The sequence below is a fragment of the Typha angustifolia genome, chromosome 6, assembly GCF_048772165.1.
Source record: "Typha angustifolia cultivar Huaian chromosome 6, ASM4877216v1, whole genome shotgun sequence".
Lineage (NCBI taxonomy): Eukaryota > Viridiplantae > Streptophyta > Magnoliopsida > Poales > Typhaceae > Typha > Typha angustifolia.
In genome coordinates, this window is record NC_133244.1 from 5,229,493 (window position 1) to 5,289,086 (window position 59,594).

At 36.0% G+C, this 59,594-nt stretch overlaps 6 protein-coding genes and 1 non-coding gene across 11 annotated transcripts; 2 read left to right on the forward strand and 5 right to left on the reverse strand.

Annotated features, from left to right (window-relative positions):
* The first annotated feature begins 1,389 nt into the window (after positions 1-1,389).
* LOC140760801 (uncharacterized) lies at positions 1,390-6,236 on the forward strand. The gene is made up of 5 exons (XM_073097817.1): positions 1,390-1,548; positions 3,757-3,870; positions 5,294-5,373; positions 5,461-5,585; positions 5,967-6,236. Exons 1-5 carry the CDS (start codon positions 1,496-1,498, stop codon positions 6,036-6,038), a joined length of 444 nt encoding a protein of 147 aa, XP_072953918.1. The 5' UTR covers positions 1,390-1,495; the 3' UTR covers positions 6,039-6,236.
* Positions 6,237-7,212: 976 nt separating this feature from the next.
* Positions 7,213-7,286, forward strand: TRNAN-GUU (transfer RNA asparagine (anticodon GUU)). The gene has a single exon. It is a non-coding gene; the product is annotated as a tRNA-Asn (tRNA).
* Positions 7,287-8,228: 942 nt separating this feature from the next.
* Positions 8,229-16,144, reverse strand: LOC140761601 (general transcription and DNA repair factor IIH helicase subunit XPD). The gene is made up of 11 exons (XM_073099005.1): positions 15,241-16,144; positions 15,002-15,084; positions 14,518-14,921; positions 14,241-14,434; positions 13,837-14,017; positions 12,307-12,431; positions 11,321-11,410; positions 10,796-10,874; positions 10,639-10,715; positions 9,182-9,290; positions 8,229-8,719 (listed from the first exon to the last, which is right to left on the reverse strand). Exons 1-11 carry the CDS (start codon positions 16,047-16,049, stop codon positions 8,606-8,608), a joined length of 2,265 nt encoding a protein of 754 aa, XP_072955106.1. The 5' UTR covers positions 16,050-16,144; the 3' UTR covers positions 8,229-8,605.
* A 1,578-nt stretch (positions 16,145-17,722) lies between these two features.
* On the reverse strand, positions 17,723-21,515 carry LOC140761392 (uncharacterized). Of its 3 annotated transcripts, XM_073098694.1 has the most exons (7): positions 21,340-21,515; positions 19,775-19,832; positions 19,391-19,699; positions 19,262-19,307; positions 19,081-19,177; positions 18,815-18,937; positions 17,723-18,072 (listed from the first exon to the last, which is right to left on the reverse strand). In XM_073098694.1, the coding sequence occupies exons 1-7, from the start codon at positions 21,498-21,500 to the stop codon at positions 18,015-18,017; spliced, it is 852 nt and encodes a 283-aa protein (XP_072954795.1). In that variant the 5' UTR covers positions 21,501-21,515; the 3' UTR covers positions 17,723-18,014. The 3 variants fall into 3 exon arrangements, with proteins under 3 accessions (XP_072954795.1, XP_072954796.1, XP_072954797.1); XM_073098695.1 differs by lacking the exon at positions 18,815-18,937 and having other exon boundaries at positions 19,083-19,177; XM_073098696.1 differs by lacking the exon at positions 17,723-18,072 and having other exon boundaries at positions 18,815-18,989; positions 19,083-19,177.
* Positions 21,516-23,096: 1,581 nt separating this feature from the next.
* On the reverse strand, positions 23,097-25,742 carry LOC140761112 (large ribosomal subunit protein bL28m). Of its 2 annotated transcripts, none has more exons than XM_073098308.1 (3): positions 25,491-25,742; positions 23,478-23,934; positions 23,097-23,413 (listed from the first exon to the last, which is right to left on the reverse strand). In XM_073098308.1, the coding sequence occupies exons 1-2, from the start codon at positions 25,685-25,687 to the stop codon at positions 23,481-23,483; spliced, it is 651 nt and encodes a 216-aa protein (XP_072954409.1). In that variant the 5' UTR covers positions 25,688-25,742; the 3' UTR covers positions 23,097-23,413; positions 23,478-23,480. The 2 variants fall into 2 exon arrangements, with proteins under 2 accessions (XP_072954409.1, XP_072954408.1); XM_073098307.1 differs by having other exon boundaries at positions 23,097-23,407; positions 25,491-25,741.
* Positions 25,743-28,234: 2,492 nt separating this feature from the next.
* On the reverse strand, positions 28,235-39,061 carry LOC140761041 (sister-chromatid cohesion protein 3). 2 transcript variants are annotated; one of them, XM_073098212.1, is made up of 22 exons: positions 38,815-39,061; positions 38,511-38,721; positions 37,892-38,004; positions 37,706-37,798; positions 37,414-37,577; positions 37,082-37,318; positions 36,765-36,909; positions 36,503-36,681; positions 36,265-36,410; positions 36,046-36,173; positions 35,765-35,938; positions 34,927-35,088; positions 34,641-34,841; positions 34,435-34,572; positions 34,129-34,329; positions 33,882-34,026; positions 33,651-33,757; positions 32,186-32,326; positions 30,180-30,445; positions 29,973-30,097; positions 28,901-29,158; positions 28,235-28,410 (listed from the first exon to the last, which is right to left on the reverse strand). In XM_073098212.1, exons 1-22 carry the CDS (start codon positions 38,857-38,859, stop codon positions 28,397-28,399), a joined length of 3,393 nt encoding a protein of 1,130 aa, XP_072954313.1. In that variant the 5' UTR covers positions 38,860-39,061; the 3' UTR covers positions 28,235-28,396. The 2 variants fall into 2 exon arrangements, with proteins under 2 accessions (XP_072954313.1, XP_072954314.1); XM_073098213.1 differs by having other exon boundaries at positions 38,511-38,743.
* A 5,738-nt stretch (positions 39,062-44,799) lies between these two features.
* On the reverse strand, positions 44,800-56,170 carry LOC140760948 (probable chromatin-remodeling complex ATPase chain). The gene is made up of 25 exons (XM_073098063.1): positions 55,804-56,170; positions 54,997-55,119; positions 54,668-54,774; positions 53,570-53,682; positions 52,425-52,522; positions 51,981-52,160; positions 51,662-51,883; positions 50,531-50,665; positions 50,160-50,442; positions 50,012-50,085; positions 49,500-49,720; positions 49,330-49,417; positions 49,151-49,244; positions 48,840-49,028; positions 48,709-48,740; positions 48,477-48,553; positions 48,304-48,393; positions 48,135-48,204; positions 47,779-47,836; positions 47,648-47,706; positions 47,410-47,575; positions 47,054-47,232; positions 46,763-46,978; positions 46,493-46,603; positions 44,800-45,191 (listed from the first exon to the last, which is right to left on the reverse strand). Exons 1-25 carry the CDS (start codon positions 56,074-56,076, stop codon positions 45,174-45,176), a joined length of 3,276 nt encoding a protein of 1,091 aa, XP_072954164.1. The 5' UTR covers positions 56,077-56,170; the 3' UTR covers positions 44,800-45,173.
* Between the last annotated feature and the right edge of the window lie 3,424 nt (positions 56,171-59,594).

Below are 59,594 nucleotides of genomic sequence, written 5' to 3' on the forward strand. Positions count from 1 at the left end.
TTTGGATCTTAGTCTTAAACTAAACAAGGCTCGGAGTTAGCATCAATTCTCTCTCTTTTAAGCTAAAGATCATTTATTTCCTACTGGTTGGCTTGGCACAAGATAGTAGTACCTCTTGAAAGATGGTCGAAAGAAGAAATCTCTATTTGATTGGCCTTCTTCCTATACCTGTGAGTTCTATTGGACCCAGAAAATGAGACAATGGAAGAATCTTTATCTTTGTGCTAAACATGATCTATTGAATTCATAACTCATTATATACCCTGTATGAATGTCAACTAAGTATCATAAGCAAATTGATCCCTAGACATTCATTGTGGAAGGAGAGCAATCTTAGGATCTTCAAGTTAGAGGCATATCCTCTTTCTGGCTTTATGATCCCTCTCTCTCTCTCTCTCTCTTCCTCCCTCTTCTCTCCATAACATTCTAACTAGGTTACAAGATAATATTTTGGGGGATTTAAATTTAATATATTTGTTTCCACCATGGAGCCCTTGATTAAGGAATGTTTTCTAAAATTATGTTTGCTTCCCAAACCTATTGGAGGACTCAACTAAGGAGAATTTTTTTTTTTCACTCTTTTTCTTCCTATTAAATATTGAGAGAAACACTCTTAGCGGCGGTTTAATTTTTTGTATTTAAAAATATATATGTATTAAGAAATACACGTTTCTCTAGACATTGTATCTAGAGAAACAAATAGATTATTTGGTTGATTGCATTTTATAATACTGTATTCATTAAACACAAGTTTGGTTTCTTGTATTTTATAATATTATTTTGATATTATAATTGTAAGTATTTAGTTGTATTTCTTAGAATCAAAAGACTGTATCTATATTTTCAACTAAAAGAAAATTAAATTCCAATTAAAATGAGAGAAGAAAGATGAGTCGAGTTAGACTAAATGCAGTATTTTAGCATCCACTTAAATTAAATAGATGTCAAAAAACTGCATACAGAGTCTAACCGGTTGTTTCAAATTTGATAGGCCAAACGAAATAGTATTTTTTTTAGGTTAGACACTGTATCTATTAATGCCGCATTTATAAAAACCTCCGACCAAATAGCCATCTTATGGAACTACCGAATTCGCTAATCGGCTAGATTCCTCGGTGGCTTCGTGCGCAACACACCCACTATGCGATAGCTCACTTTATATATATATAAACAATTTTTCTAAACGACCCCTAATAGAAAGATAATTAATTGCTTTAATACAATCAAATCTATTCCTATAAAAAAAATCTTAAATTTAAATCAAAATTGTTTCTGATGGTCCTCCGGATCAAACATAGACAAAAGTTGAAAGCACCACCCAAGCCTTTCTTCTCAATGAGATTGTTTGACTCGGTCCGTCCAAAAGTGGATGCGGATGTGAGCTGCCAGACTACCACTACCCGATCCGTTTTCTTCCCGTCATCGATCCAGGCACTCTCTCTTTGTTTCTAATTTTCTTCCATTTGCTCGCTTGGGATCTTGGCGACGGGGCGAGATGATTCTTGCGGTGCTCTTCGCCAACACTGATGGCAATATCCTCGTCGAGCGGTACGAGCTTCATTAATCCTTCTTCTTCTTTCTTTTTACACTTTCGTTTTGTAATCATATCAGATCAGATCTGCGATTGCTAGATTTATCTTCCATTGACAAGGGTTTCCGCGTTCCGTGTTGTTTGATTGCTCGATTTGTATTCGTTGTTGGATAAGTTTGATTATCTACTAAAGCAATAACTGGGAATTGAGATGGGCTGTCCGTGCTGTGATTGGATATGGTTGTGCTCTAAATTGGGTGGGGGAAGGGAATCTTTAGTAATTCAGCTCTGTCCTATATCTCTTGGTCTTGATCTTTACTTTTTTATTGTATTGCCTTCCGGATGTGATGCCTGAGCTGTTTGTATATAATGTATTCTGATCTAGAAACAGAGAGCACAGATCGTGTTATTATCTGTACTTTCTTCTTTCAAATTTTCGGTTTATGATATGATTACTGTGTTTAGTGACATTGTTACATATTGGTTGGGAGTACATGACTTTGTTAATCCATGTGAGTGACAATGTTAACCAAATAATTATTTTTCTCCATTTTAAGAAGTAGCCATGGAGTCTATTATGATTTATGCATATGCAGATAACTGACATTACAACATAATGATGTGCATCCTCTCTTTAAGCCTTACTTGCATGGTCTCTGAAGTACTTACTATTATTATTATTCTCTTGCATTTTTACATTGAATGTCCATCATGGACACCATCGACAGACCATAGCGTGTTTTGTTGTTTTGAAGAACTTAAATTAGTATTATTTTTAACATCACATAGTTGCAAAGCTTATCACATGTATGATTCACTCACTTGGATGCCTGCTCTCTTGAATCCTTGATCTATTCCCTCCTCCAAATTTGTTCCTTCCAAGTAATTAGGGGCGAGTTGGTGCTAAATATTCCAAGAAGAAAAAAAGAATAGGCAAGCAGGGAGACCAAACTATAAATGTTGAGACTTTGAACAAAAGAAAATTCATGGGGATGTTGGTCATCCAAAAGTTAGTTATTTTAATTTTTAAGGTTACTCAACAAGGGTGATATATTTGTGTTCCCTGAAGGGTTGATCCACTTTGAGTTTAACTACGGCACACTTCTGGCTGTTGGCCTCAGTAGTCTCAACAGCCAGTGCCCTGATTTGATCAGAGTTGCCTATGATAAAAAAACCCAGCCATCTCTGAAGATGTTCTTGCAAAATCTTTTCAGGTGGACAAGAAGATCATCAATTGGCTCAAGTCTAAGTTGACAAGAAATGGCGAACGATCTTAACTCAATGTAGAAGATTTTCGAATCCTTGGTTCTAAAATAATATGCCCTTTTGTCATGCAGTTGTTTCATTTGATTGTTATGCTCTTAGTTGGGGAGAATATTCTCTTCAGGTTGGCAAAAATTTTAGCTGAGTTCAAGATATCAAAGAATTAGTTATCACATGAACACCTAGGCTTAAGATTTAAAGATGCTGGTAATATTAGAAAGGAATGTTGTGGGAAAGGTGGTAAGATTTATTTAAGCTTGGTCAAACTCAGGTCATGCTGTGAAATGATCAACCAGAAGCTTATCTATCTTTGTACCAGTTCCTACCTATCTATTTTCATTTTTTAAGGGTCAAACTCATAACAGTATGTTTCATAAGGAAATTTTAAAAAAATAATTGAGGATTTAATGAAACAGTTGTAAAAGATAAAGGAGGTGAAAACTAGAAGGTTATTAAGGTACAAAAATTTGGCACAAAATTTGATAGACTTCTTTCTCTATTCTTCGTTTCTTTAACTGTCCAACTTCATCTAAATTACTAGCTGTAATTAGTCTGTGTGGTTTTTTTTCTTTTAATTTTGAATTTTCACATATAAAATAAGTTGGTCTACCATTATTTAGGTTGGGGTTCCACAAAAAAAAGACACCTGTTTAATGTCTATAGGTGATACATACAATACGTGGCTTCACTTCATTCCTGCCGTTTAATTTGGTTGGTTGTGGTCGGTTTGATGGGTCTAGGTTGGATATACTACCTGCCTACCTCCATGTATTAAAATGAAGATCATGGTAATTTCTCCTTTTGATGAGGTTTTGTGCTTGTTGCATGAGTCATTATGAACGTACATTATATTTACTTTTTCAATTTACCAGAATATGTAATTGTGACTTTCCTTTTTAATTATGTATATTGTGAGTACCATAAATTGCCAACTTTTGAGAAGCATCAACACTGTACTGCAGCTTTCATGGAGTTCCTGCAGAGGAGCGTCTACATTGGCGCTCATTCCTGGTAAAATTAGGAGCTGAAAACCTTAGAGGAGCTAAAAATGAAGAACTTCTAGTTGCATCACACAAGTATGTCAAATTTTCATTATCAAGTTCATTATATATACAGCGACACACATATGTATAAAATTCAAGAATCTATCTTTCTTCGGCTGGCTTCTTTGTACCAAAACAAAACATATACTTAGCTTGTTGGCATATTAGAGTAAGCTGTGTCAATAGATCGGTGTACATCTCCTCGGCCCTTTTCTCAATAAAATTCAGCCTATCTATACAGCCTATTATATGTGCCACTTTAGAAACAGATCCAAAGACACACGCATTAGACGATACTCTAGTAGATGGGAAGATTAATATTTTACAAAGATGCAAGCACCACACTGGCCCATATACTCGTATAAATTTAGCCTCCTTTCCTTTCCTATTTTATGTTAATTCATCTTATGTTGTCGTTATCTTTCAACTTCCCATTTGTATAAGCACATTAGCATGTATTTTCTAATCATGACCCTGAATTTTGTTATTTTGGAGGATTACACCTTATGTGTAAGCTACATTCTATGAAAGACCACTTTCATGTATGGTCAACCTTCATTTTTCCATTAGTAAAGAAATTAGGGTAGTATGAAAGAAATATAATTGATTCAGTTGTCAATCAGATTGCTCCCATAAACTAGTTTGCACAAATTCCAGATAAAAGACCAAAACCTCTTATGGGCTACCTCTAACCCAAATTGAGATTTTTCATTTTGGACTCTAGATTTTTTCAGTGCTTACTGAAACCAAAATCTACAGAAGCTACAGTTTTTTTTTTTTTTCTATAGAACTACAGTTAATGAAATCTGCAGTGCTTGAGGAGAAAAGATAGGGTGGCAAAAAAAGGAGGTGCAGGAAGAAGAAAATAATATATTTTCTTTATAAAAGAGAGAACATGCGTGAAACGTAGGAACCTGACCTCTCTTTTGTTGTAGTTGTACCAAACTACAGGTTGTATGGGATTTCACCTTGTCGCACCTTGTCATATATAAGGAGGGCATGTAAGTACCTCCAAAGACACTCCTAACTCATTCAGGATTTGAGCTGCTTAGGTGATCTAAACTAGATTCCTTTGTCTTTGAGATAGTCTTGTCCAATTGGCATCTGAAATAGTTTCATGGTAGAACTAGGAAAACAAAAGGTTTAAGGTGTTGGGGCAGAAGCAGATGATGTTAGACTCATAGCAAGCTCTCTTCAAATGGCAGACTTCAAAGGAAGAAAATGGATTTATCTCTTGCAGCAATAATTTGGAGAGGGAAGAGTTCTCCTGACAAAACACCAACTAATACATCAATAACACGTTTGATACCATGCTTCCCTTTGTCCTCTTAGCTTCGTCTTTATTTTCATTAGGATGCTTTTTTTTTTCCTGACCCAGCTTCAGTAGGATGTTTCAGGTCATTTAATGACTTTGTGTTCTTTTCCGTTCCATAATTTAAGTTCTTATATCTCTCAGGTCTGTCTATATTGTTTATACCATGCTTGGAGATGTCTGCGTATATATTGTTGGGAAGGATGAATACGATGAGCTTGCTTGTGAGTCTTCAGTTTTTGTTCTTTTGATGTACCTAGTTTGTACCTGCATTACCTCATGCTCCTTTTTCTGTCTTTGATTTCCTTTAGTGTCAGAGGTGCTTTTCGTGATCACGTCATCAGTGAAGGATGTGTGCGGAAAACCTCCTACTGAACGCCTCTTTCTTGACAAATATGGAAGGATCTGCTTGTGCCTAGATGAAATTGTTTGGAAGGTAGTGTCTGACAATTTCTCTATCCTTTGTCTTCCAATCTTTCTTCACATGCAAACTTATTGAAGTTAGGGCTTTTAGAATTTCATCGCTAACATGCCCATGTCATAACCTGCGGGCAAGTGTACACTATTGCCCAATGCCATAAAAGTACAAAGCTTGTAAAATATATTAGTTTAATAATATTCATTTTGGAATCGTCTAATTAAACTTTATCCTACTGTCTGTTGGTGATAAAGCAGATTGACAAAGCTTCTTTATTCAGCACATTATGAATCTTTATAACCTATGAATTTTTTTTTTGTAAAACGGATTGAGAATATCAGGCCATTTGACACTACTTCCTAACTTGTTTCTCTTGTATCTGTTTGTGTTGTGCTCAAGGGGATGCTTGAAAATACCGACAAAGACAGAATCCGGAGGTTGATACGGTTAAAACCTCCTACCGAGCCATGATCTTGAAGATGTGTGGATGTTACGACTTGGGCAGCCATTTCTCCTCCGATGTGTGTTTTTGATTTCGTTAAATTGCTGATATCCTAGGTTCTTGTTACAATATACATGGAATTCTGATTGCATAGAGCTGTATTAAGTAAACTGAAACATTTGATTGCAATTACGCTTTTATAAAATAGACTCTGTAAGATTTTACAACATCATTCTTTCCCGTCTCAGTTTCGCAATTTCCAACAGTTCCTTGCTCTGATTAAACTTGTAATTAAATGTGGAAGCATATGTATCTTGTAGCAGCTCATCACACCAATCTCACTCATCAGGGATCTCATCTCATGGCTCACAGAGGCATAAAAAGCTTATATTCCACATGTTCTTCCCCCCAGCAGTAGTTCTAAAGCACCCAAAGCCGTTTCTGCTACAAATTCCTCAATCTCGTGACTCATCATCACACACAGAATAACGTATGCATTGCATGATGGCTAACAAGTTTAGTAGTCTCACGAAAACTTTCATGTTCTATTAGGTTTATACTTTGGAGATGAATGTTTTACTTTATATATTCTAACTATGACACTGTTAATGCCTAAACTTAATTGATCTTTGGAAGTAGAACACAAAAGAAAGGAATTGCAGTCCATGGAGTCCTCGTCTTCCTCTCCCTTACCCCCCTACTTTCACAAGACCAAGAGCCAGCCCTTCCATTAACATCCACAAAGCAGAATGCACTACTATCTACCTCTACACCATAATCTCTTTCTTCTTCCTAATCTTTATCCAATCTTTAGCAATTCAAAAGGCTCTTAGATTTCTCTCTCACTCCTCATCATCATCATCGCCGCCACCTTTTCTCACTCCTCTCACCTTCCATCTTCTTAAAGATTTGAGTATTCTTCCATACAAGCACCCAAACAAGACATGCTTCCCTGAGCATTTCATCATCCTCCCTTCTCGCCCCGAACGACAAGATGCTGTGCATCGACGTCCGCAACTCAAAAGTAATATAAGTATTTAAGATTTATATTTTTAAATTAACAGAATATTCTCTATTTCGTATCATTACCCAAGTACAAGCCTCAATCAATAATAACAAAATGGAAGGTGTTTCTGAACAATTTGAAAAATAATTAGAGTAATCAGTAAACTTTAAATTGGGCAATATAGTTCTAAACCAAAAGCTGGAATAGCTCAGTTGGTTAGAGCGTGTGGCTGTTAACCACAAGGTCGAAGGTTCAAGCCCTTCTTCTAGCGATCAAAAAATTATTTTTATATACCTCTATAATTAGAGGTAATGTTTCATTAGCAATACTTTAGTTATAAACTTGTAATACATTTTCTTAAACAAATGTTTCAGAATAACTTATATTAATATGCCACTTTTCCCGATCAGATAGTGGTAAAATTATATCTGAATCCATATTTTCTAAGAAAAATACGAGGATACCAATAGTAAACGGATAGTGAACTTAATTACCATAGTTTGTTAAGCGTTAAGCGGCGCATCTTAAGGTTTATCCTCATAGTGTTGCATCATTAAGGTCTTTAACCACCATAGCTTGCTTATGCAATAGTAGGCCTCTATGATCTTTGCAGCAAGTAAAGGCATTATATTTTAGCAGGAGAATTGAGTAAATATAGAGAAGCCATCTAAGTACATGTCATTTTCTATCCTTCTAAAGAATGATACGTCGGAAAGCACGGTGGTTGACTTAAGATCAGATGATCAATATAAAGTACAAAGAGAGAAATTACATTTTATTATCCCCTAAATTAGGTCTAAATTATTTCCCTCTCTTATAGTTTTATTTGTGTTATTTTATCTACCTATTATTATATCTAAATTTATTTTTTTCCTTTTTTTTTATCATATTTTATCAAATCATACGTCTGAGTTTAAAAATACTCAATAAAAACATAATTATAAATAATTGAATAAACTTTATAGTACATATAAAATAATAATAATAAAATTTTAATTTAGAAAAATATAATAAAGATATGTTCAATATATTTATTATATTTGTATAATCTAAAATCATATCTATATTACTTTAGATACTTCAAGAACTTATCAAATTCTCCATAACTTTATATTTAATAAATATCTTTAAAATTCAAACTATAGTTTAATTAAATATAATAATAAAAAAAATAACAGTTATATATTAGTCTAGACTAAAGGAAGTAAAGGGAGACAAACAAACCTATGGAGAGGTAATTTTCCGACTACAAAATATCTCTGTACCATTTGGACTACATATAGATTGCTCCAGAAATATTCTGGTGGCTTCTTACATGGGTGATATTGAAGGAAAAGAAAACCAAAATATCTGAATGGTGGATACATTGCTTTATGAGCTCTAAATTAAAAGATCCGATATCTTCTTTTGTGGATCAACCAAAAAAACATCAGATCTGCAATATAAATTATGACAACTATATCTGACACCCAAAAAAAAATAAAACAAAAAAGAAAAGGAAAAGGAAAGTAAAAGGTTGGGAGGGAGGAGGGTAAAGGAAAATTACAACTTGGTGCTCAAAAGATTTCAGTAGAACACCATGGGGGTCAATCAATACATGTCCATAGCATCCTCAGCCATTCTTGCCAAGTCTTCCTGTGATAGAAGTGTCTTCTTGCCACCGCTACCGGTCTTATCGAATGGTTGGGCCATCCTCCGAAGGAACTTCACCAACAAAAATAAACAGAAGACATAATATTTATAGCATGAGTTGATGATATGGACTTTATTAAGGATGCATAGAGGAATTTCTATGAAAGAGAAATTTCATGGTCAAGTGGATGTTGACAAGCAGTGTGACTTTGGTCATTCTTCGTGAATTAGTAGTCCTTGACCAACAGTACTACCATTAAGTACTGCAACCAGAAGTCGAAGGGGTCCAAATTGATGTGCATTTTCTCTAAATTCAACATAAATCCAAAGCCACACAACAAAAAAGCTTCTAAAGAATTTCTTGTCAATGCTGCACGAGACATGGTACACCAGGGACCCAAGAAGAGCAAAAGCCAACTGTTGTATACTAGAATTAAAATCAGGCAATGGTGATCTTCTAGCCATACAACTGAATATAACACAAATCTCTTGGAAAGTGATTCTAAAGGTTCAAATCCAAATTTAGAAAAATACCTCACGAGCTATATGCAAAGCCATGTCTGTGCTCAGATTTAGATGTGCATCATGCAAGTGCGATAATATCCATCCAGGCAATTTAGAACGTTTGTCGTGGCGGCTATATCTGCATGTAAAATTTTCATACATCATTACATGCTGCAAACAGAAAGCTAGATGAAGAGTTGCAAATAGGAAAAACTATGATTTACTCTAATCAAGTATGGAGCCTATGGACATGGATAAGGGCAACAGACTCAAATCAAGTATGGAACCTATGGACATGGATAAGGGCCACAGGCTCAATATGTATGTATGTATGTATGTATATATGTACCACAGATTCAATATGGTAAAAGGAATATAAATACTGAAATCTTGGAGAAGATTTCAGTAACCTGAATATGGCCTATATATTTATCTTTAGTTTAAATTCAAATATTAATTATAAGTATTTGCGATAAAGCATTACTAGAAGTCTAAAAGTATAATAATGCAACATGTAACCCATAAAGTCCAGTATTCAGGTACTTGTTCTTCATGGATTTATATCTATCTGAGACAAATAATGCAAGCGTATTTATGTACTTCCTCTTCATAACTTTATTTACCAAATCTCATACACTACTTGCAACAAAGTATATGCATCGTTCTCCATTAATCTTTTGAGTAACCAAATTAATCACATACAACACCAGGTACCCCCATATTTAGTAAGCAAAGTTATTCCCAGAAATAGGCAACATAAAAGGTTGCATTTGCTAAAAGATCTTTTTAAATCATACAACTATAAGTTAAAGAGATTCCAGATCTCAATAGTATGAACTACATGACAATCCACAAAAACATAAGCCTTCCCCATTTATTCGGCTAATATTAACATCTTGGAAGGAGTGGGCTTAAGTTTCGGTCCATGCTCTAAGCTACCATGACTCCTTTCCTCCACAGACTGAACTAATCTTGAAAAAGGAAAGAACTATATTTAGGGCTGCTGAGAAAATTTCCTATAGGAATTTTAACATGTAGGAATGAAAAGTTGCAACTAAAGAATCCTATGTAAAGGAAACTTTGGACGGAAAAAAAAGAAAAGAAAAGAAAGAAGAGAGATAGGAAAATGAGATGTGGGAGGAGGATGGTAGTGGTGGTGGACGGAGGAGGAGAGAAATGAGTGGTGATAGGGAGGGAGAGGGAGAGATGAAGGGAGAGGGAGAAAGAAGAGAGTGTAGGGGAAAAGAAATGAAGTTTCACTTCAATTATTTTTTATTTTCCTTAGGAAAGGGGCATTTCTTATGGAAAATATTACCTAGAAAATGTTCCCAAACACCTAAATAGGAAATATTTCCTATCTCTCTGAATTTTCGAAAGGAAAGCCTAAATCCCAGATTCCTGTGGGAATTTTGGCTATTCAAACAGGCCCTTAGGCATAAGGAAGAAGAAATAAAAATAATAACTATAAGATGTACATAAGTGTATACCTTTTGTCAGCAAAGATCATCATACCATAATCTGCCTTAGAACGGATCACTCGGCCAACACATTGTGCAGCTTGTCTCTGCCCAAATGCAAAGTTGTTTCATAATCAATTTCATAAAAAGCTCATTAGAAGAAGAAAGCATAATGATGAAAGCATACCAATGCATCAAAAGTCAGGAAATCACCCTCTTTTATCTGAAAAGTCTCTCGTAGGTACTCTAACCTAGCAAGCAATATCCTGCAAAAGAAAATAAGAATGATGAACTCGACACAACAAGAAACATTGAAACAATTAGCTATGCAGAACTCGGAAGTATATTATGTAACAAATTAATGACAATATAATTTATGACAGTATATATTATGTAGCACTTAGTTTCACTTCAATTCTTTAATCGACCTTGGCAAAGTGTACTATATACTCTATATATTATTATATTACGAAAGAAAACATCTGTAGTAAAAAGATGGTCCTCAACTTGCAATTCTGAAAAACAAAGTGCTACAAATAATTCATTCTTCTTCCCCATTAAGACAATTTCTTTCATGATCTTTATTTTTTTAAAAAAGAAAGATTCTTTGAAAATAACAAATCTTATGAATCATGTCATACTTTAGTAGAAAGGATCCTATATAGAGAGACTTTGGCGTGTCGTCCAAATCAAAAAAAGGAACAGATCTCACCTGCTAAGCGTGTATTGGAAAGGAACACCAAACATGATCACAAGTCTGCCATAATGTCGATCAAAATCTATACCTTCAGCCACCTTTCCCCTGTATTCACGCAGATATGGTTAATTTGATCATGATAACATATATGTTACTGGCATAGGATGAAAAGAAGTATTATTTGCAAGATTGTAACAAGATGGGACAGAATTGATGCTTTGTTGTATCCTGCAATTAGTTATATAACGAGTATTTCATTGGGCTACAACGAAAATGATCTCACTTTTAGTTTTTAAAGGTAGGAATATGCAAGAAATGAGTAAGTAAAAAATTAAAGAAATCTTATTAATATTCCATGAATATGGCAAAAAGCATAGCTGCAATGCATCAGGTAATGCAATTTGCAAAAGCTCCAAAGTGGCAAACAAAGTGATGACGGCACAACCTATGAATCAACATGAATTGCAATTTCGTTTAATCTAAGGGAGTTTTTCATCAATTAGTTTGTACATTATTTCTAGCTGTTAATACTGATTTAAGCCTCATTTGAAGTTTTGAACTGACCAGTACCAAATAAGTTGGTAATTTCTAACTCTAAATAATCTTAAAGGCTTCTATATCATTTGTTGGGATATCATTTGCACACCTTAGCTTTTCTTTTCTAGTGCCAATGATAGCTATAGCCTACGCAAACAATCACGATTTCATGACTTCTTCCAATTTTATTTGAATAATTATGAAATGCATATCATTGTAATCTTCTCTTGTATGTGAGATGCGTGAGACCTTTTATGTGTAAAACTTACATGTCCAATGTGAGACAATTTATTCGGTAAAACAAACTTCACATTCAACAGGCCTTTTTAGCTTCAGTATAAATGTAACAATAGGGTAATATTTCAAAATGGAACAGCAGAACTTGGCATGGTAGGTTGACTGTGGCTAAGCTACTTTATTCTATAAATAGTATCAAAGAGAAGAAACTGTTAGTGTGAACACACCTCGCAACAGAGAAAAAAACAGCACCTCTCCCACAGTCACAAGCCTTACGATAATTGTCAAGGGCCAACGTAGTTTCAACTACATCTTGAGTTTCAATGAAAACTAATTTATGCTGCATAACATCCTGCAAAAGAGATCCATTTATTTTATTCTTATAGATGCTCTTGTTTTGTAATGCTGACATTTTCTGAAGGCAGTTCAACTTGTGCCGAAAATTTAATGAACCAATTGCATTCAAGAGGAAAAGACACAATATTAACATATAGAAGGTGTAACTACTGATGTCGAAGAACTGGCATTATCCTACAAAGCATATAGAATGCTAATTGAAGAAGGTAGTAAAGTTCTGAGCTAAAATTTAGCTCGGTGTCCTCAATCTGATAAGAGAACAGAAGTACAAACTTACTTTAATATTAAAATATTTGGAAAAAAAATCCTTATCATCTATCTCTTATTGCTGTTTGGTCAGTAGGGTATGACAAGTAGGTGTAGTGATCACCGTGGATAAATTTCAAAAATATGATTTTTCTCTTTTTCCCAAGAGATATTTTGGATATGGACAAAATTGTGCTTCAATATCATTGGCAGTTACTCGATCCCTTAGTCCTTGTATGGGCAAGGGATTTCAGATAACAAAACATTGGTAACAGAGTGTTTGAGCAGCCAATTATGGAGGAAAATCCTTTTTATCAGTCCCCTTTAGCATAATACAGTTTCCTTTTAAATGACAAGAAAATATATAAGTAATGGATGAGGTGATTCCTACTAGATGGAACACAAGATCAAACATCTAAGCAATCAATGCTAACCTATAAAATAGCTTTTACAAGTCCACAAGCAACACCTAGCAAACCAAAGCCACTTAGATGACTTCAAACAGAAAGAGATAAGAGATCTCCTGTCCTAAAATTGAAAAGGCATGGTAAATGACCTCAAAGCTAATGGGCAATCTAGATCATGATGAGTACTTAATCATCTTTTTGGATGCACAAACAATTTTGCCAATCTACCAGAAGCAATCAACTTTGCTTCAAGACATTTAAAAGGTAAAAACCAGCATGTTGTTCTCCTCATACTATAGCACTATCTTTTTTTGTTAAGTAATTGGGAAGTATGCTGCTAAGAAAGTCAAAACAGGTACTTCCTAGCAAAGATGGCCATGTTGGTGGTGGCACGTGCCAAGCCGTGCCAAGGGCGTGCTGTGCCGATGGTGGTTATGTATAAAAGTTAAATAACAAGATGAAACTCTTCTAAAGAAACATTTGTATGGACAGGTTCGAAGCAAATATTAGCAAGAAAGCAGCAAATTCTTTCTGCTGACATGACACATCTGATAGGGTGGTGAACAAGAGTAACAGAAAAAAATTAGAAACCAATGCTAATCCTGAGATTTGCTACTTTAATAGAAACACCTGTCATAAAAGCTGTTTTCTTTCAATATACTTGCCTATGTGCCAAAAGAACAGACAATGCCTTTCAGATGTTCATGAGAATGACATGGCAAGTGAAAGTTTAAATAGCAAAATCACCTGTAAAATTCCCATTTCATTCCAGCTATTGACAATGCCATCCATATAGGAATAACTGACAAAGAAGCAAACAACACCATCTGGAACAGCCGCAACCATTTCCAGCAAGAGTCGTCCATAGTTTCTCACAACACCAGGATCACTACGCATATCAAACTTCGTACTCACAGGTAGCTGATCACTGAAACAGTAAGATGATATCTGCTCAATACAAAGACATAGAAAAAGAGAAGTAAACCATGCATTTTAAATGTTTGCTATGCAGATAACCATTTCTCAGAAGAGAAACCACTAGTCTTACCATCAGCAAAGAACTATCATCATAACCACATAGATTTCAATACTACAATTACAAATACCCTTCAAAATAACTTCAGGAAATTTCACCAACTATAGAAGGATACCTTCCACGAGTCAGAACCATGGGGCATATGCAATCTCTTGTCAAGGACATTGTAAAACTTCGACTTATGACTGGATTGAAATTTAAAAGACGAGGATAGAGATCGATTGGGCTCAGAGTTCCAGAAGTTATGACTACTGACTGGAAGCGATCAAAAACAGGCTTTATTGCAAGCGAAGCATCATGACAACTGAGCTGCAATCCCATGCATGGTCAGTTAGTATCTCACAAGTAGAGTGTGCACTATAATCAAATAAAAATAAAAATCAACTGTGCACCTGCAGTATAGGGTCTGGAACATGAGGCATTCTCTCATCAAACGGTTCAATGATTATAGAAAAACCCCTTGTGTATGTCCCAACCAGCGTTGCAAAGTCACAGACAGTTTGGATGTGCAAAAATTCATCTGTATCTGTTATTTCTAGCGTAAGAATGAGAGAGTGCAGTCTGTCATAGCAGAACCTAAGCATTTTCTGATCAATTCCAGCCTGAGAATTCACACTTGCCACAAAGGCGACAGGTCCCTCAGTCTCAACATTCTCAGCTTGCAAACGCCCTTTCAAGTATTGAACGAGTCTTCTTAGGACAGCGAGAAAATGCTCTGCGCGCCGGATGTTTCCAGGTACTGCCTCCTTTAAAATATTGTCAGGCAAGGCGGGATTTGCAAGCCACGCATCCGTTACTACAATACAAGATCAGACAATATTATAGAACAGGTTAATAATGTTTACAAAGAATTTAATAATAAGATATAATACTAACATGCTAGGTTTCCTCTTTGTGCCAAGCCCTCTACGAGTCGATTGTATTCAGCACGCAGTCTCCCAGCATCAGTGGCCTTGAACCTTCCTACCAAATTAAGGAATCATTTAGAACAACAGAGACATCTCCAACTACACCAAAACAGTTCAATTCAATCTTCCCTCTATCTTTAGTTTTGTTATTTCTCATTTACTTCAAAGATGCAAACTTTCTCAAACTGTGAGGTGAAAAGAGAGTACCTATCGATCTCCTGCGCGATGCGGTTGAGATTGCGGCTAGCCCCGTCGAGCGTCTGCTTCCGGACACTCACGCTGAGCGCCTCGATGCACACATTATCGATATTATGCGCCTCATCGAACACCACCACGCATTCCCTCTGCATCTCCTTCGATATAATACTCGCCACCTTGGGATCAAGCAGATACTGGTAACTATACACCACCACATTCGCGTACCGGATCATCTGCCTGGCAAGGAAGTAAGGACACCACCCCTTCTCCCGCCCGAAGGCACGGAGATCCTGCAGGGTGTAAACCCCAGGCGGGAGCAGAACCGGGTTGTCGGCGGCGGCGCGGTCGAAGGACTCGAAAAATTCGCAGGTGGGGATGGAGGGGTTCTCCGCGGCGGCGGAGCGGACCCAGCTGGCGGTGAGGCGGCGGCACGCAGAGTCGACGGAGTCACGGGAGGAGGCGGAGAGGGCGGCGGGGTTGACGCAGAGGTTCTTGCGGGAGGAGAGGCCGAGGGCGAGGAGTGGGGAGGATGGGGGGAGGTGGGAGAAGAGGAGGCGGAGCTCGGCGAGGGTCTTCTCCATCTCGTGGACGGTGCGGGTGCAGTAGAGGAGCTTGAGGGAGGAGGAAGGGTGGGAGAGGGAGTAGCTCAGGATGAGGGAGAGGAGGGCCGCGGTCTTGCCGGTGCCGGTGGGCATCTCGAGGAGGGCGTGGCCGCGGGCATCGAGGGCGCGCTTGAGGTCGACCATGTAGGCGTGCTGCTCCGGGTAGATGTGCTCGTAGGGGAAGTACACCGTCACATCCTCGATCTGGAACTTCATTTCTGTGTTCTTTTTGGTCCGCTCGGCTTCTGTTCGATGGAATGCTCGACTGAGAGTGCTCTGATGAGAAAAGAAGGGCCTAGGACTTGGGAGAAATGGGAGAGGAGGTGATTTATAAGATTGCTAATTGTTAACAGTGTCATAATTAGACCTCTTATATTTAAAGGGTTAAGTACATTCTTAGCCTTCTCTACTGCTGACAAAAATTACTTTGTAATGAGATAAGAAAATATTAGAATAGAGATAAAATGATGACTTTTCTCGGGATTAAAATAATTTTAATTTAATTTTGTTTTTGTTTTTTTAGTTTGGGTGGAAAAATTAGAATAAACATGGGATTGGATTCAATCCAGAACCGGAATTGTAAATTAAATTTTTAATATCTCTCTCCCGATAGTTCTTTCTCCCTCCCTCGGGCTAGGGCACCCGATGAGGGTGCAAGCTCGGATGAGTGGCGACAATGATTCAACGACGGCAACAATGAAAGTGAGTAGTCTCTTATCTTTTTCTCTCCCTCTCTTATGACACGGTCGGTAAGTGTCGCAGTATGTGCCGTGCCGACCACGGTCCATAGTTGAAATATGGTGTTTGGTTGGGTAGTTGTGATAAGAAATAAAAATGAGCAAATTGATATTATTACTATTTTTTTAGTTTAATATAAATATATGTATTTTTTTTAAAGATGGAAATAATCTTAAAATTGAATACAAATTATAATCTTAGTTTACAACTATTATATTATTTTTTTCATAATTAATTTTAAAATTTATGGCCAAAAATTATTTTTTACTTAATTCACTATAATTTACAGATATATATATAGATATCATCACAATATTTTCCTTTTGGAATATGAGATAACTCTTTCTTTTATCCAAACCAAAACCAGGGATAAAGTTAAGCCAAAAAATCCACCATATACCACTTTATCAAAAACTCTCTTTTTTCCTCAAAATTTTGTTTTGTATTATTGAACTGTAACTACAAATATCATGCTATTGTTAGATAAATATGTATGAAAATAGATTGTTCAGATAGTAAAGTGATTTTTGTCCAGATTGGTAACAGTTTTTAAGATAAAAATACACATATAATCATTAACTTTGGAAAAAGATAAGTTAACTGTTATAACTTTGTCAATAGTTTAGGGGAATAGTGATATAAAATAAATTTCTACAAGGGATAAAATGATTTTCAACTAAAGTACAATGGTGGTCTGATTACAGGGGAACCCTAATGTCAAACAAAATTTGGTCATTTTAGGCTTATTTACCGCTTAGTGTGACAGTTCATATCCAATTAAGTTTACTCTTCGAAATATTAAAACTAAAAAAATAAGACTAACTAATCGAGTTCGGAGCTTAGCCTCAAACCAAATAAGGCCTAAGGCTTTGTCAGCACCGGTGGGGTACGCAGCCTCCAAGAACCTCCCTACCTTCTAAGGTGGAAGAACATGAAGGCTGAAGCACATAAAGAGGGGCTTTAGAAGCTCAAAGTTGAGTTCCTGTATGACCCAACATGCAAGAATGGAACTATGACAAAATTCATGCAAGATAACTTAGCTCTGACCACTTATTAACTTGGATGATTTCCTACTATTATCAGATTGTTGATTCTTTCCCTGCAATACTTGTGCAGTAACAATCCAAGAAGAAAGACAGCTTAGATAATTCTGGTAGGGATGAAAAGAGGCTTTATTAATATTACACAGTTAACATCAAAATCTTCAAAGATTTACATGGCACATTAGTTGAGAGGATCAAATTCTTTAAATCTCTGCTTCCTTTCCCTCTTTGCCTCTTTCCATCTACAACAGACTCAAACAGTAGCACAAACAAATCATTGGTGGGATCCTTGGCTGAGGCATGTAACTCCTGAAGCATTCTCATTTGTGTCACAATGGAAGTTTTTGTAAGAAAAGATATACGGAGAGATGATCTGGTTACACATGTTAATGCCAACTTCTCAGCATTCTTTTGGTGCCTTACAAGCTAAACCCTTTACTGTATGTCTGCACTGATACCTACAAGAAGAAAAAGAAGCAAGTTTCATTAATATATTTATTTAGATTAGATTAAATGGTTCCGTGATACTATGATGCCAAGCAATTTTCTTTGGTGTTACTGACCCAATATGGACTGGTTGAAAGAGGCTGTGGTTATGATACTACTTTTCAGGAAATAAATCTTCCAGCTAACCATAAAGATTGATAGGATTGGATTTTGTTTTTCCTAGACTACACCAGTTCTTAGTTGAGAAGAAAAATAACAAGCCGTTTTCATGGCACACAGACATCTATTTTTTGTGCCGGTCCATCTGGTTTCCAACTCAACAATCTACAGCTAAAAATTCCAGTTGCCCTCATAACAGTATTATAGCCTTTATCTGCTACATAGAAATGAGTATATATATAATTATATACTGCATCTGGAACGTGGATAATACAAACGATACAGAAACCAATCAAAATTAGAAGTCAGGAATTTGACGAAAGGTCTTTTTATGCATCTGATATAGAAACTTGACAGCATGTCTAAAGAAGGGTACAAGCGTAAACTAATTTGTTCTACTTCCACTACGTGATAGTCTTAGTGAAGATTTAGACAACTCTTTTGATAGTTTATAAAGATAAAAGCAAGTGATTGCAAAAGCAGCCTGTTATTCATTATAAGAAAGATACAGCTTTTGTCAGTCATAAAAACAAGGTTATTGCATGGTGAGAGGAGAGCAATCAAGAAATATGAAACTACTCAGAAGCCACATACCAGATATCGTCACCCAGGGTGGATCCTAATGTGGAATTTGAACAGGAGGTAGGTGGGTTATGATACTGACCATCAAAGACTTGGTCTGGCAATTTACACTTAATGTGCAACCTGAAGGGAGTACCTTTGGCAGCAAAGTTCACTTCAAGGTATTAGTTTTGCGGAGAATAATGCTCTAACTTGAAAGGAAATTACGTAAGTTATTCTGCATAACTAGTACATCAATAAGAAATATGAAGAGAAAAAAAATTGCCAGAAATAATAATACCTTCTTGCTATGATGAAAATCACGTTTTGGCAAGAAATGAAGTGGTAAGTTCAAAGTGCAAGGACATTTAACCAGCAGAAACAACTTGGAAGGGCCTTACAGTAATAGGGAGAAAAATTGTAAGCTAATGTCAATTGTACTCTTCAGTAAAGAATAATAAACGAGAGTTCCGCCAAAACCTCTATAAGAACTTCCAGCACCACTTGATATAAGAGCACGAATAGCCTGATCATAGAGTTGCTATTTAGTACACGAGACAGTGGTTTCCACATTTCTAAAAAAGAGTTTGTTGAATACAGAAAGCTGACCTTCCTTGAAATAGCTTGAGCAATTTTACTTTGGGTGAACTCTGTTGAACTTCCAGAATCAAAACTTCCATGAGAAAATAACATCTCATAAACATGTAAAGGCCGTGTAAGGCTTCCTCCAAGAACTAAAGTAACTCCCTGAATGCTGGGAATTTCATCAAGTGCATTCTGAAAGGCAGAAAGTAAACTAGAAATACTGTTCATCAATTTTTCCTGCCTTTTGATCACCTGATGAACCTCTTTCTTTCTTGTGTTATGCTTCCTCTTAATAGATGCCTTTGATTCTGTTGGTGTCAAAACCGACTCCACCTAGAAATGAAAAATCCTGATATAGCAACTTTATAGCTAGAACATGAAAGCAGATAGTGTGAACCTGTGACTTACCAAAATTTTATACTCATCCTTTAGAGCTGCAAATTCATTTTCAAGGTTCTGCAGGACCCTAAGAAAGAAAGATCAAAATTGAAAAGGTATTCATGTTCGAAATTTGTAATAATATGTTCTGTCTCTGTAAAGAGTAACAAAATCAACTAATCAACTAAAAAACTAGTAGCAATTCAGAAAGTAGGAATTTAATGTTTGAAAATATGTAAAATTTCTGAAATATCTTATATTTAGGTACATTGACATGTTTATGAAAGCATAGGAGCTAGGGGATCGGTAATATTTATAATGATAAGTCAATGACTATCATAAATCAAGCCTTTACTAACATATGGTACAGGTAGAGCGCAATCCAAATATGATAAGGTTCCATAAAAAAATTGTAAAGAAAATCTAATAATTTATCATTGCATTGTTAACCAAATCAACTCTGTATAAATTGGTGTCATATTTCTAGCTGAAGCAAAATCATAAGAACTCCCATAAAAGCTTAGCTGGTAGAGTAATCTGCATTCTTAGTTGAAGTCTAGGTTCCGTAACCAGTGAGTCCTTAAGATACAGAAACAGTCTGGCTTAGAGGAATAATGCAGGAGGCCCTTCTATCTTGTGTTCAACGAGGCATGGTTAAGCCAAAAGTCAAATGAAGCTTAATCCTATGTCAACAGTATTCAACACTAACGTGTTCCAATGCATGAAGCTCTTCACTCTAGCCAAAGCAGGGTCTGAGGAAGGAACGAAGCGAAAACATGATTAAACAAATCTATCCACTATGCTTCAAAATTTTAACACTTTGGGAAGCTGGTCAGGATTCAGGAAGCTGTACTAGAGAAAGCATTGGTAGGAAAGCTTTCGCTGAAAGAAATAGAGATCTATGCTATGTGGTTCAAGTTGTCAATAGATAAAGAGAAAAAAAAAAAAGAGTAAACCCATAGAGACAGAAGAAAAGAGAATTAGATAAGAAGTTTATTGCGAGAATGGAATTAAATTTGGACATTGAGTTTCTGAAAACCCCTTTTTTTCTGAATAAAAAGAAGAAAAGAACTGCTTCCTAGATAAATTTAGAACAAATGAAATTTTTGATGGAAACAGTTGGATTTCTAATGTGAAAAAGAATTTGGCAACTTGCTATTAGTTTCAACTCATATTAATGTACCAAGTTAAGTGCAATGTGCTTGACAATTCTTGAGCCAAAAGTACAATTCCCTATATATCCAAGTCCATTTTCCATTGCTTACAATAAAGGGGAGTATAGACGACTTCTAGAATGCCTCACAAATAGAAACAACTGAACAAGGGTAAGTATTAGATCGATCCCAACTTTATATGAAGTAACTCCACCAATCCAATGAATGCACATCTTTCAGATCTTTCAGTACAAAGGCAAAGAAAGGCATTTTTATTGAATAAAAAGAAGGAAACTTTATAGTATCGAAACCTATATTACCACAAAAAGGCAGACGAAATTAAAACCTCTCAACCCTTTTAATTCAAATCATCCAAAGCAATCTTATTCGCATGCCAAAAGCAAATTATACAACAAGAAATCGCTCAAAGTTGGATCTTACGAGGGGATCTGACTGTGCATGTAGAGGGCGAATCCGATCACCTCCTTGACGATGTGGAAAACCTCCGACCGCCGCAGCTCTTCTGCCACTGTCTCGATATCCGTAAACCCCAACCCTAACCTTCTCTCTCCTCCTCCGCCGCCTTCGCCGGTCGTCTCCATCGCGCTCAAAAATTTGAAAAGCAAAGGAGAGCTTTTTACCCAAAGTGGGCCAGAAACAGGTTATAAAATATCGAATTATAATTCGGATAAGATAAATATAAATTAAATCTTTTCTCTCCTCTTTCCATTCAAATTCTTACCGCACTGATCAACTCGGTGAATTAAAATAAAACGCTAAAATTTCAGCATTTTATATTTGATTAAAAAAAATACTATGAGAGTTTAACGTTTTTTTATTAGGCTTATTTGTTCTCAAAGTGATGTATCTAAAATAAACCTATAGAAACAATAAATTTAGGAGGTAAATCATTTAAGTAAATAAATTTATAAGGAGATCTAGTTTGGTCGAAAGCTTTCACGCTGGCAACTCAATTTGTATGTTTCAGTACATCATCTAGATTTCGCTAATCTCTCTTTTGTTGCGTCGAAGAAGCTCACCAATGTCATATAATCTAGATTCACAAACTAGAATTATGCAATTAATGGTAAAGTGAGGGGGAGGAGGTGGCGGTAGAGGACGGCAACGAGGGAGGGAGACAAAAGACAAGGGGAAGGCGGGGGAGGAGATGGTTTGTCGAATGCAATGGTGGATGGTAGTTGTTAGGGTTAATCTAGTTATGTTGGATCAGTTGGATACTTACTTCTAGTCGTAGAGTTAGTTACTTTACGCGAGTTACTGAATATTATATTTAACTGGATTTGGATCTTAATTTTTTTTTTAAAACTCTATCCATATTCGAATCCGAGACAAATATTTGTATCGGGGCCAATTCGGATACAGAATCAGGCCGGATTAACCTGTCCTAATCTATTGCTACATTATTAACAGCTGGGACTCTAAATTATGACAACCTTGAGATCTGCAGCTTCCAGTGAACCATCATAGCTGCAAAGCCTGAGGAAGAGAGAAAGTCCCTCAAAAGGACTTCAGTGGCAAGCTCTTCGCCGCCATTGATGAGGTAGCAATACTCTTTTTCTTTATTAGAAGGACCATATATTTGCATTAAACCAAGAGCAGTTCTCGTTAAACTTGTTTCGTTGTTCATGTGTCCAGCAAGACCAGTTCTCTTGTACTGTCAGCCTTCTCTTGATCACTTGTTCATATAGTAAACGTAGTGCTTGATAACAATGAACTTGGAATTCTAAATCACCACCTTGATCAAAGAAATGCAACAACATTGCGTCAAAGAAGCAATTAACAACCTTTAAAACCAGATGTTGAGAAAGTAAAAACTGGAGGGCTGAATGATGAACAGCTCAAATGCATGGAAAGGCTTGGTATTGACAGCCAAGTCAGCCTAACAATCATTTTTTGAACTAAGTAATTGGACAAACAAAATATGAAGCAATCACATGACAAATTGCTTCCCTTGATAATAATCAGCAGTTTGTCAATATCATTATCAAATTTCTGCCAAGCTGGAAGGTGAGAACATAGGATCAGAACAGCCAGGATATCAAACAATACAAGCATGACATAGAACTGAGACTACAATTGCAGATCGGTCATCATTATGCGTTACTAGCATCACAGATTGCATTGCAGGTCACAAAAATAAATAAATGTTCCATAAAGCTCTACCAGGACCACACATGTGGGACGCAAGGCACCTTAAATTTCTGTCATGAAAGTTACCTTCAGCTTAATTGAAATAGCTGTACAGTTTATCCATCAGATGTGAAACTGATAAAATCAAAGGTATTCATCTGTCACAAGAAGAGATGATTCCTTACTACAGACAACATAATAGAAAAACCTCTCCAGATATCAAAAAATATTATTCTAGATCTACACTAGATTGGTTCAATAAACAGTCTATATTTCATAAGCATTGGGTCAACCCGATCTGCCATTACAGAATCTTCAAGACATAGCTCCTTCAAGTGAACTGCATCTCCAATTTATTCTGCAACTAATGTAAACTAGTTAGCTTTTGACATGAGATAGATATATCCACATAAATGATGTTTACTCACAAGTCAAGATTGGTGAGAAGGTTCAAGTTCAGCCCTCTGACCATCAGTAGTTCCTTCCTCAATAGTAGCTTCACTTTCTGCTTGGTCACCATCTACCTTTCCTTCTTCTATCTGCCTTTGCTTTGCTAATGCTCTTCGTGCTTCCTTGCGAGCCTCCCTCTTGGCAGCCTTGGCCTCCTCAAAGCCCTTCTCAATCTTGGCCTCCTCCTCAGGAGGGAAGAAGCCTATTTCCATGTTCCCAAGCTCCTCATACATTTTCTCAATCTTGAATTTCCATATTAAGCCCATCTCTGTCCCCATTTTGTGATAGGGTGTTTTCAGAAGGTATTCATCTATGCCACCAGCTTTATCGATGCACCGGAGAGCATGAGTTGTAACTTTGACCCGGATATGACGGTCATGTATATAGCTAAAAAGGCGCTTCTCTTGTACATTTGGCTTCCATGTCCGCCTAGACCTTCATAATTTGGAAAACAGTGATATTAGTTTGACATTCTACTCCTGAAATCTCCTGAAATTATATTAGCAGTGTTCACAAACAAAAGCAAAATAAAATAATTAAGGGACAGAAAGACAAGAGGAATTAACTTTTATCTAAGAAAGGAAATAGTTCAAAATGAAAAATCTGTAGAACAAATTACTTGCCAATTTGGAAGATGAGAAGTGAGAAGTTGAACCATTGTTCTTCAAGAAAAATCCTCAGACACAGTTGCATGCATTTAAGTAGACATGCATGAAATGGACTTTTAGTGTTAAGAAGTTGAACTGATACATCATCATATATCAGGGATGTAAATAGGTTGAGATTGAGTGAACTGGCTTTGACTCAGGCTCGGCTCGAAATCCATCTCGAGCCTTATTTTTTATTTAGGCTCAGCTCAGCTCAGAATCGAGCTGCAGCAGAGCCTGAGCGGTAAACGAGCCCATTTTCAAGCCTTATATGAGTTGAGCTCATCAAGCCTTAGACGAGTCTAATTTTAAACCGTAAAAGGTGAGCCTATTTTAAGCCTTAAATGAGCTTGACTTGAGCTTTGGCTCGATCTAATGATTATAAATTATGCATAGTATATATTATAAATAATATTTTTGAGTTTATCAAGCTGAGAGCAAGCTGGCTTCAGCTCAAGCCCCGCTCAATTAATTTCAAGCCTCATTTTTTGTTTGGGATTGGCTCGGCTCAATTTGAGCCACTCAAGCTGAGTTGCATTCGAGCTGAGCATGAGCTGCTTGTTTATTTTTGACAGCCCTATCATACATGGTGGCATGGTGCGATTAAACCTTTATGCCATCTTATATGCTAGGATGACAGTATACATCATTAAATATATTATGCTTTTATAGTTTTGTATCAAATAAGGACAATAATAGTGTGCATGTCGAAAGGAATGTGATAGGAGAGAAAAGGCAAAACAGATGGGCACACTAGATTGCCAATTTTATGTAGGACTGTCGCATAGCAATTTTGGTGGTTTGGGGCCTTTGGGCAACATCAATCAGTATATCTTTTGTGTTGAAAAGTGAACTACAAACATTTATGAAAGATCTCATCTAAATCACTATACGTTAGATTCCAAATCCAAGTCGTAGCATCAGGGTAATAAGCTATTTCTTCTTGAGAAATGGTTGGATCTGGCCCAGAGCTTCTATGCCCATCAATTTCCAGTTGATGCTCTCTCCAAGGGAACAGTCGTACACTTGTGCAATCTCTTCACAAGGATCTCCACTGGCTTTTCAAACACCATTACAATTAGATGAATTTAATTCTCAACTTTATCCCAAGTTCTAAATTGATAATCAGTAGTCCATTTCTGAAAGATAGATAGCATTCACCTTCAAAACAAGCACAAGCTAACACAAAACAGGGAAAAAAAAAGATCCAAATTAAAAGCACAAATTTTTTTTTTTTTGAAAAAAAAGCCAATATTTTACAGTAAATCAGTGACAGAAATGCGTACAGATTGCAACTTTACATATTTTTGAGCTAAATTAAAGGGATCAGGATCCATAGATTACTTGTTACCACCGTCCTCGCTGACCTTGTTGCCGAACTGGATGTGTCGACCGGCGAAGATCCCGCGCTTGGCCCGCCCCATCACGAGTTTATTGTTCGGCAGCAAGTTCTTCACCGAATCCATCACCTCCTTCGGCATCGTGTCCTTCCCCACCTTACGAAGAACTTTCTTGTAGATCTCCTGGGATCTGAACGCCATCTCCGGCGTCGGCGAAAGAAGAGAACAAGACGAGACGGTAGAAGAACTGGGCGCAGGGATTTCGGGGAGGGGTTTTATAGCTGGTACAGGGTTTCGGTAATAATCAAGCCCGTTAACCCGTTAACTTGACCTAATTGGATTCTGACCCGTAATATGGTATGCCCGATAGCGAAGGGAGAAGGCGAAGGCATCCTATTTTTATTGGAATTGGGATTTGGGAACGGAGAGGGTTTCGTTTTTGTTGATGGGTTGATATTCTCATTCTATTTTTATAAACTTAAAACACTTTTATGTTTGTTAAAGAGAAAGAAGAGAGCACTTCTATTGCTTAGTAGTTGTGCATTAGTAGATAATTGACAGGAAGTCGATAAACGCATTGTAGGATCCACCATTTTCTTTTTGTGTGTGGATAAAAGTCCGTAGACAACTTCATTGCTTCACGAACATTGAACTACAAGGGTGGATCAGTCTAAGCATAAGAGATGTTTTTGAGAGCTGGACTGGCTAAATCATGAGCTGCATTATTGTTGGTCTTGCTCGTAAACGAGATTTGGATTGAATGGTATATTGTTAGCCGCCTAGTACATTCACTGATAACTAGTGTAGTAACCCCTCTATATTTTCATTAGGATCATTAATGGCCACTCCACAACAAGAGTTCCTTGAGCCCCTCGAGCATGGCGAGATCTTCGGCTTTCAGAGCATTCTTGCAACCTTCAAGTAGGATCGACTTTTTAACATGAAGATCTCTAGCAACCTGCCGCGGAACCTCCCCTCCATGAGGCGTCCACCCAGCAGATAAAACAATCTAAAGAGCTAGACAAGCAAGAAGGAGGAGGTGAGTGGTTTGAAGGTCACAAGGCTTTCCAGATAGCCCAAGTGGTGGAGAAGGCATAAGCGAGCCGATCGGAGCTTATTTCCTCACTCCATTTAAGAATCCAAGTTTTTAGAGGGAGGCTGTAGTGTGCCACCCTAAGACCAAGCGATCCCACAAACCAGGTGGCTTTAGCCACGTGATAGTAGAATAGAAGATGCTCCACTGTTTCTTGATATTTGTTGCAGACTATGCATAAAGGATCCAAGAGAGGAATTCTACTATTAAGAGTAGCTCTGACTGGTAGAGGAACTCACACCATGCAGTGCTAAATGAAGGTTTTTACCCAAGGGAGGACTGGTTTACAGCGCTAGATTGTCTTCTAAACATGAGAGACTGGAAGCTGTCCAGATGAGTTTACCTTCTCTGCTAAGGGCCTCTAGGCTGATGAAAAGCTTGCAAATAACACTAGCGACTTCACAAGGAAAGACTGACTCGATCAAGCTTTTGTTCTATGAACCATCCTATACAAGTAGGTCCTTTACAAAGACTATATTGCTTGGCAAGCTTAGATTGAATAGGTCGAGAGAAGGCCCCCAAGGCTCCTTAATGATGGAAATAGCTCTTCCATTACCTAACTCCCAATGAACACACCTCCTCAACACTTCCCTAATATTCAAGATCGATAGCCATCCAAGATGAACAACTGCTAAGTTTAGCTTCTCAGAACATTTCTCGTCAAAAATACTTGGCCTTTAGAGTAGAAGCCCCTAAGCTATCTAAGATAAGCCTCCAACCCAGTTTTAGCATAAGGGAATTATTGATCAACCTTGAGCTGCAAACGCCCAAGGCCGCCTGCTAATGGTCTACAAAGAGATTGCTAGCTTTTCAAGTAGAGGCGCCTCACCTTGCATCATCGAAGAAACCCCACCAGAAGTCCCTTAGGAGGTTATCCAATGTTTTAAGGGGTGGATTTAGGGAGCGAGAAAGCAGACATGAAATAGATTGAAATGGACCTAGAAGTTTCTCTTTATATGGCATGAGAGAATTGGAGATCGGAGGAGAACCCCAGTTAGGATCTCTATTGGAACTACTGAGACAATAAGGAAAACCCTGATGTATTGCAAAACAAAGGGCAAAAAGAAGTGATATATTGCAGCGTTGTAACAATATAACGACTTTCAACCAAACTGATCTTTTCTGAGTAAATTGAAGCTAGCGTTATAGCTCGAATGAAGAATTATTACTACAAATTAGGGCTGTCAGACTAATCAAGCAAGCCAGCTCAAGTTCAGCTCAATCAAACTCCGCTCAAAATTTGAGTCAATTTAAGCTTCATAGGGTGAATTGACTCAATCAAATTCAACAAGATAAGACTTAAAATAATAATATATAACATATATGAGTGGTATGAATCTTCACATCAAAGATCTTCTCCAAATGCCCTGGAGATTTCTATTAATTTATATTTGTATATTCAATTAGGCCTTATTTCAAGCCTAAATCAAGTTTGATTCAATTCAAGTTTGATTCAATTCAAGTTTGATCAAGTTTAGTTTATGCTTGAATTAATTCAGGCTTAAAATTATTTATTAATCAGCTCTAGGCTGGAGGTAAGCTTGAACTCAAAATTAGCTCAAACTGAAGTTATTTCAGTTCAAGTTTGATCCTATAATTAGGCTCAAAATTGATTTCAATTCAAGCTTGATGGAAGCGCTATTCAGACACACATATAGTGAAAAGATGACATATGGTACAAAAATGGAAGGGAAACAGAAGCACAAATACAGCAATATTCAACATTGCAAAACCCTAATTACAGAGCAACGGGCATACACAAAAGCATAGTGCTGCTACAATATAAACATATCCTCGATCCTCTAGCTCTTCGCTGATCAGCTATTGGTTCCTGACATAGAAGCAATTAAGTGTGAGAAGTTCACCAAAAACATATTCAACCTGGAGATAGATTGTATATCCACCATAAAACAACCAATCCAGACATCAGGCAGCAAAGTCATCCTATACATGCAGAAAAGACTTTGCTTCATGGCAGAATAATTTAAGTGAAACAAAAAATGAGGTATCTTTGAAAAAGAAGTCAAATCTTGATGCAAAAAATCCTGCCCATCTCGAAAAATGATTTATTAAATCAGAATAAGCAGCCAAAAATAATAATATCGTGTAGAATGAGCATTGCCTAAAGTATTAGACAAGGAAATCAGAAAATCTTTATTCTTTCTTATAGCTAAGTTCAGAACAACTAGTGAAACTGTCAGCAAAATTATATAGTTCAGAATAACTTCCAGAGTGTTGGTCTTTTTCTAGCATTAGAGGCCACTGATAATTGATATGTCAAAGAAACTAAAAATAAAAATGTGGTGCTTAGATCCTATTACCTTTGGTCCTAGATGTTCCTTCTTGACCATTCATTTCCTGTTGGGGAAGTCTCATGGACCTCAGCTTGGACACAGAAGACCTAAAAGTGTGTATTAGAGGTTGATCCTCTTCTTCCTCTTCTTCTTCACCATTTTGATCAGATTCACTAATGGAATCTTCTTCGCTGGAATCATGCCGATCAAATAGTTTCTTTCCCTGTATATTTGATGCCTTTCTCGGACGGCCTCTACGCCTTACTGTATGCCCTTCCTTTTCATCTGATATAAATTTTTAATATCATACATGTATTAGATTTCGGCAGAAAATGAAAAAAGAAAAGGTATTCATAGCAATGAAGATGTCATCAGGACAAGAAAAAGAGGTCTCCATAATGAAATAATTTTGAATAACACTACATAAACTAATCTTGGAAGGTATAACAGTAATCATAGTCTAATTATACACAACAGTTTCCCATATATTACACTAGGACACCTTAGCTTTGTAGGAGGAATTGTTAGTTATAGGCGACTACTGAGGGAACCCAAACATTACTCGTATTATCTCCATGTAGGACCAAGTCATTAATCGGGTTTCAGAATGGAAGGGCTTTACAAGTATTTGCATGACTCCTCAATTTTACATTTCGCATGTATACCATTCTAAAATCCTCAATTTTTGTGCAAACCCCTCCAAATATGATATTTTCATATGCACCCTCTAAATTCACTTGCATTTTCACCGCTCATTTTGCAATTGGAGGGCTATACATGTAAATAAGAGTGAATTTTACGACCAAAAAGTGAACTTAGAGGTATTCACATAAAAATGTAGGGACCTCGAGGGGTATATATGCAACTACCAAGGTTTTGTGCTTTTTAAGCTTATACATGCAAACTATGGATAGAAACTATTGTCTATAAAAAAGTGAACTCAGGGTTATTCATGCAAAAGACTAAGGAATACAAGAGTATGCATGCAAAGAGCAAGGTTTTACATGCAGAATCAACTTTATAAGGGTATATATGAAAATAGAAACTTTAAAGGGGTTTACAACAAAAGGAATCAGTAATAAAGCTCAGTAGAAAGTACCTTGCAGACCATCATTCTTAATATACTTCTCATGCAAGTGTTCAACAAATGTAAAGTAGGGGCGCCAACCACTGGGATCTTCATCCTTGTTAAAATTCTCAGATCTCTTCTGGACATCTCTCAGGCTACACATGATAAATAGGAGTCAAAACAAAACCAAAGAAGTGGCTTAAAAAATTGGAGAGCAGGAAAAGATCCATGACTTACATGTCTAGGACATCTGATGTCAGGAGTTTGGATACAAATGGCAGAACAGCTACCTCCAGAAAATGCAACTGCTTTGGAGCATTCAGAAAAGCAAACGAAACACCAGCCTGGACAATTTTTAGAATCTCTGACTTATGCTTATTTCGAGCTGCACCTGTAAATGTCACCGAAAGCCGAGTAGCCAGGTCTTTACAATCTGCATAGGTCCTATTTATTAAGGACTCATTATCACCCCCAGAAACATCAACCAGATGCCGCTGGTACACCTAATTGAAGAAAAAAAAGAGATATTTCAAATATAAACACGTTCATTGCAAGCAGGAAGTATGCAAAAGAGGGATAAGCAATGTGTCATGAATTAGCAGTTACGGCAGAGCGTATCGCAAACCACCATGGACTGCAAGATCATAGATTCGTAGGTCATTTATTATTAGCTATTCAGAAACATTAATGTATATAACTGCTGTGTATGCCTCATTGTGTGATCCTATCTATTCTAGCCCTTGGTGGTTAAAACTTAAAAGAGACCAAAACAAGATACATGATACACTCATACACCACTTAGATAATAGTAGAAAAAGATGTTGCAAATCTGCACCTACCTCAATCATTTATAAGGGCACAATTTGATGATAGAATTATCACATCCTGAATCCAAGAATAGATTACGGGAGATATAGAAAGAGAATATGAACTCAGCCTTACCTGAATAAGTTGTTTCAAAGACTAGAGCCTTAAACCAAAAAAAGGTTCAACAGAATAGTTACGGTTTAGATTTCAACCCATGAAAACAAAGAAAATTTCAGAGCTTCACCCATTTCCAGTGGCTTCAAAAGTTTCAATTTTGGCCTTTTGCACGATGAAAATCAAAATAATTTTTTTAAAAATAGTAGAAGTAATGACAAGACATTTCCAAAAGAAATAATAATTACAAAATCTTCTACTACTTGTTTAGCACCATGAAGTACCCCCCAAAACCAAATAGAACTTTCATTTCATGTATATCGTGCAAATACTACAGGTAATTGCCACTAACATTGTTTGGCAAGTCTAACGGTCAAACCATTGGTTGTAAGGATCTCGCTGTAGTGGAAAAACATGAGAAAAATCATAGGTCACAAAATTGCTAGAGTGCAGCACTGACTTGTTCTTTCTTTAAGCGATATTCCAGTTATCTATTATTAGTCCCCAATTATATCCAATCTCAACTATATGTAAAGATGGGATAGATTCAAGTGGAAAAAAAAAAATCTGAAATATAAACCAAAAATTAAAATCAAACTAAAAATTACAGGTTTAGCCATTTTGGCAGCTTCACATAAACTGTTGAAACCATCGAAAACCAGAATCGGCCAAAACCAAACCGAAACAGGTGATCTTACTATTTTTCAGGTGAATTCAAGATTGGTCATGACTAAAACTGATTTGTTTTGGCCGAAACTTCAAACCATGAATCAAGGAGTAGATGTTATTCACAATATACATAAATAAACAACATGAAACAAGGTAATAAATTAAACATATCTTGCCGTTAAAAGAACCTATGAGAAGAAGGTAGCTCCTCAAGTGACTTATCTTAAGTTTTCAGTCATACATGAATCATTGAAAGCAACACAATTGGACCTACAAAAGGGCTTCCTTTCCCCTGTTCCTTCTAAACTTTGGTTGATATGTGAACTAAGAATGCCAAAAACTAATGATAAACCACTAGACAACTTTAACATTTCAGCGTAATCATTTACCAATTTGCAATATCACTTCAGACAATGTTTAATGTTATTCCGACACATTATGTGACGGCAGGCGGCAGCTTGTTGCTATCCACGGCCTGTGTTGCACAACTTTTGTGCCAAAAAGGGAGGGTGGGATGCGGAGGAGGCATCTATGTGAGGGGGTTCTCATACACCACATGAATTTTGCCTCAAAATCAAGGTAAATCAGTAAAATCATTATGATAACAGTCCATCAATGTTAAGAGAGCAAGAGCAAAACAAAGAAAATAATACCCTTTTCAGTGCCTCCAAAAAAATAGTAGGCAATTCATCACTAGCATTTTTCTTTAGAGATGTAATTAAATATTTGATTATCTCAGAAGTGCTCATCCCATGCATCGCAAAATGTGAAATAATTAGTGGACCAAGATAATCCTGCAGTACCCACAGAACACAATATCAGTAATGATTTAAAAATGTTAAATAAAAAGAGAGAGCTGATGGTACAACAAGGAAAAAAAAAAGCATGGGAATGAGTTTAGTTGTTTAGCTACATTATTGAGATTAAACTTCATGTAATAAGCAACTTTGCTTGATTCAACCTAAAAAGTTGGCTAAATTGGAGAAAATATGTTAAATAAGTGGGAGATGTAAGTATTTGAACAGGAAAATAAATTACCATGATAATAGACTATTATGCACAGTGGGCTGGGAATGTTATAGAAAGGAATTTAATGAAAATAGTTCTTGCAAAATATATAAGAGAAGATAGATATATGTATCTCAATATATGGCAGACAACCAATAAAAATCATGATGATTGCAATGTCATAAAGAAATAAATTCATTAAAACAATCAAAACAAAAGGAACCAATTACCTAAACTCGTTAAGTAGTGAAGTAAAGTATTCAGCTTATTCAGGCTAAAATGTATGGAACGCAGCAGGTGGCGATGAATTATTAAAAGCATGCTTATTCTGTTTTAACTACCCTTAATCTGGTACCAAAGTTTATGATCACATGAAATGTTTACAATGCATGCTTATACTTATTTTGATAAAACTGGTAGCTTGAAGATCTCAATCAAATAAGATTTCTATCTCCTCAACAACTTCCCAAACAAGTTGCTTTATTAAATTTCCCATTATGAACCAAAAATTAACCCAGATTTGATCAACTCAGGCATACAACAACAATGTAACGATGATGGGTCAACAAATTAGTGGCGACTATCTTTTCATACTCCTTTTTCACTTTGATAAGAATAACAGAATTAAATACAAGGGCAAACATAAGGAGGAAAAAAGAAAAGAAAATATTCTGGAGATTTTTGAACAAATTTAATTATTAGACAATTAGAAGTGAAATTTACCTCATAGAGGGAGGATACAGAAAACAAAACTAACTGATAATACCAAACCAGAGTGTAATAAATTAACAAGCATATACAAGAAAACAAAGTACTGATCACAGGACATGTCAGTTCAAAGATGTAAGATATTATTATTGTTAGGAGATTGCACAATTGACAACCCTCAAGCCAGAAAACTCAGATGGGATGGGACAAAATTATCACTTTATAGGCATAAACACATATCTACCAGACAAGAATGTTTAACCATCAGAAAGAAAAAGTTCTGATAAAAAGTAAGACCATAACTGTAATGATGGAACATGACTAAATAAAATGACAAGATATATACACTAGGTATAGTCTGGCAGAATGCACCAAACTTCAGATTGAAGAAACAAAATATACCTTAGAAACTGTATCAGTGGCCACCAACTTTGCAGCTGCAATCATAACTGCATCTCGATTGCTCTCTTCAATATATTCTTCATTTGCATCTTCCTCTTCAGTTTCATCTGAGAATCAAAATATTGAACAAGTTAAATGCTTCACAAAGAAAAGGTAGACAGGTCCCAAGAAAACCAGCTTTAGTAACTAATGCTAATTTACTATATAATTCACTACGGGCCTACAGAAAACCTGAAACATTTAATTGCTGTTCACAAAGCCGCCAGAACTTTTGAAGAATAGATGTATCGGGATGGTATCCCAAACTTTCCAGTTTTGTGGAAGAATACTTTGTCTTTTTAAATAAGCACCAAATCTCTGCAACAATGACACAGACCTGTAAACCAAAAAAGCAAAAGAAATTTATTGACTATTTTATTCTTCTTTAAGCAGTGAGCAATTTTCCAAAGTGAGGAAATTTAGTTAAACCAAAACTTACTCTGCAGGAAAGGACGCTCCTGCTTCTTCCATCATTCTGAACTTTAGACAGGGTTTCAAGGAGATAATACAGTTGCTCAAAGAGCAGACTTCTCTTGGATAGTAGTGTGCTAATAGATGCTTCAGAAGGGGTTTCGCTATCCACTGAATGCAGACACCAGGCTACATGCAGGTACATATTGAGAAGAAGAAAGCTCTTCACCTACAAGAGTATGAGGACATCAATGCAACTATATCTTAATTAATAAGACCTCTCTATCAAAATACATACCTCACAATGCAGATCACATTTCTATAGAGTACATACCTCATTATCAAGATCCTTTAGATCCCTGAGGATATTAGCCATATCTTCATATACGCCATCAGTAGAGACAGGTTTTGTTAGTTGAAGCTCATATAACCGCTTCAAATTAACCAGAAGAGAGTATTCATCATCACCTGCCTGCAAGTTTTTGGGTTTTACATTTCCATGCAAGTTAACTAGAAACAAAGAGATTAACTTTCACATACCACCACTTCCTTGATAGCAGATTTTAGCTTGACTATCAGTTCATTTTCAAGATCCGTAAGTTTACTTTGCGCAAAATCTTGAAGGTCAGCCTGACCCTCAGTGGAACAAAAGGTGATAGCCTTGATGCAAGACCTCAATGCATCCTTCTCTCCATGTTTGAAGAAGGCATCAGCTATGAGTTCAAGACTGACCTTAAAATTCTGAAAGAATAGAAGCATAGCAATTATCTTATTGGCATATGATAAAGAATATCATCAGCTACCTCATAAAAAGTAGATGAAATACCTGTTCCTGCCGTTTCAAAGAATAAATCTCAAGTTTCAAGAGTAATACAATCTCAATTAAAGGAGAGATCTTCACTTTGTCAGCTATATATTTGCGTAATAGCTGTGGGAAGCTCTTTACTAAAGCAGTAGTTATTTCCCGCTTGCTATTTTCCAATGCTTCCTGCAAAATTTTATTGACTGTCATTATAGACAAAACACAGATCCAAGCCTCTAGGGAGCCATGCAACTGGGATCATTTCCACCCAATTACTTTCTCCGGAAAGTTAGATATTAGAGAAAAGTATCTCCCACAGACATGTTTCCACAGAAAAGCTCAGACCCTTAATATAGATCATAGGCAGGAAGAATATGATAGTAGAAAATTATGAAAATTGGCTTAAGCTGACACTAATTTACAACTTAAGAGTTGTCCAATAGTAGAAGGTTAGTACACTTAGTTGTTCGTCAAATAAAACTACACATATTCTGTGTCCAACAATAATGGAAGACTATCAACATTAGAGCTTAACTGTTGATAGTAATATTAGGAAACTAATTAAGCAATTGTCCAATCAATTGGGATGATAAAAGAGTGTAAGAAAACCTTCAAGAAGATTATGTTAAACCTGACAACAAACACATGATAGATAGAAGAAAATTCTTGTAGGCAGATCAATTACAGTGAAGTACTACTGGCTCGACTATGACAGAAGGGAAAAAAGAATTCTCCATATGCAAAATACTACACTAATTAATGAGAAGACTGCATCCAAATGTATCATCTTAGGCTATAAGAGAATTTAGTCTAAAAGTACAAAATCTTTCACTCTTATATGTTAAATGCTTTATGACTGTACCTTCTGTGCTTTAGTATAATATTGCTTTCGATTGTCAGTAGCAGGAACAATTCTATCTCCAACAGCCTTCTTGGCAGAAGCATGAAGCAGCCGAACCAGGTTGGTTGCATCCACATCAGTAAGTTCAATCAATGGATTCTCGTCAAGAAGCATAGAGATTATACACTTCCAATCCTTGAAAACATGTAAAGGCAATATTTAATAACATTGATATTTGACATAAAATCAAACTCTTACCCCATATCTTCTATATGTAACGATTTTAAATTTTTCAAACATACTTTCATAGCCTTCATGTCATCCCAAATATCATCAATCACATATGCACCAAGGATTGGATCATCAGGAAATTCTCTTAAAATTTGCAATAGACGTCCAAGATGAACCTCAGATGATTCATTTTCTCCACCTGGACACATTATTCTTCAGAATTACTGTTGCAGATTAAATTAGAGAGGCAGCTGTGTGCATGGATAATTTCCTAAAAACACAGAAGATACCTGTGGATCCTGATTGAGAGTTTTTAACATTCTGTGCAATCAAATGATCATATACTAACTCTCCAATTGCACGCCTAATCATAGGAGGTTCGTCAATAAGCAAATCATACAATGGGCCCAATTCATCATCTGTCAAAAGCTGATGTCTGCAAAGAAAAAGAACACCTCTTGCTCAGTGGGATCTCATTTTCCAAGATTGCACTAAATTTAGTTTAGAACGTTTACAATAGAAAACCACCTCAGGAGTTGTTTCAACAGTCCTATTGCTGATACAGCCACTGATATATCAATGTCATCAGCAAGCTCAATCATTCTGTTGCAAAACCGCTCTGTGAAAAGGCCAAGTGATGGTACATTTTCATCTGCTTCATAAAGGTTTTGCAAGGCAAGGACAGAAGCTTTCCTAACTGCAGAACTCTTCAGAGCATTTGAAATAAAATTGTTAATTAGCTCTACTGAAAAAATATGAAGATATCACCTATCAGAAAGAACAGTGTTACCTTGTCATTTAGTGTCCAGCCAAGGTATTTTAAGTACAAATCTTGCAAAAAGAGTGATGGATAAGAGGCAACCCAAATGCCAAGTGACTTAATGCATGACATCCTGATTTCTGGATCAACATCGCGATAGCGGTGCATAAATAACCTGCAAAAAGAAAAGAATGATAAAAGGACCAAATAAACAAAAGAAAGGAGTACTTCTGCATAAGATAAATTGAATATATTTTGCAAAAACCAAGTAAACATTAAAAAGCATACTTCTGCTTAAGAGGAAATTGCCTTTATTTTTTCCTGGTCATCTATGTTTTGAGTCTCACCCTGTAAATATTTTTCGCATCATCTCCTCCATAGCAGTAATCTTTTCATGGGTCAGAGATAACCTTTTGTTGAGAGACTCCACACGAGGTCCATCACTCCTTTTCTTCTTCTCTGCATTCAACTGTCTTTGAGTAGTTTCACGTTGTGCACTAAGTGTTTTAGCAACTGCTATAAAGGATGTGACAAGTTGGAGACCCACTAATGAGGCAACCTGACGATATACTCTTGGAGGAGTACTGAAACATAGAAACATCACAATTTTACATCTAGCAAGAGTGATTCAGAAAGACAGAAGGCAGCAAGGGAAATGTGGTTTATGTAAACAGCATACCATGACAAAGCAATCACATAATCAACGCATTTCTCAAACAAGACGTTATCAAATAAGGGACCATTCTGGCATTCAAGCACTAAGGTATCCCAGAATGACGCAAGGTTTTCCTTGAAGGATTTTAGGTCCTTCTGTTTGGAACTATAATAATCCTCCACCTCACCCTACATTACAAAGTTAAGTCTGAACACAGGTAAAGCTGAAACTAAAATTACCGTAATACATAGAACACATCTCTTGGAGCAATGAAAAGAGCATGAAAATTGAAAATAGAGCAGATTCATGGGGATACATTTCTTGCTAGCTGCACAAGAGCGACCACTACATCATCTACATCTGTCTCATCCAGTGATTCCACATCGAGTTGATATTTGGCACCACAAGCCTATAATATACAGAAAAGTTGTGGGGATGTGATGTACTAGCTGAACAGCTCTAAAAAGCTTATTGTAAGAAGGCATCTAGTGCCAAATACTACCTCAAAAAGCATCATTAGAAGATCAACCATTGCAGATTTGGGATCTCCTTCATATCGCTCCACCCATCTTTTGACTACATGGTCTATTACCTTTGCGTTGTATTTGACAACATCTGCAAATTTGCAAGTCAAGAATGGAAATTTTGAATTAACAAAGTACTAAGGAAAGAAATTAATATTTGGAGATAATATCAGAAAAAATATGCACAAATCCTAGTTGCAAAATTGCAATTCTAGCAAAGAAAGTGTTGTGAGAATAAGGATAAATGAGGATAAATGTAACTAGCTACCTACAAGTAAGACAGCAATAAAGAGTGATGAATCGCAATGAGAATAAAACTTGAACCTGAATGACACACTGTACATTGAATATATCATGTGCAAGTTACTAGAGAATATGATCAGCTATTTACACTAGTAAACTGCAGAAATAACCAGTGATTAATCACAGCAAAAAACAATTCCTCAACCTGAACGATACACCATAAATGTTTATACCATTTTATAAGTTACTTGAGAACAAAAGATTTCACAAACTCCCAATTCATGTAATAACTCTACCATTCATCATACAATTAATTAACTACAGTAAGAAACAAAAAAGAAAGCGCTTACGAACCGATCAATCTCTGGTCATCCTTCCACCCGGCGGCCCGAGCAGCTGCCCCGCGCTTCCTCTTGGTCTTCGGGGCAATCTCATCGAGCCCATCAAACGAGCCATCGCCGGACCCCTGCTCACCATCCGCGGGGCTCCCATCGGCCTTCTCTCCGACCGACCCGCTCGATTTGCTCGGCCCAACGTCTGCAGACTCCAAAACCCTACCCCTCTTCTGCGCACACCGAGATCCAAAACTACAAATTTAAGAACGTAGTCATCGAATTACTCACATCAAAAGATAACAGATCGAGCAGAGAGCACTCACCGGGCGACGAACAGAGGTTTCGGATGCCACCGCCGCGTTCTCCATGGATAGAATTGGGAAGACAAAAGTGGAGGAAAGGGGAGCGGAGAAGACAATTAGAGATTTAGAGCGCTAGATCCATGGAAATGTGGGAGGGATCCGGGAAGGAGTGGCGAAACCCTAGAAATTTTGGAGGGAAAAAATGGAGAGTGGGAGAAGGGGAGGAGAGGGAAGTGAGAGAAGTTTCTTTATTTGGAATTACTACCTTTGAGCCCGAGCTTAAGAGACTGTTTAATTCGGCCGGATCTATGAATCTTCTCCAGGAAGGACAAAAATAGACTTCTTTTCCTTTCTTCCTTTAGCCCTTTTTGAATTTGGAGTGTAATATGTTGTCAAATTTATGAATGGATAATAGGTGAACTCTCTCTTTCTTCTAACTTTTATTCCTGGATCTTTTTTACTTTTATTTTTGTAATATGAGATGAGTTGACTTTAGTTATGTTCTATTTCCATGGCAGTTTTTTACTTTTTGGAAAATTTATATAGTTTACACACTATATGTTTAGTATTTAAAAATCGAGCCCTATAGTTAACGAATATGTGCAAAAAATACCCTATATTAGATTTGAACTAACCCTGTAAAAATATTTTGTTGAGTACAAATATTTTATTTCTAAAATGACTAAAATACCTTTAGTATGACTTGGTCGAGGATATTTTCATAATTTTCTTAGTATAGTTAACTTAATCAAATATTTGATTAAGTTTAACTAACTAATCTAAGCAGATATTTTTTGCACGTATTCGCTAAATCATGGGGCTCGATTTGTAAATAGTAAAAATATAATGTGTAAACCACAATTTCATTAAATGACCGGATGTTATATACAAGGTTCTATTTATTCTTATTTTGTAATGATTATGTCTAGACTTCTAAATTATTGTCTATTTTCATAGTGATAAATAATGCATTATCCCTATGTCGTATATTCTTCTCAAAGTTTTGCTCGAGAGAAAACGACCATTTTTCTTAAATGGCTTAAATTTTGGCTATCTTGTAACTCATAATTTATTCTTTACTTCATTAAGAGATGAGCATTGTATTTTACCCAACCTAGTCGTAACATAATCATAGTCTTTAGTCAACCTGGCTGGCTGGCTTCGATAATATATTCGGTTAAGCTCATCAACCTAGTATGATTAATTAATCGAATTTAGAGTTAATACGAATGCACAAAAGTGAAAGATATTAGAGCTTTTTAAATCTTTGCCATAAGGTTCTAAAAACAGTGTATTATAATTACTTGCATTTATGAATAACTAAAATAGAAGTAAACTAAATGATGGTATTTCTATTTGCAAACCAACAATAAGAAATTGTGCCCCAAATTGTTAATAAGATCTCATGTCCAACTTGTTCACTTGAACATCATTTTTTGTTAGATAAAATTTTGAAAAACAAAATACATAGTGGATACAATATTAGCTTTTTTCATTTACTCAAATGAATTCAAAATAAATATATATGAATAAAAACATCGTAACTATGACAAATATTTAGATAGGAGCTAAAAATGTATTAAAATTAATAAGAGGTTTTAATTATAACTGTTAAACTATAATTCCTTAAGTAATTCATAACTTTATTATTATTTATTAACTATTAATTCCGGAGTATATTATATATTTTTGTGTAACCATCCAATAAATATGAATTGATATGCATAAGAAAAGAAAAAATAAAATTATTTTTAACATAATATTTTCTTAATAACTTTATTAAAATTGTATACATATTGAAGCATACAAAGCTGGGTCTTTTGAATAAAATTATCCGGATCATATTTAATTTGTGTAATGTTATACCCACAAACACTCTATAAATAAAGATGATATAGCATTGTCTTATCCATTGATAATTTTTTTTCTTTATATATCATGATAATTACTATAAATAGACAAGGTTATGCCACATTAAAAAATTTTGTAAAATATTTGTCGGTTAAGTATTATTTCAAAATAATCAATTTAGACGATTTAAAAAGAGGTTGCATTAAAAACATGTTACATAAAATAATTGATTAGTAATTAGCTTAAATTTATGAATAATTCTTTTAATATCATTGTAGATTGTGTGATAAAAATTTTTATAATTAATTATCATCATTTTAAAACTCTTACAAAGAAAACACAAGCTTTTAATCAGAAAATAAAAATGAAGTTATACTAACGGTTAAATTTCATCTCTTGAGATGGACTAATATATTTATGTAATAAGTGAAACAAACTACTGTAATTAATTTAAAGTTGCAACATGTTATAAATGTTAACAAAATTAACATTCCTTGCTTATACATAATTAAATAAAAAACACTAATTTTTTATAGGAAGACAAAATAAAAGTAATCAACACAAAGAAGCAATAGTAATATAAGCAAATAATTACACTGAGATTTTTATGAGAAAAACCTAAATTGGAAATCAAAAAATCATGGGATTTTACCCTAGCAAATTTCTTCACTATGTGTTAGAAAATATAAATCTTAGTTAGGTAACACTAAAGATAACCACACATGTTTTTCAAAAGAAAATTATTCCTTGAGGTACAATTTCACTATATGATGAAATACCAAAATAAAGAAATGAGTGAAACTCACCAACTAATAATAGAAAGCAAGAGATGTAGGAATCTTTGAAGAAAGCAAAAGATGATTTGAAGAAGTATATGAATATCGGCGTTGAAATTCCCTTACAAGGTAGTAAAATCTCATACAATGGCACCTTCTTCTTCTTCTTCTTCTTCAACGCACTAAACAAAACCCTTCCTTCTTTATTTCCCCTTTTCACATATGTATCATGTCATATTCACTTCTGGCTTAAACTTTCTCATCTACTATATCAAATTTTTTTTGAAAAAATGGGCACATCTACAAATTTATAGTTTGGGCTAACTTAAAACCAATCTCATTAGGCATGAATTTTCCCACAGACTAATAAACTGGAATGAACAGTATTAAACCTCGGTCATACTTGCCATGCGCTTACATAGCTCATGCTTCTCCTTTGATGTAATCAATTATATATTATTTTATCTTAGGCTAATGAAAGAATTATTTTTCACTTTGATAGGTTGATTGTATACCTGAGTTACACTCCTAAGAGAGGCATAGAGAGCTATGATAACTTGTATATGGATGTTTGATTTAACTTAAATATAAATCTTATCGTATAAACTTTATGACTTTCTATAAAAAGCTAATTTAGAAAATTCAGTTGCAAAAGAGTTTTGAAAATGAATTAGAAGTTTCCTCTAACCAACCAGGAGTGGCACTAAAGATGGTAGATAAGGAATTAATCATTTATAATAATCGCAAAAGGGCATATACTGCCTTATTAAACTTGTCTTGCTCGCAATGCAATTCATTATTGAACTCAAGTAATTTAGAAAGTCACTTCTGCTATAATGATGTATGCAACTCCTATTTTAAGAAATATTTGATGATCCATGAGTTCCCTCCAAATAAATCTTCTATCTTGTAACGACCAAAACAATAGCTAATAGCTCTCTCTGATAAACTGAATAAGATCTAAATTTTGGTCACAATAGCCTATTGAAATAAGCTATTAAATGTCCCAATTGCTATAATAACCTCCACTCCAATTTTACTTGCATTAGTCTCTAGTTTAAATTGTTTAGAAAATTTTGGTAAAACTAGGACAAGTGTGGTGACAATAGCTATTTTAAAATTTTGGATGCTTTCTCAGCACCCTCAGACTAGTGAAAAGAATCCTTATTTCTTAGATCAGTTAAAGGCTTAGCAATCAACCCATAATCTTTTACAAATTTTTTGTAGTAGCTCGTGAGCCTCAAAAGGCCTCTCAATTGCTTTAATGTAATTAGAATTGGCCAATCAAACATGCATTGTATTTTAATAAAGTCTGCTCCTAATGAACTTATGACTTTCATAATCTCAAAAGCAGTATTCAAAGTCTAGTATCATATTCTAATGAAAGTTTGAACCTATTTTATTTTCAATATCAATATATAAGAAATACAACTAAAAACTTTTTAGTATAACAAGTTTACCTTCTTTCTCGTCCAAATTTTTTTTTGGTAGTTTGTATCTCAATGCAACTAATGATTCTCTATTGATAAGATAGGTTATGATGCTTATTACATATGCGCAGAATTATTTTGGCAAAACCCCGCATTTATTCTAATGTTTCTAACATATTTTGTAAGTGTTTTGTTTATGCACTCTACAACCCTATTCTACCGTAGTGTTCTTTGAAAAGTTTTTTCCCTTTTAATTCATTCCTTTTGCATAAGCCTTCAAATTCTTGACTATAAAATTTACTTTTATTGTCTGATTTCGGATATTCCAATTTCAGCCATGACGTATTTTCAACTAAAGCTTTTCGCTTTTTAAACATTTTAAATACGTCAGAAATATTTTAAGAAATAAACACAAAACTTTCTAATTGGATCATTTATTAAAATAATATAGTAAACATATCCACTAAGGAGATATACATGTATCAATCCCCAAGAATTAATACAAATAATTCTGATTTTTTAACTTTTAGTATACTTCTAATCTTTATAAAACTAACATTTTTTTACTTCCCAAAGATGTGAGCAATCTTTAAAAATTCATGTCCATTGTAGTGAGATTAGAAAGGCGAGTAAGGCTGCATTATCAGTTCTATTGCTTGCTTGGTTGTAAAAGGGCATCGACGATGATGACAGCAAGCATTCACAAATAGGGGTGTAAACGAGCTAAGCTGAGCCTAAGCGAGCTAAATCTAGCTTAGGCTTGGCTCAAAGTTAATTTCAAGCCTAGTTTGTCGTTTAGGCTCAGCTCAGCTCAACAACATGCTGAAGGATGACAAGAAGGTCGATAGAGGAGACGACGACTTGCCAAAGGAAGCGGAGGAGGCCAGATAAGGAAGCCAAAGGAGAAAGATGATAGGGAGATTAAATGAGGAAGCCGAAGGAGGAGGATGAAGATGTCGGAGGAGAAGGAAGATGAGGAGGCCGAAGGAGTAGGACGAAAGCCGTTGTTTTTAATAAATATTCCTTCAGATAATGAGTTGTGCAATTGAAAAGAACAACTCACAAGAATCCAAACATTAAATATGCATTCTAATTCTACCCTCTAGCCCAAAAAATAAAAGAAAATTAAGAGAACTTATGAGATAGAATCTACCCCTCATCAACTATTTCCACTCACCAATGACACCTCTTTGAATCCTCATTGACATAAATAAACGAGCCCATCGAGCCTAGCCTGAGCAAACCGGCTTTGGCTTGAAATTTAAATTTAGCCTAAATTTTGACACCCTTGTTCACAAATAATGCAGAAAACAACAGTAATGTTGGAGGACTGATCAATTTCCACATAACTTGCATAGTTTTCATCTCTTACTGGGTGGGATGGGGGCGTGGACGGCTGCATGAGGGAAGAGATAAGTGAGCATATTTGAGAAATACTTCACATATCTCAGATAGGTAATGTTTATTTATTAAACATATTTTACCTCAGAACCTAAGCACAAAATTACTTTACGCCCATATAAACTGTTGGATTATCAATTTACCTCCATATAATTTTGTTCACTTAACAATTCCTTGTGCTTATAATTTTGTTCATTAAACATGTCTTGTTCACTTTGTTAAGTTGTAAGTGCAAGGGTAAAATATATTTAGCCCGTTATTTATTAATTTTCTCCAATATTAATTATCTTCCAAATTAAAACATCACCATCAAGATGTCACTTGGCCGGCTGAACAATATTGAAAACTCACAAACGCAGGTCTACCTTCGGGTTTAAGTACACAAACAGTTATTCTACTAATCTTTCCATATAATCACTTCAACAAGCTATTATCATTTCCTCATCAAGAGGTGGGAACTCTCAGCATCTCCATGTGATGAGAGATCCAACCTTAAAAATCATACTGCATGACAATTATTAGCTACTTAGTACTAAACGATTAGAACATCCAGCAAAAATGGGATTCATCTACTCTTCCAGCTATTAATCGAAGAGAATCTTAAGACAGTTTGGAGTTAGCAACAGCATTTGTGAAATGCTCTGTGTATTATAATACAACAATTATAATAGCTAATGTTAATATCAGCTGCTGGCTACATATGCTCAAAGGCATAGTTACAGCCCACATTTGGGCCAAAAATAGAGAAGAAAAGAGAAGACAACAAGAACTTTCTCTAATAAGTTGAAAACAAATACTATATATTAGCTTCAACATGAACCTGCAGAATGATAGCCACCCATGGAAAGGGCTTGCCTGCAACTCCCAGTAAGCTTGACAAGTAAATTCCTGGGATCAGGTATACAAAAAAGAAACCTTCAAATTATCTCCTTCGCCTACCCTGAACAACCAGAAGAAACACCTCATGTTAGCACATATTGCATGGTTTACACTAGCTTTTTTTTTCTAATAAAAAAAACCATGGTCGTTATAACTGCTAAAAAAAATCAAAGTGTGCCTAATAGCATCTCAGTTTACCCTAGGCATTCAATACACAATGCGACTAAATAGGATCACTTTAGATATCGATCATCATACATACATCTAAAACAAGTATCCACATGAATAATCTAGCTAGGCTTCATGATAATGGAATTTTAATAGTTTCCAATTGGCCACTGTCCACTCTCAGAAACAACCTAAGTTAGGTCGGAGTATTCATAGTGATGATTCACTTGACAAGTCAATCAACAATTAAAGTTGGAGACTCTATGTGCAGTTGCTTGTTGCATCCATGGATTGACATACCAAGCACACCATTCGTCATGCATTGGCACATACCAAGATTCTGCCTCATTGGCACCATAAGGAGTATGTTTACTCCCTATTTGTGACCCTTGCTGCCATACATGATCACGTGGCAATCCACGCAGAACTATTACCAAACTATTCAGCAACCTCATTCCACTGATCCTTGGTTCATTCCACCCAAAAAAGGTCAAAATTAATTTCTCAATGAATTAGCAAAGAGCCCCATATCATCCCAAAGATGAAAGCAGTCTGGCTGCAAAGTTCAAAACATGATGTTGTGCTTTCCTTTTCTAGTCCTTAATTCCAGTTTATGCAAAAAGATCTTTCTTTTCTTATTATGTTCCTAAGGGAGTTCTAAAATTGAAAGATGGAGTTTCTCCTAATCTCTGATAGATCCACTTTCCCAAGAAAGCTATTTTCTTACTCCCTCCTTTCTATAACCTTAACTAGAATGGAGTATTTATAGTAGTGGGACAACCACTGGTTAATTCCCTCCCTTTTCTAGTAATAATGTTGTGCGCTTGTGTGGATGACACTGCAGGAAGTATATCTAATAGTTGCAACCAAAGAGTAACGTACAAATTGAATACAAGCAGTCCTTTCTGTTGAATAACAATGATGGTTATCTTTAAACAGTAACTACCATCAACTAAAACAATTCAAAATCTTTGAGAAGCTTGCCACAAAGGAAAAACATCAGCCCCGGTTACAGGATCAGATAATGAAGTTGAAGATATAACTTTCTTATACAAATTTTAAACAAGCATACTATGGAGAAATAATGACAGGACATTCCAAAAGAGAAGGGGAGAAATGAAGAGGAAAAGTTACTGCATGATGCAGTTATATATAATATTAACCTTCTCTCATATGCATATGATTTAAACTTACCGAACTTAGATACTCATCCATGACTGATTGCTTCCTTCTCTTAAATGAATTCAATGCAGGGGTCTCAAGTGCTGGAGCCTTTGCCATCGAACGCTTTGATGGTGTCAAATTCTGAAAAGGATAACACAGTAAAATAACATGGATTAGCAGTTCGAATTCTGATGGCACCAAGTACAAATTAAGAAATTTCATTGCAAGGAACTAGTGATCCCTCAGTAACCCAATTTAGCAGTCAGAAAACAGGGAGCAAGAAAAAGAGAGCACGAAAACCTTGGCAAGTTTCTTATCTTTCCGAGCCTGCCTCTCCCGCTCATCATATTCTTGATTCTCCTTCTCCACAAGTCGAATAAGTGTATCACATCGTCTAGCTAGCTCTTGAGTAGTGCGGGACTTAACAAACCAGTCAAACCGAAACAACGGCGATGTGCGAAAAGCAGCTTTTAGCTCATCCCAGTTTCCATATCCAAGTTTGTGGACCATGCATAACTGGATAGATAACAACATTCTCCATTAACATTGTCATAAATGAAAAGCACAGTGAAGTAAACAATTATAGGTTACCATGAATCGATCACATTCTTCATTGTACAACTTTCCTTTATTCTGGCCATACTGAATCTTCAATTCCAACCATGGATTCTTGTAGCGGTCCAACTTTTTCCCAATTGCTCTCATTATCTCATCTTTCCTAGATATTCTTGCTTCCCCCCTTTCAATGTTCTTGATAATTCGGTCATAATCTGATGAGATGACAAGCATAACATGCACAAAATTTGAGAACCATAAAACCACGTTGCTCACAAACTCACCATTGCATGAGTAACCATGTAAACAAATTAGTTGACAAAAAAGATTTAAGAAATCTTTAAATTGACCTATAAAACATCTATATAAAAGATTGGGGCATAATGACATACCATTCAATTCCTTATATCTCTCTTTAAAAACTTTGGCATATCTTTCAACTTCCTCTTCTGTCTTTCCTTCCATTTCATAAGCTATACTTTTTATGTCATTTCGGCCATATTTCTCACATGCTCGAATAAATGTATTGAAGTCTCTCCTTGTCCATGTTGAAAATCCCTAAGATGGGAGGATGTGTCATCAAACAAAGAAAATACCAAAAAACAACTCCAATTAAAATAATAACATTACCTCTTCTAACAACTGCTCCTTTTCTTCCTGCTCTTCCGCAGTTAATGGCTCACCAAGTTCTAGATTAATAAAATAACTATCAGCTGCTTGTTGTAAAATACATAAGAGAGATCTCTTAAGAGTAAGAGTACCTTCTGACTCATCACCATCACCAATAGTGTCTTTCACTTGATTTTTTTGATGAGTTTGCTGGAGAATAAAAAAGAAGCAGCTGTTAATCAAGTGACAAGGAAAAGTAATCCTATGGAGGTTTGTGCAGATGCATGCAGACAGGTATCTTTTGGGACTATTATATCCATAATACAGCAATATAAAGCTTTAGAATAGGATTGCCAAGGATCACAAAAAGACTAAAAAATTCTACGCAGCTTGGTTGTATATTTTAAGCAGTACAGGCTACTAGGAAATAAATACCAGTTCTGGCTAGAGGAAGTGAAAATAACAAGTGACTGAACACAGAACACCAAAAGAGTGAAGAGCCATGTACCATGAGATAACGAACTTCTTTTTCATACAACTCGCTCAGTCTTTGAGTGTTAAAAAACTGGAAATCATGCCTGAAATTAAGGTAGCAACAGACAAGTTGGTCATCCTCTCTTTCGTCCCACAAGTTGCAGAAAATATGTTGGCACAAAAAAGGAAAAAAGAAAACTTACAACTGAGGCATTCGAGGTATTCGTGGCTCCCTTGGCTTTGCGGGCCCACCATGGCGGAGTGCTTGCTTGAAGTAATCTGATTCCGAGTAACTAAAACAATGAATTGAAGGTTAATTATCTTCAAAGGAAGATTGACTATTAAACCACAGTCTAGTCTGGTAATATGATCATACTTCCTCTTCCTTTCCCTTTTGGGTGGTTCGATCCAGTTCTCACTAACAAGTTTCTTAAAATCAAGCTTGTTCTCCTCCTTCAATCAAGCAAATCAAAAGACATTGAGTTCAAAAGCACCGTATTACCAAAAATAGGTGGCGAGTTCATAGTTAAGGGAAAAAAATAAAAATCATATTCTGAGTAAAGCTGATTCCTTATATTAAAAAAAAAACATAAAACATAAAACACTACCTTCTCATCATCAAAATCATACAATTCAGCAGCTGCAAAAACAGGAGAAAAAACATATATAACATATAATAAGTAAAAATCTTAGCTTGCAAATAAACAGTATTTGGTGAAAAATAAATGAAGAAACATACTATCATCCATTTTAAATTTAATGGCATCTTCTGTAAATTTCTTCATCTTTGCATCAAGTTCTGCTGTTGCCTCTTCCCCTTTAGCTATAATCCGGTCGATATCCTCATCTGTCACCGTGCTGTCCTTGGAACTGAATACCATTTCAGCACCAAACCTCACCATTTGCAACAGCTCATCCTTATTTACAGCTGCATAAGATGGCATAATAACCAGAACATGATATTTAGCTTTAACACCATTAAGAACCTGAAATCACATTAACAAATAAAAATGACAAACTTATGAAGTTACTTCTGAAATTGGAACCTACTTTTCTGCTCTGCCAGTCGACCTTGTTGAATGACTAAAGCATCAAGAGCGAGCTTCTTATATGCTCTCTCAATCACTTTTTCCTCAATAGTGTACTGCAATTTGTGATTCAATTTCAAGTAACTCATCTAAAATTTTTAGAAACTAAGAACTCAAAGTACAGCTATAAAAGGCAATAACCTCAGTGCAAAATCGGAATACTTGGACTTCTTTCTTCTGCCCAATTCTATGGGCACGGTCTTGTGCTTGCAAATCAACTTGTGGATTCCTAAAAACACATGCAAATGGATAAGACGAAAGATTTTAGGGCAATATTGAAGATAATTAGCATGGCAGGTAAAGAACAGTACCAATCACTATCATAGAGAATGACAACATCTGCAGTTGCAAGGTTAATTCCCAGCCCACCTGCCCTGGTTGAGAGCAAGAATATGAACTTTTCACTTCCTGGCTTATTAAAGGCATCAATGGAAGCATCACGATCTTCTCCACCAGTATTTCCATCAATCCGACAATACAGATATCCTCGATACATTAGATAATCTTCTAGGATGTCTAGCAGCCTAGTCATCTGTAGAGTGGGTAGTAACATGATCATCATTAGAATTTAACAGAAGCAATTCGAATGAGAAAGTAGAATATATAAATGGTAAATTTCTAATATTCATGCCAAACCAAAGTTGACTGATTTCAATCAAAAGGTCGAGCATCATCAAACATGAAAATCGCATGAAACTTCTATGATTTTGTGCAAAAGTCCGTCCTTAGATCTCTTCTCACATATAATTCTGCCCGAACTAGAATCATGCTCAAGGCATTCAGAACGGACACCACGACAAAAAGTATAAGAACCAATAAAGACCTGTGAGAAGATCAAAACTCTGGAGTCACGCTCTTTGAGCTTGGGAAGTAATTTATCTAGAAGAACCATCTTCCCTGCAGAACAAAACTGAGTCAAATGCATGCTAGCCAAAAAAACTTGAGAGAAAGGCAAAAAAGAATGCACATACCTGCATTAGTAATTAAATGCTCTCCTGTTGTATAAGGTGGCCCAGGTTCTGCACCTTGGAATAGATATGGATGGTTACAACACTTTCTCAGCTGCATGGCAATGTTCAAAAGACGCTTGCGTTCACCACCAGCATTAATGACCTCCAAATCTTTCTGAAGTAGGGCACGATAGTACTGCTTTTGCAACTGAGACATTCCAACTTTAAGTATGGTTTCTTTTTTGGGAGGTAAACCTTTTTCAACATCGGATTTAAGCCTTCGAAGAAGAAATGGACGAAGAACCTAGGTAAGATAAGAATAGATGTATTCAGTCAGGGAACTCAGAACAGTATACATGTATCTAACAACAGTGGATGTCTTTCACTTTTACCTTGTGAAGCTGCTGGACAACCTCCTGCTGATCATTTTCACCAGAGATTTGAAACCATTCATCAAAGGTCTCAGCAGAGCTAAATATTTCAGGCAGTAAAAAGTTAAGAAGGGACCAGAGCTCATGAAGATTGTTCTGCACCGAAATAAAATTGTTAGTAAGACATTTATCGATGATAGAACCTAGGATGAATTACAGTTTATGTAATCTGGTGAACATAAGCTTCTGCCAAAATACCAATAGAAAGTGAGATTGTGGAACTGGCAGAAATCAAAATAGTTCCCCTTCACAAATGTTTTCCAGGGGTAGTTTAAAAACCTGCTGCATGAAGGCATTGGAATTGCTACATACTACAAATACTGAGGAGTCAAAGGCACTACTATGCTAATATAACTGACAGTGATGAACTGCTGCAATAAGCAATTTGGCACACAAAATTTCCACAATATGACTATTGAAGATGTCCACTTAATGAGAAAAGTAAAAAGAGCATAGTGGTTTGCTTGATATTTTACAGCATGTCAGAAAACATAGTATTAAAGAGTGTCCAGATGCATGAAGCTCCCTTGAATGCAGAACCTGAGGAGACAAAAATACAGGCAGCCTTACTCCCATTAATGAAGAGGTTTTTCTTCCAAGACTTAAATCCATCATCCATTGATGGCACAGTTGGCACAACATACCATCACACAGTGAAGTCATTACAAATAGAAGAATGAAGGAGCATATATGAAAAGGTAAGTTGCCGGAAATATTTCAAAAAGAAGTAACAAATTTCAACCAAATAAACCTGCATCAACTGAAAATGCAAATTTTGTGAAACTTTATGCATGATTTGTCATTGAAGATTGTAGTTAGATAATTAGATCATGGCAGCAAGCCCAAGCCAGAGTCCTTAAGCATTCACAACTGGCACTATGAGAAAAAGTATAATAAATGGACCAGTAAGGACCTCTGAGGAAAAGACACTCTGGAGTTGCAATCTATATAACTCGCTAAACAGTATACATGAATGGAGTACAATTTTCTTGAAGATTAGACAGTTCAAATTATAACTTGGTAACATTGAGAAACATTCAATTTGAAAAGAGAAAGATGAGAAAATGATGAGATATGAATCTATAAACAAACCTGAAGTGGGGTGCCTGTAATAAGAAGCCGATAGTTGGTATGATAGAGTCTCATTGTTTTTGAAAGAAGAGAATTCTCATTCTTTATCCTATGAGCCTCATCAATAATAACATAGCGCCAGCTAAAGCGTCTTAAGGCATTTTTCTCTTTAATGGCCATCTCAAAGCTGGTCACACATACATCAAACTTCCCAGCCACTAAGAGATTATCCCTTATGTATGCCTGCAAAATATGAATGCAAATAAGAAATATAATCATGTACTTAAAGACTATATGTCAAATGAACATGATGGATAAATAGCTAGATTTTACGACTAACCCTTTCTTCTGGATTTCCTAAAAACTTAACAGCACGCAAAATAGGACAAAATCGGCGAATTTCCTTCATCCAATTGCCAAGAGTGGACTTTGGTGCTACGACCATATGGGGGCCAGTAATTCCTCTGAACTCATGCAGATAACCCAGTAACGAGATAGTTTGCAGTGTCTTTCCAAGACCCTGGAAAAGAAAAACTGCCTCTCAAATAACAGCAAACATGCTATGTACACAGCTTTGACATACATGATGAATTAACATGGAAACTGGAGATGTAGAGCTAACTATTTGCATATCAAAGATCAAGCATCTATGTATAGCCAGTTAACAAATTATTTAGCTGAAAATTGGATTAGCTTTTTGCATAGTTATATTTTTGAGCTGCCAAAAATTTGAAATCAGGTAGAAAATTTTAAATAGTGAAAAACAACTATTATTCAAAGATACCATCTCATCAGCTAATATCCCATTGATGCCGTTCTCATACAATCTAATAAGCCAGTTAAGTCCAGCTAGTTGGTAATCCCTCATCTTCCCTTGTATGCCTGCAAAAAGAAGAACAAGTAAAATAATTACTTTGTTCATGTGCACCAAAAGTAAGGGCACTATAGAAGTCACAGTTTGAAAGACAGTTTACTTGTATGAAACAGAATAATGTAAAGTCTGATACTATTCTGTAAATTCTGATCATAGAAGTGCACATAACTTGCAAGAAAGTAATAGTCATAGTTAATAATACTGAAGATTTGCATCATGGAGGTAACCTAGCAATTTGTGTCTGCTTATTCAGCACAAAGGTACCCTTCTTTATTCCACCTATACATGCGGTGTAGCACATAAGAAACTAAAATCCTAAATTACCTATTTCAAATTCTCAGTTACCTCATTACTAGAATGCAATAGACAATGTGCTGTAACAGTAAAATACAATCTAAAGACTAGATTCAAGAGAGTGATGGAGATCAGATCAAAGCACAATAAGCAGTAAGAAATCTGTTTTGGTAAAGTAACTAGGTATGTCAACAAAAAGGGAAAATAACAAAGGATGACAACCCGAGGAACTATGAATTTAACCATACTTCATCAGATTCCTCCTCAAAAGAACAAACGAAATATGACACGTACAACAGAAGCTAATTATCAGGTCATGACCACCAATGATGTTATGCAATAACAGCTCGCCTTATATGCATAATTTATTAAACAAATGATGTGTAAAGAAAGTTCCATAATCACAAAATAAGTTCCAGTGATTTGCCTACTAGCTTGCTTAAAATGATTTCTAAAACATATTCAGCATTCATATTAGGACCAAAAATAATAACGATCACTTGAACAAGTTCTCAAGGATTTTCGAGTGCCAGTTAGATACTAACATAATAGACTGTAACTTTCATGGTAACCTTGTTAACGAAGAATAACAAGCAATCTTAGAAAATAAAAAACATGACCTTCCACATCCGAATTATCACTACAAATAAACACCACAATTATCAAGGCTGATCACAATCATGTGTCAGTAACATTTTCTATAGTACAATACTGCTGGATGGATATGATATGTCAAAGGGTATCACTAAGGAGAGACTTACAAGATGGTTGCGATACTAAACGTGTCCCTCCAGCACCAGACAACGCATCTTCTTCCTCCTTGAGATATTCTTCATCTTCTTCTTCCTCTGTTACTTTCGATGCATGACGGCCCCTATAAAATTATGTCTTAAGTATCAACGAATAAAGTGACAAGGACCACTTCTATGTAAATTTTATAATCATCAAACAAACTCATGTGAGATATTTGCTTAGAGACAAATGGATCAGGATGTAACTTACTGACATAGAGCAGTAAATACTGAAAATTGGAAAAGCTATAATAAAGTGTGTCTAGTGTATTTTTCATTCATTTGTAATGTAATGTGGTTACCCATTAAGCCAGAACTCAAATAGTGTAATGTGGTTACCCATTAAGCCAGAACTCAAATAGAAGTTGGCAGAGGCTAATATGTAAACCTAGATAATTATTTAGGGAAATTACAATCTTCAATTACCCTACCAAATGACCTGCCAATCTTTTTACAATAATGGTGTCACGGGAATTCTTTTCACCCAAAGATGCTCTCTCCACCCCTGTTATTTTTTTACTTTCAATTACTTTGTTGTTTTCCTTACTACTTCCTCCCTTACTATTTGTTTTGTATTCACATCAAGGTTTCAAAGAAGCCAGTTACTTATGATGGTATCAGTGCAAGAGGTCCTGAGTTCCAACCCTAGCAAACCTATCTATCATTTAGAGCTTAAAACATCAACCCATTTAGAAAGTCTACATCTAGGAACTATTGAGAGCTCCTTCACTTGACATGCGAGAGAGCATCACATCAGATTAAGTAAAATCCATCATTCTCTGAGACTATAAACAAAAATTCAGTGATCCAATTTACAACTTGATATGTCGCTCTTGTCATACAGATAATGCTCTTTTCTGACACATGTGAATCCAACCTCACCTAATTCCATCAATAAGAAATCTAATAAGTGATTATGTGATTATGCTTTTTAGTTACCTATCCAACTGTCTCAAAAGAAGTAACCAAAGGAACAGAGCAAAATCAAAAATTTAGATTGAAAAATTTAAGCCAAACATATTTTCTTCCAAGACAATTGATCATGTAACATGGATCATCACACATTACCTTCCTCGTGGCTTCTTCTCTGATGCAGATTGGTTTCCTTTAGCAAAATGAGAAAATATTTCAGTTTGTTGCAGGAGATACTTCAACCGCCCCTTCCCTTTGTTGTTCTGTGAAAACATCAACTTTCAGTTATCACAAGGCAAATGCTGTAAACATACAAACCAAACACATATCACAAAGATGCAGATATTGAAGAGGAAATACATAACAGCAGGTGAATCAGTTAGACATGCATCAGAATAATAAAAAACATAGTCATGCAAATGAAGTACATATTATGCATGAATCAGTCATCTCAATTATAAGTTCTTCTCCCATTATTTATATACCATGTCTGCATCAATTGCAGCATTCTGTGTATCCAATATTTCTTGAATTTTTTGTTTCTTAAGCCTCTGGAGTTCTTTGAGCCTAGCCTTCTCTCGCTTTCCAACTTCAGATGGCTCCTCTTCCTGCAAATAAAATCAAATGAGTGACTCCAGTGGGTGAATAAAAACTTTATCCTTCAATACTTTTTAAGTCTTAAACTGGTCCTACTGTGTCTGGAGAATATACGAAGTGATAAACTACCAACTCAATAATTTCCTCTAGCGGATACCATGCAATAAAACCAAAATATGCATAATAAAAAAAAAATGCAAAACAACGAAATAGGAAAGCTCTTTCACGCAGTAACCGTCACTTCCTAAAAACTTCAAACACTTAAATCAATATCTCACTCCGGAGGTGTATAATCAAAAAAAGAAGAGTAAAAACGAGAGACCTAGATCATTTTTTAAAATTATCTACAACCAGAAAGAGTATGATCAACCATGATCTCAGCATTATCAAAAGATAATTATTGCCCAGTCTTAGCTCCACCCAACTTAGAACAAGCTACGGTAACGAGAAAAGTTCCTAACAGAGCATGTTCTGATCTCAAGAAAACACCGGAAAGCAAGAAAATCAGATAATAAGACGAGTACAAAGAACCAACTTCACGAATCCCATCAAATTCCACCCAGAAAGAAAGAAAACAGATCACATTCTAACAAAACCCTAGAAATCTTCAAACGAGGTAACAACCCCATCAAACCCCACCAAAACAAAAACAACATCTCACAAACCCTGGAATCCCCCAAAAGAGTAATTTTTACCCCGTCACCCTCGTCGGCCTTCACCGCCGCGACAACCTCGTCGTCCTCCGTGGACTGCGAATCGCCGTCACCATCGCCGTCCCCGGCATCCTCGTCGTCGTCGGGCCCCGCCGCCCTAGCCACCGCCTCGATCTCCTCCTCGTCCTCCTCCTCCACGTTGGCCTCCGCCCCATTCTTCCCCTCCTCCTCCTCCTCGGAGGATGAAGTCGACATCGAGCCCTCGTTCGACGGCTCCTCGTCAGAGAACTCCTCGAACTTTGCTCCCTTCGCCATCGCTGACCGAGAGGGGATCGATCTATGGGACTTCTCTATATTCTCGCGAGGGCACGGGAAAGAGGAGGATTAGGGAAAGGGGGACCAAAAAAGAGAGGGGGAAATTATAATAGCGTGAGGGGGGTGAATAAAGTTATGCCGGAATAAGCGCAGTTTTTGATGCAATCGGTGTGAATAGGCCCATAGCAAAAGGAAGTGCTTTCTTTTGTTCCCGCCAATTGGGTTTGGAGTTATTCAGCCCGCCTCTGGTGGAGTGAGATAATGAAGTGATGTGGTTCGAGTTAGGGCTACAAAGTTAGCTAGCGACTTAGGTTGGGCTCAACCAGGATCCAATTAGTGTAATCTGGATTAACCTAACCCTCCTTTTTCTTTGTTATTCACAAAATGAGATCTTTACTCTATGAATATCTATTTCTATATTCACTTATATTCTAAAATAAAGAGTATAATAATTTCTTCGATATAATATAAAATGAAGAAAAATATGAGAAACATATGTTATATTTTTTTTCTAAAACTAATGAAAATATTCTTTGATTTTCTGTAAGGTAGATTAATAGGATAAATTGACTACTAAAAGGGTCGGGTTTATATGTACAAAATGCATGCATCTGTATAAATATTATCATTCAATATATGTGCAATGATTTTATATTGCGTCACTACGTGTGTAATACTTCAGAGGTCACTAGCTATGCAATGCTTGATCGTTACCCGTGTGACACTTGAGAAATTGCATCTAGATGCGCAACGGGAGAGAGGTCGTTTGTAATTTTTCATTACCTACATATGCAATTTTGATAGTTACTCATGTTGTGCTTATTACAAGTGCAATGCTTCTTATGTATCTAGAGATGATGACAAGTATTGTATTCGTATATACTATTGCATAATATTTCGTGATTTTTACGTGATTTGTTGGTCAATATTTTACATATATGTAGAATAAAATCTAATATTTTTATAAATAATACAAGCAAAAACTAGCCCAAATACCATAGGCCGCAACAAATAATAAAATTATATATACATTCACCTCAGCGGAACAAATGCCTAGATAAGAGCTACAGTCCATCTAATTTATTCTACAATAATAAAATAGAAAAATTATAAACCAATCTTTACTAGGTTTTCACAGACTCAACCAAAAGATGGTGAGTATAAAACCTAGCAAGTATACACCTCTACAGCCTAAAAATAGTGTAAAGAAGGATACCATATAATACATATATATACTAATATGACCATAATAATATGTCTATGCAATATGCTCGTATCTACAGCTAACATGCATTAATAAAAGAACATATGATATATATCATTCAAACTGTCAAATTATTTATCTCAAGCTTACATTGAGTCATAGTCATGAATTATCATTATATGCTCAACAAGTAATCTATCACATTATAAGCATATGTGCATCATCTCACATATTAAGGAGGGCTAGACATCTAATGTTAATATTACTAGGACATGTCTAGCGACACTACATATTACTAATTGTCTATGACCGTCAGATTGAGGACTATAGTTATAAGCCATATTCCAACTTCATCACCACTACTCTAGTGAATCATCACAGAAAATAGAATCATTACTTGTAGTATAATTATTGCACACAACATAATTATCGCATACAACAAAGTCATTGCACATAGTAGAAATCAAGTATACACAAGTCATGGATGCTCTGTCTCTGCATCATTAAGTACCGCTAGATCTACGACCCTTATCTTCTAATTATAATTTCAAATCGCTTAATATCTAGTCTTCGTACAATAGCGTGACACATGATTAAATCGATATACACGATGCTTAATAGTCCCTTTTTGATCTCACAACTCTAAGCATTAGTCGATAACAATATAAGTAATACATAACACACTTTGCCCTTTTACCTTGAATTGAGCGAGTAAATTGGCACTACCTAGACACGACTTAACTATGTTTTGATGTGTACAGGTGGTGTAGTGGTCAACATCATAAATAATATGACATGCATATCAAAGTTATCATACCCTTGAATGCACATGATAATTCATGCATAATTATGAATCATTAAAGATACATAATCATATGGATTGGAAAATAAATATCTGTACATACATCATATGATTTTAGCATTATCCTACTCCTAAACTACAAAGGTTTCACTTGCTTGATATTGCTTTTATGTTAATTAACTCCAACTACGTCACGGATTATCCTCGCACGATAATAAATTTACCTTGGTAATTAAAGTAATTAATACAAGAACACCTACCTCTAATTAATTAAATAATCTTATTGATAATTATTATAGGTCAGGATATGTCTACCTAGAAATTTTTTAACATTTATTAAATCAAGTAGAGCTGATATATTAATATGACGGTCTAACGCACTATTAAGAGTTATTACTATAATTATCCTGATCATTATTGCCCTAATAATTGTTGATTGAAAGTAAACTAAAAATAGACCGTGTTTAGTTAACTTATAACTTATTAAATATTAATGCATATTTAATATGATTATTGTTTATTAATATTTATTTATAAAAAATATTGTAACTAACTATAACTATCATCTAAAGATTATTAATAATTTAAGATTTAATTTTGACAACTATAATTAAATAAAAAGGCTAAAGCAACTATCATAATTTAAAAAATAACTAAACTACTTGGGATAGCCCAAGATCCCAAAAAAATGGTTTATAGCCTAACCCACCACAAATATGGATTGGGCCACAATGCAACACACCACATATGTGGGCTGGACTGTAGCCTAACCCACCACTTGGGTTGGGTTGCATCCAACCCAAGCCCGAGCTAGGCTGGGCTGCATCGAACCTACGCCCAAGCTAGACTGGGCTGCATCGAACCCACGCCCGAGCTGGGTGGGTCGCACATAGCTCAAACCAAAACCATACCTCTGTCCTTCCTCACCCTCAATAATAGGCCAACCAAGAGGAAGAAGAAGGGGTGGTTGCCGATGAAAGTAATCATTGACAATTGGCCCACAAACCCATTGACTTTTCTCAGTCGGGGAAAAGGCAAACGAGGTGCTGACATTGCTAAAGACGAAGACAAGCTCATCCTAATGAGAAGAAAACTTGATAGCAAGAAAGGGAGCGAACCATCAAGTTAACAGGGAGACTAACTAAAAAACTATGTTAGAAGGACGAGAATGTTGTGAGGAGTATGTATGGAGCATGGTGAATAGCTAGGGTGGCTGACGATGAGGGAAAAGGCTCCATGGCCAGTAGCCATGGATTTGGCCCACACTTTTGCTCAGGCTATGAGAGCCCTAAAGTAAGGTGCTATTGGCTGGCCCTTGTAGCGGCCCAATTTCTAGAAAAGCAGATCTATATTTGAAGGAGTTGTAGATGTTTCTAGGTGCGGTAATTCTCTTGTTTAGGGTCAAGAGAGGGTGGCCACGACCTGGTGGAGGAGGGTTGCAATGAAGGTGTAGAGGGAAATTCCGAAAGTGTTAGAGGAAGCTATTTAGATTTTGGGTACTCCTAGGGCTAA

Coding starts and splice junctions, on each gene's coding strand:
- LOC140760801 (XM_073097817.1), top strand. CDS start 1,496: ATGATTCTTGCGGTGCTCTTCGCCAACACTGATGGCAATATCCTCGTC. Junction 1,549..3,756: donor GGCAATATCCTCGTCGAGCG/GTACGAGCTTCA, acceptor ACTGTACTGCAG/CTTTCATGGAGTTCCTGCAG. Junction 3,871..5,293: donor CTTCTAGTTGCATCACACAA/GTATGTCAAATT, acceptor TATATCTCTCAG/GTCTGTCTATATTGTTTATA.
- LOC140761601 (XM_073099005.1), bottom strand. CDS start 16,049: ATGAAGTTCCAGATCGAGGATGTGACGGTGTACTTCCCCTACGAGCAC. Junction 14,018..14,240: donor ATGGTTCTGACTCGTGGAAG/GTATCCTTCTAT, acceptor TTACTGTTTCAG/TGATCAGCTACCTGTGAGTA. Junction 12,432..13,836: donor ATGAAATGGGAATTTTACAG/GTGATTTTGCTA, acceptor TCTCTTTTGCAG/GATGTTATGCAGCATAAATT.
- LOC140761392 (XM_073098694.1), bottom strand. CDS start 21,500: ATGGAGACGACCGGCGAAGGCGGCGGAGGAGGAGAGAGAAGGTTAGGG. Junction 19,700..19,774: donor AGGATGAGTATAAAATTTTG/GTAAGTCACAGG, acceptor TTTCATTTCTAG/GTGGAGTCGGTTTTGACACC. Junction 19,308..19,390: donor CTCAAGCTATTTCAAGGAAG/GTCAGCTTTCTG, acceptor CTCTATGATCAG/GCTATTCGTGCTCTTATATC.
- LOC140761112 (XM_073098308.1), bottom strand. CDS start 25,687: ATGGCGTTCAGATCCCAGGAGATCTACAAGAAAGTTCTTCGTAAGGTG. Junction 23,935..25,490: donor AGCGAGGACGGTGGTAACAA/GTAATCTATGGA, acceptor CAAATTATGAAG/GTCTAGGCGGACATGGAAGC.
- LOC140761041 (XM_073098212.1), bottom strand. CDS start 38,859: ATGGAGAACGCGGCGGTGGCATCCGAAACCTCTGTTCGTCGCCCG. Junction 37,578..37,705: donor TTGTGCAGCTAGCAAGAAAT/GTATCCCCATGA, acceptor TTTGTAATGTAG/GGTGAGGTGGAGGATTATTA. Junction 36,910..37,081: donor ATGCGAAAAATATTTACAGG/GTGAGACTCAAA, acceptor TTCTTTTTGCAG/GTTATTTATGCACCGCTATC.
- LOC140760948 (XM_073098063.1), bottom strand. CDS start 56,076: ATGGCGAAGGGAGCAAAGTTCGAGGAGTTCTCTGACGAGGAGCCGTCG. Junction 46,979..47,053: donor AAGAATGTGATCGATTCATG/GTAACCTATAAT, acceptor TTATCTATCCAG/TTATGCATGGTCCACAAACT. Junction 46,604..46,762: donor AAGATAAGAAACTTGCCAAG/GTTTTCGTGCTC, acceptor TATCCTTTTCAG/AATTTGACACCATCAAAGCG.